Genomic DNA, 72,089 nt, shown 5'->3' on the forward strand with positions numbered 1-72,089 from the left:
ACTGACTTTTTACCCATGTATACATCTATATACTTACAACCCAGGTACTCCCTAGCTTTTAGGGCAATCATTTTGGAAATCTCATTTGCAAGTCTACCGTCTTGCCACATGCAGTCATTTTTCCAGTGTTGTGGTGGTTGGTGGTGGTGTTGGCATTGGGTAGAATACCAAGGCCAGGGGAAGAGTCGTCTCCAGTAAAGAGTCTGGATCACTTGGTGCAATAACTACTCTCCCCAAAGAATGCCCTTCTAGTTTCAGTGCTGAATGTCCTAAGGTTGACTTTTTAGAAAAATAGATTTCCTTTTTAGCAGGACTTCTAATTAATGCTTTTTTCATTCTCCCTTGAGTTTCAGCAAATGTAAAGTATAGCCAACCACTAGAGTATAAAATATAAGACTCTTTTCACTCATTTATTTATTCCCTATCACTTATTTGTTCATTCATTTATAAAAATCTAAAAATATGGATAGAGGCAGCCATTATGACCAGATAGCAGTTTGAAATTCAGAAAAACTTCCAGTTCAGCATGCATTAAAATGCTAGATTAAAAAGGAAAAGAAAAAAAAAAAAGGCAGAGTTTTGGTGCAGAACTAAGTTGCCAGGAAAGTAAAGTTTCTGGGTAGTCAGAAGAGACAAGAAGACTTCATATGAAGTAGGTAGGACTGGAGCCTACACTTGTGCTGGGGAACTTGCCAGACCCAGCGTTAATATATGCGCGACTGGAGACAAAGGCTAGGCCAGGCAGGCTTTGTTCCCAATGACTGAAATAGAAAAGAGTCGCCTCACACATAGACATGGGGAGAACACAGGCTCTTCTCAGCTTGGCTCTGGGTGAAGCAGAGAATGCCAAATCAGCTCCTCTAGGAATTCCTAACTGCAAGCCTGCACTTGAGTGTGTTTGGGGCTGGAATCCACTCTACAAATGTGGCCTGAAAACTCCCAAGTCCAGAGTTTCAAAACAATGAATGCTATTTTTGATATTTTATTTAATTTATTTTTTCCATGTTATTTTATGTTAATTTCAGGTGTACAGCATAATGGTTAGACATTTATATAATTTAAGAAGTGATCCCCTGACTCGTCTAGTACCCATCGGCACTCTATATAGTTATTACCATATCGTTGACTATATTCCCTATGCTTTACTTTGCATCTCCATGACAATTTTGTAACTATCAGTTTGTACTTCTTAATCCCTTCACCTTTTAAAAAACGAATGCTTTTAATGACAGGATAAATAAGACTGAGTTTCTTCAATCCCCCAGTGAAATTCAGGCAGAAACCTGAGTACAAGTTGTGTCGATATTTGTCCTATTTGGCTGAATCTTCCCTTAGGTGAGGCTTAGTTGAATCTCCAAACTATGGAAGCAGCTCCAACAGAACAGGTCACCCCACCTGAGGCACTCAGATGCTTTTGCTCAGGGCTGTGCTTCTGAAGCAATTTAGAATTCATAATGGCAAAGACAGAGACTACACCTGTCAGCTCCCAGCTCTGGTGGGTGCCACCGGCAGTGTTCAGTTGCCTATGGAAGGAATACTGGTAGTGCCAGCCAGCATCCCAAACAGTTTCTGTGGTGTGATTTGGCTGTTTCCAGCTGTCTGCCTTCTCCTGACTTTACCTGGTCCCCAAACCTGGTTCTTTCCAATGAACTCTGTGAAGTTAACCAGAGTCAGTTATAGTTGTTTGCACCTAAGAACCCTGACTAGTTCTACTGGACATTAGCCAGGTGGAAGGGCTGAGACAGGAGGCAGAGAGACTGCAGACAGTGGAGCAGCATTCATACCACTCTGTTTTCCCTGATAAATACCTTCCACCATCATCCTGGGATAACAGACACTCCTCTTGTTTCCCACGAAGAACTGTGCTCTATTTAGATTCATTTCTTCCCTCTCCGCCTGCCTTTAGTAGTGTTTAGAGAAAACAAAACAAAACAAAAAAACACACAAAAGGATGAGATTCTAGAGGCTGCTGTTCTTCATATGCTCATATTTAAAATCCTTTGTGGTATTCCTAAACATTTTTATCTTACAATGGTTATTTTGGGTTTTAAAAAATGATACACACATACATTCTGACACTCTGTGGATAACATAACATACATCTCAAGTGTCCAAATCAGTGTGTACTGAGCTTGAGACACAGAATATTGCCAACATACCAGAAGCTTCCTTCCCTGTAATACCACCTACACCCACCCCTAGACAGAGGCATTTTCTAAGCTATCACTACACATTAGTTTTACCTATTCTTGAACTCCATATAGAGTCATACAATACATAGTTTTTTATGTCTAGCTCATGATTATGTCTGTGAAATTCATCCATGCTGTTGTTTTGTGTTACAAATAGGTCATTCTTTTTTATTATTGAATACTATACCATTGTATGAATATATAATTTATTTATTCATCTGCTTCTGATAACAATGGGTATTTCTGAAAAAGAATAAACCAGACTTTGTTGTTTCAATGATGGTGGGGTAAACATAAACAAGATTTGCTTGTTACATAGATATATATTGAATATGTGTATCAGCTGAACATTTTCTGGGCAGGTTTGTAAAATAATGTAGGCCATCAATTAATTTCCCAAATTCTTAAAATTTTTATTCAAGCTAATGACATAATTATGAACTCGAAGTTTTAATGAACATAAATATAGTTGGCACTTTCATTTTAAATGGTCAGTGTCATGACGGAGGTCTATTTTCGTGGACTATGTTTTACATGTCTATTGAAGAATTTTATGCAACCAATACATGAAATAGCTTATTGTCCATTTTATAAAATTGGGGACATGATTTTACTTTGTACAATAATTATTGTTTATGATATATGATGCATCTATGTTTTAATTACAGGTTATTGATCATATGTTTATTTTACTCTAATTTTTCAATCAGAAACCATGTCCCATTAATGAACTTGTTACTATGAAAATACTTGGACAGGTTAATGATATCCTGGAACTAATTACGATGAGTCCTGAATAGTAAGTAGACGGTGACCAGAAGAGAGAGGGCAGGTCATTCCACGCAGAAAGATCAGAGAAAACAAAGACTGGAATCCCAGTAAAGTCCTATGTCTTTGAGGAAAGGCAAGTGATATTAGGGGATAATTATTGGGTACACGAAAGAGTGGATTGCATATTTTTGGGAAGGGAAATGTTAAGAGCAATAATTAACCAATCTTTATTCAGCAAGCTGAGGAGAGAACTAATGGAGAAATAAGACACAGGAGCCAGATGAAGGAGATCAAAAGATAGCTTTTAACATGGACAAAGTTGATTAAAAAGAGAGTTGAAATCTGCAACAACAATAGAATTCTCCAATTCCTTCACTGCAAACTTCACGTATAAACTTTACAACCCAGGTACAAGCAGAGCTGGAAAACATCAGACCTTCTCTACAAGAAGGGAGAAGCAAATCCTATGCTTACTTTGGTCTCCCAGAAAGAAATCAGAAGTCAGGAGCATAGCTCCCCCATGAGGAAGAATACAGAAAGTAATGTGAGCAAAAAAAAATAATTCCTCATTCTTCAGCCAGATGGCATGGAAAGATAGGTGTCTGGGTCCACAAAAGAGCTGCCCATTCACAGGAATTATTTGCACAAAGCCCTAGTTTCCTCTCCTGGCTTAGCATATAAAGACATATCCCATATATGTGCCTAACCACATGCTAAGTACATGCTTCCAAAGTTCCGTATGTAACTCAAATATCTTTACTACAAAATATTTTCAAAGTCTCAAAGAAATATCTGGAAAGTTTAAAAACTTCCCATGTATTATTTTCCCCTCAGTTTTTCTATTTTCCTGTACTAATCAGTACTGTGCCCTGATTTGGGAACCCAGGATATCCAGGTATAACTTTTTGTGGTGAGCAAAATGTTTCTGAATAATTCTCAGAATTGCTTATTAAAGCTAAGGGCATACTTATTGATTTGATATTTCAAATTCAGAGACCTGTCAGCCCTATTTGGGGCCTGCTGTCTCACACCATAATTGACTTCAAGAAGAGAAAGAGTAAACACTACTCTAAAGAAATTTGCCAGTACTTCGTACTAGGATGACATTCCTGAATTCGGAGCAAACCCAAGACACTCTATTCTGCCATTCTTGTGTGGACAAGTAGAGAAAAGAGATGTGTAACTGCTAATCTATAATTATTATCTTATTTTGTGCTTCTATCCCATGGCTTGGTGAAGTAGGTGAGTACACCAGAGCTGGCCAGATGAGGGTTTGGAAAAATGATATCTGGTTTACCAGCTAGGCTCTCTGGTGCTCAGGGTCTATAAGCCAGAGCAAAGCAATATGGTTTACAAAGTAGTTGTAGGTAGGATGTAGGGAAACCACAAGGGGTAGTGCAGGAACTGGTACCACCTGTCATCCTGGTGGCAAGGACGGTGAACCGAGTAGGGATGGCCGCAGGACCTGAGTATGACCATTGGTGGATGGATGCAGCCCACAGCACTCTCAAAAAGAGGAGGTCGGAAGAATAAATATCCTGCCCTCACTCTCTTCTTTCCAACATTGCTTGCTGAAGACAGAGGACTTTAAGAGAGTCTGCTAATGCAGGACATATCACTTAGACTCCTGGGGCGAGAGAGGGATGGACAAGTGCAGAGAATGGATTTGGAGGATAACCAGCCTAGTCATAAACACAATCCTAAATATGAGGCCTAAATAGATAGAAAGCATAAAATGATAGAATGCTGGCTACCCACATATCTTGGGCATATCAGTCATGAAGGCTGGGAGAAGCAAGAAAACATCTACCTTCTCTGCCAGTTTTTGTCAGAATTGGAACAGGGCCAGGGTAAGTGAGAAGGAATCAGTGTTTCTAGCTCTAAATGCCCGGGAAAAAAACAAGTTAGCAGAAAGTAGGACACCTGCCGTTAACAGCAAAACAAGTTTGTTACCTTCCATTAAAAAAGGGAGTAATTGATTCCAAGAGACAAAACCCACACTGTACCCAACATATCTAGCATCCAAGAACATAGAGAAGTACACCAGAAAGAGGAAAAGCTCAAGACACAAATGGACCATTCAGATGGAATGTGGTTTTTTTGTTTCCCATGAATGTCACAGTAGTAACCTAAAAACATATCTGTCAGTTGAGAGGTGTACCATATACTGTCAGTGCTTTGCTCATATCTCTCAGACCCCTTTTTCAAAATTTTATGCACATCAGCTTTAAGTAAGCTTTCACAACATTTTAACACCTATCCCTGCTTCTCTTTGCCAGAGAGTTTGCCTCATGATGCTGGAGACTGGTTCGCCTGCACAGAAGACAGAGAAGTACCAGAGAATGTGCATTTCTTCAAAGGCAACCCAGAATGAATGATTGATTAGTATGAAAGCATAAATATCCCAATCCCCTTGGCATAATGAAGAAAACTCTAAGGTGTGTGAGATAAACTGGAAGAGAGTTGACAAAAACACGAAAGTAGAATCTCTACTTCTTACAAATTGCTGCCCTGCCAAGGTTAATTTCTGACGGTACGCACAGCACATTCCACTGAGACCCGAGTCACAGTTACGAAAAGACCCATCTTATCAAGAGATAGAGGAGGCAGAGGGATAGTCTATACCCAGGATGAACTAGCAAGGACAGAGAGCAACCCTGGGGAACACGCACCATTCACCTCTGTTTTGAAACGTTCTATGTTCTCTTCAAATGTGCCTAAAATCATAGGTTTGGAAATCAAACATGGCCTTTTAAAAAACAACCTTCAGAAGCTCCTGGACTCTTCATTTTTCCCTCCACTGAATAGTTATTAAGAATATACTGTCCACCAGTGACTCTCCTAAGCGATGTTGAGAAAACCAGAGACACCGCAGACACTGCCCTCGCTGAATTCATATTCTTGTGTGGGGATGAGCCACACGTAAACAGGCAATTGCTTTATGGTGCAGTAAATGCTCTAACAATGAAAAGGAAGAATTCGGTATTCAGGTTATACATTTTTAAAGAATTTTTCATAAATGACAAAGCTTCTTAGCTGCTTCACAAAACCCCTTATTTCCCTCCTCCTTCAATTTCAAGGATGTCCACACTGTGGTAAAATCAATGAGACTTAGTCTTAGTGAATAAGGGTTTCGTATGCAGAGAGAAAAGCAGGAAGAAAAGATATGCAATGACCTTTTGCTATCATCCGACTAAGAGAAGCATGCAAACAGAAGAGAATAATGTGAATTAGTTTTAAATTATCAAGCTGATTACTTTCATGAGCTACACCCTCACTAGTACAGCGAGTCTGACAAAGAGTAGACATTGCATAAAGGTATTTATCTACTATTGGGAGTTCAAGTTGGAATAAGTTCACTGGAAAGGAAAGATCAAATCCAAAACTTTTAATAGCACAATTCCCGTGTAGAGAACCTATTCTGAAGAAATTACCATAAATCTAGCCAAAGATATTTACACCAAGGTGATAGTCACAGCATTAGCTATACTACCAACTCTCTGGAGGATTTGAAACAAAAGTTTTATAAAGTATGATACTGCCCTATGATGTAACAATAGGCTGCAAAACCAATTTAAAGAATAATTGGTAACAAGGAAAACCCTCATATTACTATAATAAGTAAAAATATCTTGGAACATGGAATATAGAGTATAATCCTACTAAAAGAAAATATTTCAAAATGAGAACATCCTTTCCCGATATTTGCTGAGTGGGCTTAGGGGTAAATTTCTTTCTTTATACTTGTCTTACTTTCCAAATTTCCTAAATAGGTTTGTATTACTTTGTATTACTTTAAGGCTCAATATTCATAACTCTTATTTTTTAATTAATAGACTTTTTAGAACAGTTTTAGGCTTACAGAAAATTGAACAGATAATACAGAGAAATGCCCACTTCTTCCTCACGCACACTTTCCGCTATCATTAATGTCTCGCATTAGTGAGGTACATTTATAATATATAAACCAATATTGATACACTGTTATTAACTAAAGTTCATACTTTACACTAGGTTTCACTTTTCTGTTGTACAATTCTATGGGCTTTCATAAAATCATAATGTCATGTATCCACCATTACAGTTTCAAACAGAATACGTTCACTGCCCTAAAAATACCCTGTGCTCCCTTATTTATCCCTCTCCCCCACTCCCATGGCAACCACTTATTTTGTTATTGTTTCTATAGTTTTTCTTTTTCCAGAATGAGTTCCAATTGGAATCATTCAGTATATGGCCTGTTCAGACTGGCTTCTTTCACTGAGCTATATGCATTAAACCTTCCCCCGTGTCTTTTCATGACTTGATAGCTCATTTCTTTTTTTCACTGAATAATATCCATTGTATAGAGGTACCATAGTTTGTTTATCCATTCACCCACTGAAGGACATCTTAGTTGCTTCATTTCTTTACAATTATGGATAAAGCTGTTATAAACATTCACGTTCAGGCTTTTGTGTGGACATAGGTTCCCAAGTCATTTGGGTAAATACCTGAGTGTGATTACTGGATAAAATGTTAAGACCCCCCGAGTGGCTGTACCATTTTGGATTCCCACTAGCAATGAATGAAAGTTCCTTTTGGACCCCATTCTCAACAGTATTCGGTATTGTAAGGCTTTTTTTTTTTTTTTTTTTAGCTATTCTAATAGGTGTGTAGTGGTATCTCATTTTAACTTGCTATTCTTTAATGACATGATGTTGAGCAATTCTTCAAATGCTTTTTTGCATACACACACACACACACACACACACACACACCGGGGGTGCCAATAAATGTACACAAGTGGACACTTTGGTCAAAGTTGCTCAAGCAGCAGTTCGCCGTTATCAGAAGTGTCTGGATGCTGATGGTATCCACTTTGAGCACCTTTTGTAATTGCAGAAGTCAAATGTGACTTATATTCATCTTTTGTTTTCGGTATCTATTGAGTATTACAATTTTTAATATAGACGTTTTAATCCTTCCTTAAAATGTCTATACATTTTTTTTTTTTTGGAACCCTTTGTATATATATGTTCTTGGGTGAGGTGTCTGTTCAACATGTTGCCTATTTAAATTTGGGTCGTTTGTTTTCTTATCGTTGACTTTCAAGAGTTCTTTGTGTATTGTGGATACAATCCTTTATCACATATCTGGTTTGCAAATACTTTTTCTCAGGGTGTGGCTTGTCCATTTTTTTAAAATATCTTTTGAAAAGTGCAAGCTTTTATTTTTAATGAAGTCCAATGTGTCAATTTTTTCTTTCATAGATTGTGCTTTCCGTGTTGTATCTAAAAACGCATTGCCAAACCTAAGGTCACTTAGATTTTCTCTACATTATATTCTACAAATTTAGTTTTGCATTTCATATTTAGGTCTATGATTTATTTTGAGTTAAGCTTTTGTGAATGATAAAATGTCAGATCTATTTTTTTTATTTTGCATATCAATGTTATTCTAGTACCATTTGTTGAAAAGAATCTTTGAATCACCTTTGCTTTTTTGTCAAAACATCAGTTGACTATATTTGTGTGACTCTATTTCTGGGGTCTCTAATCTGTTGCATTGATCTATTTGTCTATACTTTCATCAGTGCCACACTATCTTGGGTAACGTAGCTTTATAATAAGTCCTGAAGTTGGGAAGGGGCAATCTTCTGACTTTTTTCGTCTTCAGTATTGTATTAGCTATTCTGAGTCTTTTCCCTTTCTACATAAACTTTAAAATCAGTTTTCTGATATCGACAAAGTAAGTTGTGGGGTTTTGGTTGTGATTGTATTGAATCTATAGATCCAGTTGGGAAGAACTGATAGCTTAGTGATGTAGACTCTTCCTATCTTCTTTGATTTCTTTCATCTGAGTTTTGTAGTTTTTCTTATATAGATCTTGTGCATATTTTATTAGATTTATTCCTAAGCAATTCCTTTGTTTTGTTGTTAATGTAAATGGTACTGTGTTTTTAATTTCAAATCCCAATTGCTCATTGCTGGTATATATATGAAAGAACTTGACATTTGTATATTATTAACCTGGTTATAATTGGTTAGTAGTTCTGGGAGTTTTTAATGTCAACACTTTGGGATTTTCCACAGAGGCAATTGTGTTAGCTCAAATAAAGAGGGTTTTGTTTCCTTATTCCCAATCTTTATACCTTTTATTTTTCTTGTCGTATTGCATTAGCTAGAACTTCCAGCACAATGTTAAATAGACCAGGTATGAAGAGACATTTTTTGTTTATTTCAATGTTAGGAGGAAAGTATTCATTTATCTATTTATTTTTCCATTAAGTACTATATCAGCTGTAGGGTTTTTTTTTGTAGAAGTTCTTTATCAAGTTGAGGAAGTTTCCCTTTACTCCTAGTCTGCTGGGAATTTTTTACCATGAATAGGTGTGGAATTTCCCTTCACATTGTTTAGATATTTTCTAAAGTAGTTTCCCTTGAGGGTAAGCACAACAGAAAATGCTGAGTGTGTTTCAAAATGATTACTTTCCCGCTCCCTTTACCCCAAACTGGAGGAGATTTTTATTCCGTCTTCACCAGGAGAACCAAGTGATGCTCCTGGAGGTAAAATTCACAAAAAAATGTTGGGGTTCACCTAAGACTACATCCCTAAGAGTTTTTACATTTCAAGCTAATCCATACTCAGCCTCCAACAATTCATCGGTTACCATTTAAGTGTTACCTTCAATGTGTTTATGCTAGTTCCAGCAGCTTTTGCTCCAAGTAAGTTGTGATTCCGTATTCTTACTAATCTCTCCAGTGTTCAGGGAGCCAGTTTGTCCTGTGGTTTCAATTCTCTGTTGGATCTCAGAAGAGTTGTTGATTTACAGTTTGTACAGATTCTTTATTGTTGTCAGAATGAGTGTGATGACTTCCAAGCTCTTTACCTCTTATAGCTGAAAACAACCCTTATTTTTAAAAATAGATCAATAAGAAAATGTATAAATATTTGTTGAACAGAAAATGCTTGCTATTCTGACACTTAAAGCATTTAATGGTGCTGCTCCCAACAAAGCAACAAGCAAACAAATGTGTAGTCAGTCAAACCATGGGGTGGGGACAGAAAATCAGAAGAAACCAAAATGTCATCAGAACTGAAGGGATCCTGGGATGCTTTTGTTGCTTCCTCTTTCCTCTTCTTTTATATGTACATCTTTTCCCAGTCATAATTTCTCTTCTTCTTGCCCAGCAATGCCTTCTGCTCTCCCCTTTAAACCATTTCTGTTTGAAGATACATCTTTAAATGCTCTTTTATAGCATTTTAACACAAAAAGGGGTTTCTAGATATAAAATATACAGAAGATATATAAATAAATATAAATTGATACAGAAATAAGCTTGTACATGCCTATACTATTTCTGGGAATAGATACATCTAGGGGAAGAATGTAGACACGAGAGAACTGCAGTGAAAGAGAGGCTTATTTTTGACTGTACTCGTATACTTTTTTGTATTGTTTAATTTTTTACCATGCATATACATTCTTTAGGAAAAAAAGACATTACTTTTTGAATAATGTAATCACCCACTCTTAATGTCATCATTGCTATCTCAAAAAAAAAAAAAAAAAGAAAAAAGTATAGCAAGCTTCATATTCAGTAATAAAAGCCTAAGTGATTTAACCCAAAGGTTAGAAACAAGACAGGGATTTCAATTATTCTCATCTCTACTTATTGTTGTATTGGAGGTCTTAGTGCAATGAGGAAAACAAAAGATCGTTAAGAAAGAATCATATCTGTCTTTATTTGCAGATTATATGACTGTGTATATAGAAGTAAAAAAAAAGATTTTCTCTTTTGTTGATTAAACTAATAATTGAACTAATAAAAATTGGCAAAGTTGTTGGATACAAAATCAGTCACGTGATGTAAAGTGCAGCAGAGGGAATAGAGTCAATGGTATTGTAACAGCTATCTACAATGTCAAACGGGAAGTAGAGTTGGAGGGGATTGTCACTTTGTGAGGGGTGTAAATGTCTAATCATTAAATTGTTTTGTACACCTGAAACCAATATAAAAATATATGTGGTATATATACACAATGGAATACTATTTTGCCATAAGAAATGATGAAATAGTGCCATTTGAGACAACATGGATGGATCTTGAGATTATTACACTAAGCGAAATAAGTCAGACAGAAAAACTCAAGCACCACATGATTTCACTGAGATGTGAGATATAATACTGAAAGCAACAAAGGAACAAGACAAACAAATAAAGAAACAAAAACTCATAGACACAGACAATGGCTTAATGGTTACCAGAGGGTAAGGAGGAAGAGTGGTGGTAGAAGAGGGTAAACGGGGTCAAATATATAGTGATGGAAGGAGAATTGACTCTGGGTGGTGAACACACAATGTGATATATAGATGATGTATTATAGAATTGTACACTTGAAACCTATGTAATGTTACTAGCCATTGTCACCACAATAAATATAATTTAAAAAATTAAATGAAATTGAAAATGCAGTATATAAAAATTAATTGTATTTTTATATGCTAGTAATAAAAATTGAAAATTAAATTTAAAAAACATTTAAAATGACATAAAAAGTATTAGATTCCTAGGACAGGCACTTAACAAAGGGTGACATTTAAATAGCTAATGAATATATTAAGAAGTGCTCAACATCATTATTTATTTGAGAAATGTAATAAAAGACTAAAGTGATAATATACTATATACCTGAAAGAGTAGTTAAAAACAAAAAGGACTGAAAATAACAAGTGCTTGGAAAGTGATCTAGTAACAGGAAAGAGGGGCGAGAGACCTTGCTGAGTGAAGTTTTAGACAATCACAAGTTACACAGTGTAGGTTATTGACCGAGACTGATATAAAGACTAATAGAATTTTATGTGGCAATTTGTATTCTACACTTTTTGCCACAGGTTTTTATCTATTCAGGATGGCAGATTTTCTATTCAAACAATAAACCTCTATTTGGGGAAATTCAAGAGTTAGATAGCAGATGAGTTATATATGTTTTGGTCAGAATGAAGGTCTGGGGTCACCTTGGAGAAGTTACGACATCAAAACACACCGGAAGAATCCGTTTCCCTCCAGGCAAATACATCTAAAACCATTGCACACAGGCCGTTGCACATGCAGCACTGAGGACTCGCTCACCTGCAGCTAAGACTCAGCCAAGACAGTGTCTCATCTGTCTCTTTACCGAGAATTGTTCACGGCCTAGATGACACTAATGAATCCCAGTCTTTGTTCTCAATCCCACTGACACATTTGAAGAAACAGGGAAAAAACATCCATTATTAAGAAAGTAAATTAAGCACCACAAGTATGCTCTCCTTAGGACCCAAGGGCAAAGAAGACTGGGGATTTATTAAATGTTCCCTTTCGTCTAGGAATTTAGAGGGTTGGTTCCTGTAAGAATGATGCCATATCAGGGAACATTCTTCTGAGATCTTTGCTTCTTCAGAGATGGTTTTCATGGGAATTTCATTTCACATGCACCAAGGTTTTATTTCAAGTGAACCAGGCCTTCTCTGAAGTCCTTTTCACAGTTGACTTCCTCCAGTGCAAGCAGAGGAAACATAGAAATAAACATTCTTGATTAAGCTACTTTTGTTGCAGAACTGTCTCTTTCCTAAAACCCGAATCTCTGTGTAATGGATTTCTTATTTTATTTATTGCTAACACTATAATATACGTAAGACATGGATTATAACACATTCATGTGGAAAATGTATGTAGAACACATTATCTTTGTATATAAGGTGCCTTGTACACATGATGAATCCTCAAATATCTGGTAGACCTTGAAGAAGCACTAGATAGGTGCTGAGGGCCCTTCACTCCACCGAAGACAAATAGAATAATCCACAATTCCAGTCAAAATAGTCACAGAGCTTGTCCAGGTAGAAAAGATGGCAGCTGAAATATCTTCATTTGATATGACTTTAGTTAGGCTTTAAGGATGAGTATCAAATTAAAGTTATCTATCAGAAGTCATGTAGTCTGTAATATAATTGATATTCAACTGGCTCTTAATATGTATATTTGACATATTAAAATGTTGGGTAAAGGGATCCAAACGAAGTGGTTCTTGCCCTAATGGAGTTTACGGGTGGTCTAATAGAGGCATCTCCTGCTTTATTATTTTTTTTATATCTATTGAGGTAACAATAGTTAGTAAAGTTACTTAGGATTCAGGTGTACAATTCTGTAATACATCATCTATTTACCACATTGTGTGTTCACCACCCAGAGTCAGTTCCTCCATCATCATATATTTGATCCCTTTTGCCCTCATGCCTTACCCTCTGGTAACCACTAAACTATTGTCTGTATCTATATGTTTTTGTTTATTTATATGTTTGTCTTGTTGTTTTGTTGTTTTCAGTTTTATATTCTACATATCAGTGAAATCATATGGTTCTCAACTTTTTCTGCCTGACTTATTTCTCTCAGCATAATAATCTCAAGATCCATCTATGTTGTTGTAAATGGCACTATTTCATCTTTTCTTATGGCAGGGGAGTATTCCATTGTGTATATATACCACATCTTTATCCAAGCATCTATCGAAGGACACTTTGGTTGCTTCCATGTCTTGGCCACTGTTAATAAAGCTGCAATGAACATCGGAGCACATATATCTTTACAGATCAATGTTTTCAGATTTTTGGTAGATACATGGAGAGGGAATGTTGCATCTTATGGTAATTCCATTCTTAATTTTTTGAGGAACCTCCACACTGCCTTCCATAGCGGCTGCACCAGTCTGCATTCCCACCAACAGTGTATGAGGTTCCTTTTCCTCCACAGCCTCTCCAACACTTGTTACTATTTGTCTTGTTGATGATAGCCATTCTGACTGGGGTGAGGTGATATCTCATTGTGGTTTTTATTTGCATTTCTCTGATGATTAGTGATGTTGAGCATTTTTTCATATGTCTATTGGCCATTTGTATGTCCTCTTTGGAAAAAGAGGACCTGTCTATGCCGGTCCTCAGCCCATTTTTTAATTGGATTTTTGGTTTTTGTTGTTATTGAGTTGTATGAGTTCCTTATATATTTTGGATATTAGCTCCTTATCGGAGGTACTAATAGAGGATTTGCAAACATTGTCTCCCATTCAGTTGGTTGCCTCTTTATTTTGTCGATGGTTTCTTTTGCTGTGCAGACGCTTTTTAGTTTGATATAGTCCCATTCATTTATTTTAGCTTTTCCTTCCCTTGCCTTTGAAGTCAAATTCATAAAATGCACTTTGAACCCAAGGTCCATAAGTTTAGTACCTATGTTTTCTTCTATGCAGTTTATTGTTTCAGGTCTTGTGTTCAGGTCTTTGCTCCATTTTGTGTTAATTTTGGTACATGGTGACAGATAGCAGTCTAGTTTCATTCTTTTGCATGTGGCTTTTCAATTCTCCCAGCACCATTTATTGAAGAGGCTGTCTTTTCTTCATTGTGTGTTTCTGGCTTCTTTGTCAAAAATTATTTGTCCAAATTTATGTGGGTTTATTTCTGGGTTCTCAGTTCTATTCCATTTCTCTGTGTGTCTATTTTTCTGCCAATACCCTACTATTTTGATTATTGTTGCCCCATAGTACAAGCTGAAGTCAGAGATGTGACACCTCCAGCGTTGTTCTTTTTTCTTAGGATTGCTTTGGCTATTTGTGGTCTTCTGTGGTTCCATATAAATCTGATGACTTTTTGGTTCTATTTCTTTAAAAAATGCCATTGGAATTTTAATGGGGATTGCATTAAATTTGTATATTGCTTTGGGTAACATGGCCATTTTAACTATGTTGATTCTTCCAATCCATGAACACAGAATGTCTTTCCATTTCTTTGTATCTTCTTAAATTTCTTTTAAAAATGTCTTATAGTTTTCAGTGTATAAGTCTTTTACATCCTTGGTTAAGTTTATTCCTAGATATTTTTTTTTTCGCAATTGCAAAAGGAATTTTTTAAAAATTTATTTTTATGAGATTACATTGTTGGTATATAGGAATGCAATGGACTTTTGTACATTGTTTGTAGCTGGAAACTACTGTATTCATTTATTGTCTCTAATAGCTTTTTGGTGGAGTCTTTAGGGTTTTCTATATATAGCATCATGTCATTTGATAAAAGTGACTATTTAACTTCTTCATTCTAGATTTGAATGTCTTTTATTTTTTTCTCTTGCCTGCTTGCTCTGGGTAGGACTTCCAATACTATGTTGAAAAGAAGAGGTGATAGGGGACAGCCCTGTCATGTTCCTTAATGTAGAGCAAAGGGCTTCAGTTTTTCACCATTAATTATGAGATTAGCTGAGGGCTTGTCATATATGGCCTTTATTATGTTAAGGTATTTTCCTTCTATACCTATTTTATTAAGTGTTTTAATCATAAATGGATGTTGTACCTTGTCAAATGCTTTTTCTGCATCAATTGATACATTCATATGATTTTTGTCCTTTATTTTGTTTATGTGATGTATCACATTGATGGATTTGTGTATGTTGAACCATCCTTGTGCCCCGGGGATGAACCCCACTTGGTCATGATGAATAATCCTTTTAATGCATTGTTCCATTCGATTTGATAGAATTTTGTTCAGGATTTTTGCATCTGTATTCATCAGAGATATTGGTCTGTGGTGTTCTTTTTTTGTGTTGTCTTTACCAGGTTTTGGTAACATTAGTTGGCCTCATAAAATGAGTTAGGGAGTACTGTTTCTTCTTCAAATTTTTGGAAGAGTTTGAGCAAGACTTATATTAGATCCTCTTTGAAGGTTTGGTAGAATTTACTAGTGAAACCATCTGGTCCTGGAGTTTTGCTTTTGGGAAGGTTTTGGATGACTGATTCAATTTCGTTACTGGTGATCGGTCTGTTTAGATTTTCTAGTTCTTCATGGTTCAGCCTAGGAAGGCTATATGTTTCTAAGAATTTGTCCATTTCTTCTAGGTTATTGAATTTGGTTGCATATAGTCCTCCGTAGTATTCTTGAATGATCCTTTGTATTTCTGTGGCATCCATGATAACTTCCCCTTTTTCATTTCTGATTTTGTTTTTTAGTGTCTCTCTCTTTTTATCTTAGTGAGCCTAGCCAAGGGTTTGTCAATTTTGTTAATCTTTTCAAAGAACCAGCTCTTTGTCACATTGATTTTTTTCTATTGTCTTTTTGTTCTCTATTTCATATAGTTCTGCTCTGATTTTTGTTATTTCCTTTCTTCTGCTGACCTTAGGTTTCATTTGTTCTTTTTTTTCTAGTTCTTTAAGTTGTAATGTGAGGTTATTTATTTGGGATTTTTCTTGTTTCTTGAGATAGGCCTGTAATGATATAAATTTCCCTCTTAAAACTGTTTTTGCTGCATCCCAAAAATTTTGGTAGGATGTATTTTCATTGTCGTTTGTTTCTATGTATCTTTTGATCCCTCCTCTAATTTCTTCTTTGACCCGGTCGTTCTTTAAAAGTATGTTGTTTAATCTCCATGTATTTGTGTTTTTGCCTGTTTTCTTTTTGCAGTTGATGCCATTAACTATTATGGCTAATTGTTAATGATCTGACATTATCTGTCTGCAGAGCAACTTAGCAATAACAAGCCAATTCTCAGTCTCTGAAGACATTGTTTTCAAAGATTAGAATCAGTGTACCAGCAACGGTGTTCGCTTCACAGGGACATATTCCTAGTAGACATCAGTGAAATCTTTAGTAATTGAGCAGCCACTATGTGCCAGGCATTATCCACGCCCAACTAATGAACCAGGATAATGATCTCTTTACCCCCCTGACAATAAGTTGAGTCAGTCTGTAGTCCCCATCTTACCATATTTTAGTTTGAACCAAACTTGTCATCCCTTGCATGAGTCCCAGGCCTCTGAGTAGCCGATGCCAAGACTAGATTAGATGTCAGGGAAAATGAGGCATGAGCCACAGGAGGAAGCTAGGAGAGCCATCAGACTGGCGAGGCTGATGGTAAGGCTGACAGAATTCCTGAGCTAAAGTCCATGAGAGGAGTCCTGCATCTGGCAAGAGTAGGCCTGCTTTAAAAGCCCTGTTCTTTCTAGTCCTTCCTGTAATTTGAACTAGAGGTAGCCTGTGGGTAGCACCACTTCAGTTCTAATGTGATAAAAGTTGATTTCAGAGTGCAGCAGGAGGCAGTCACTCGCTCACACTTCCTGAAGTAGTAGATCTGAGAAGTGCCACAAGGTACTTATAAATAAAATACAATGCTTATTTCATCAAAAATTATTTTAAAAGATAATTCACTGCTTAAAGCAAAAATGAGAACAATGCCTTATGAGGTGTATAAGATGCACTGAAATTGACTATATGACAATGATCACAAAGGGTGAAAGGGGAAATGGAAGTATATTCATTTAAGGTTGCTGATATTTACATAGAGTGCTAAAATATTATTTCAAGTAAATTTTGATAAGATAAAGTTACATATTGTCAGCACTATTAGAGAACACTAGTAAAATGGGATACAGTTAATAAACTAACAGAGAAAATAAAAGAGAACACTAAAAAGTACCCAACTAATCTAAAAAAGGCAGGAAAAGAGGGAGAAAATGGTACAAAGACCAGTTGGGATGAGTAGAAAACAAATAGCAAGATTGTAGGTTTACTTCAATAATTACACTGAATATAAATAGGCTTTATATGCTAACTAAGAGACAGAAAAAATTACACTGGATAAAGATAAAATAAAAACCCAATTACATACAGTTTAAATGAATCATACTTTAAATACATAGATTTTTTTTTTAAAGGATAAAGAAAGATATACTGTGCAAGAACTAATCATAAGAAATCTGAAATAGCTATAAATTTCTTGGGACTACATCAAACTAAAAAGATTTTGCACAGAAAAGGAATCCTTCAACAAAACTAAAAGGCAACCTACCAACTGGGAGAAGATATTCACCAACCATACATCCAATAAGGGGTTAATATCCAAAATTTATAAAGAACTCATACAAGTTAACACCAAAAGCAAACAATCCAATTAACGAATAGGTAGAGGACCTGAATAGATAGTTCTCTAAAGAGATGATACAGATGGCCAATAGACATAAAAAGGTGCTCAACCTCACTAATCATTAGAAAAACGCAAATAAAAAACACACACACACAAAATACCTCACACCTGTCAGAATAGCTATCATCAATAAATCAACAAACAACAAGTGTTGGCAAGGATGCGAAGGAAAGGGAACCCTTGTGCGCTGTTGGTGGGATTACAAATTGATACAGTCACTATGGAAATCAGTATGGAGGTTCTTCAAAAAATTAAAAATGAACTACCTATGATCCAGCAATTCCACTTCAGGATATTTAGCCCAAGAAATGCAAAACACTAATTAGAAAAGATATATGCACTCTTATGTTCATTGCAGCATTATTTACAATAGCCAAGATATGAAAGCAACCTGAGTGCCCATCAATAGATGATTGGATAAAGAAGATGTGGTACATTTATACAAGGGAATATTACTCGGCCATAAAAAAGTGTGAAATCTTATCATTTGCAACAACATGGACCTAGAGGGTGTTATGCTAAATGAAATGTCAAATAGAGAATACCATATGATTTTATTTTATATGTGGAATCTAAAGGACAAAATAAACAAACTAACAAAACAAAAACAGACTCAGGTACAGAGAACAAACTGATGGTTGCCAGACGGGAGGAGTCGGGGAGACTCGGTGAAAAAGGTGAAGGGATTAAGAAGTACAAATTGGCACGTACAAAATTGTCATGGGGATGTAAAGTAAAGCATAGGGAATATAGTCAACAATATTGCAATAACTATGTATGGCGCCAGGTGGGTACTAGGCTTATCAGGGTGGTCAGTTTGTACGTTATATAAATGTCTAACAACTATCCTGTACAGCTGAAACTAATATAAAATAATACTCAATGTAAAAAGAAAAAGGAAAAATTGAAACAAAGAAAAACAATAACAAATGATTAACAATTAGAGGATTGGTAAATTAAATTATTTTGTGCTCATACAAATATAATGCTGTGCAGTTATTAAAAATCATGTTGTGGGCGCTGTGGCAGTGGCACCCAGCCCTCCCCAGCCTAGGTGGTGGCTTGGCAGGAGGGTCAAGCCTGGGGACCAGGCTGCGAGCTGAGTCTTACCTGGAGGCTCCCACCAGAACATACAGTCATAGATAAAAATGAGCTGGTGCAGAAGGCCAAACTCTCCAAGCAGGATGTGCGATATGATGACGTGGCGGCATGCTTGAACTCTGTAACTGAGCAAGGAGCTGAATTGTCCAATGAGGAGAGGAATCTTCTTTTATTGTTTGTAAAAATGGTGTAGAAGCCCCTAGGTCAGCTTGAAGGGTCCTCTCAAGTATTGAACAAAAGATGGAAGGTACTGAGAAAAAACAGCAGATGGCTCAAGTCACAGAGAGAAAATTGAGACCCAGCTAAGACATATCTGCAATGATGTACTGTCTCTCTTGGAAAAGTTCTTGATCCTCAGTGCTTCACAAGCAGAGAGCAAAGTCTCCTATTTGAAAATGAAAGGAGACTACCACAGTTGCCTGGCTGAGGTTACTCCTGGTGATGACGAGAAAGGGATTGTGGATCAGTCACAGCAAGCTTATCAAGAAGCTTTTGAAAACAGCAAAAAAAAAAAAAAAAATGTAACCAACGCATCCTATCAGATTGGGTCTCGTCCTTAACTTGTGATGGCAGGAAAATTAAAGCCTGCATTCTCTTGGAATCAATTCTGAAGCAAAGAGCATGATTTTGAATCAAGGTCATGCCCAATTACTCTTCTCCAGCTGAAGAAATGAAACATCAGCTATTCATGACACTGGCCAAAAGCTGATATTTGAAAGAAGGTTTCTTTTACATGTGTATATATCAAGATCTCACTGAAAACCCAAAGAGACTTCACGTGCTCTCCTAGGAGGGGTTCCTTTAATAAACAAGAAAATGTAGTATTCACAAATAGAGCACATTTTGACTTCTGCACAGAATTTCCCATCCCCTAAGGACTGCTTATCCTAGGATCAGAAGCAGGAGCCTCTCTTTCCAGAGCTGTGGATACAGTGCAGGGTTGATCTGGATCGGGTTTCTGCTCTGGCTGTCTGTAAGGATGACAAATTTCAGCAGCACAATCTGTGCACCTGGCAATTGCTTAGGATCTAACACACTCAACAGGGCTAAGCCCTCATCACATTACCAGTTCCAGTAAAATTACCTAGAAATCTTGAAAGCTACCAAAGACTGTGTTATCAAAGAACATGGAAGCTGCTCCAAAGGGGCTTAAAACCTATGCATGAAGGAGAGAGAGAAGTCGATGCTGTATTACCATTGGCTCTTTGGAAGCAGTAATGTGCAAGCAAGGAAGAATCACACATAACTATGGCGACATTTTTCTGAAGATCCTTGACTTTTGGAGGCCAAGAATCAGAGTACATCTTCTCTATTATTTTTGGCAAAGGCAGAAGTTCAGCATATGAATGATTCATACTTTCATTCAATAATTATTTCACAATTTCTGCATTTGAAAAGGAACATAAGAATTAAATTACAGCCAGTTGCTGTGAAAAGTTTCCATTAAAACATGGTGCTACTTGAATGATGATGCAATATTTTTCTGGAATTCACTTAAATAATGCTATATATTTTCTCAAAAATAACATGGAATACAGTGGGATTTTAAATGTTCCATTCCCTGTTTCTGTGTCTTAGATGTTCTTGTTTGCCTTTTTATTGTGGTATGTAAGATCACTTAACATGAGATTTAGTCTCTTAACAGGTTTGTAAGTGTATAATACAGCATCGTTGCCTAGAGGGTCTGTGTTGTACAGATCTCTAGAACTTAATCATCTTGCATAACTGAAACTTCACACACATTGAAAAATTGGAGTGGGCAAAATATCTTCAAATTTGGATCAGACAGAGTGACTCCTTTCACCTGGTAGCCTCTTGCCTAGATTTAAGGACAGTAATCAAGTCACATAATAAACAGGAGCTGAACCTAGAGTTCAAGGATGCCCTGAATATCAGACATGAAGTCCTCATTGGCATGGAAAAATCAGATATTGAAATACAAATGAACAGGGGTGTTGCTTTTTGACACTGGGGTATAAAGCGAGACATGAGCAAGAATTGCATATATAACGTACAAAAATTAGCCATGAGACTGTGAATTTAGAGAAGAAACACTGGTCACTCTTCTTAATTTTGAGCAGAAAAGCAGGAATAGAGAAGCAGTATTATAGGGAATTTTTAAGGGTAAAGCAGGCTTGCATATGTTTAGAGGTAGAAGAGTTGGTAGAGATGGGGAGATTAAAGATCTAAGATGAGGATAGTTTGAGGGAATAAATCCCAAGGAAGAAGAAAAGAAGTTGACAGAATTCAACATCTATTCATGCTTTTAAAATACTTATTTGAATCAGGGAATGATGCATGCTTCTTTAAGATGATAAAAAAAAATATATATATATAAAACTCAGGCCAAAATCCAGCAACTTAATGTGAAAACTCTACAGGCATTCCTAATTAGAACTAGGAGTAAAATCAGGATGTATACAGTCTCTAGTATTATGTAACATCATATTAAATTTATCAGAAAATGCAATTACAGATGGAAAAATAATAAGAGACACAAGAATCATGAGGAAAAAGGTAAAATTATCTTTAATTAAAGAATAACTTATTACATATTTGGAATACGTGAAAAAATCCATGGAGAAAACTTCTACAAATAATAACAATTACATTATGAAGTATAAAATTAGCATAGAATCCAAAAGAGTTCAGATTTACAAATAATAATCAGAAGATACAATGAAAGATAGAACCCTCATTGCAGTAGCAAAAATAAAACTCTGAAGCACAAATCTAATAAAAAATGTGCAAAGCGTAGATGAGGAAAATTCTGAAATACTACTAGAAGATACTGGAGTGGACCTGAAAAACTGGGAAGACATACTGTACTTTATGATTGGAAGTCTTAAGATAAAAAAATGCCAGTTCTCCCTAAGTTTCCTTATAAATTTAAGATGCAGTCAATAAATATGTTTTCAAGTTTATTTTTTCCTGGGGCGGCTAGACAAATTATAAAGGTTATATTTAAACATGCATAGCAATGAAAATCCTGAAAAAGAAAGAATATTATGTGGGAAGTTATCTTCAGGGTATGAAAACATTATATAACTTCTCTGATTTAATCAGTGTGGTATTGGCTTATGAATAGACCGACAGACCAATAGAACTAAATGGAAAACACAAAATAGCCTAAGTACCTATTAAACTTAGTATGTAATGAAGGTGGCAACTCAAATCAGTAGGGACAAGATGGACTTTTTTCTATAAATGGTGATATAACAATTGGATAGCTATATTGAAAAAGATAAAGTTGGATCCATTCCTCACACCACACACTGGTAAAATTTCTAAAAAGATCGGGTATCTAAATCTAAAAAAATAAAATCATAAAATCATTATGAAAAAAATGAACGAATTTCTTTGTAACCTAAGAGAAGAGAAAATAGTTCTAAACTATTAAAATTAAATTACACTACCAGATTAAATATCAGAAAAAAAAGATTAATAAATTTAATTAAAAGTATTTATTATAAGGTGAGTCAAAAGCCAAATCAAAATTGGGGGAAAATATGTAACTCATACTTCACACAAAAAACCTAATATACCTAATATACAGTCCTCCTAAAAATTGAGATCAAAATCCAACAGAAAATTGGGGAAGAGGTGTGGAGACAGTCCATATAAGTAGCTGTAATGCCAACAATCATTAAATACATGAAAACATCCTCCATGTTTCCCAAAATTAAACAAATGTAAATTACAACAATGTTTAAAAACTGTTTTGCACCTATGAGGTTGGAAATTTAAAAATTTTGAGAACATATCATGTTGGAGAGACTATAGGAAAATACAGGTACTCCCATTTATTGCTGAGGGGAAAATAAATGTCAATTCTCCCCCAAAGATTCACAGATTCAATAAAATCCAAATCCAATTCTCGGCCAGTTCTTTTGTGGGAATTTACATGCTGACAATAAAATTCACATGGAAATTCAAAAGACTTAAAATACCCAAAACAACTTTGAAAGAGGTAGATGAAGCTAGAGGACTTATACTAAATGATTTAAAAAATTACTATAAAGCTACGGTAATCAAAATTGTATGGTATTACCATCAAGATAGATAAATAGATGAAAGAAACAGAATATAGAGAACAGAAACAAACACACACAAATAGAATCAATTGATTTTTAACAAATGTAAAAGAACAATCACTGGACATTTATTGCAACCCTCCCCCCAAAAAAAATTATTTGATCCATACCTCACACTACATACAAAAATTAACTCAACATGTCTTATAAACCCAGATGCAAGAAAAACTCACAAAATTTCCAGAATAAAATACAGGAGAATTTTATTGTGATACTTTTTAAGCAAATACTTCTTTGATATAACAACAAAGCTATAATTCAAAAAAATATATATTGATAAATGTATTTCACTAAAATTAAGGTCTTCTGTTAACAGAATGAAAAAATAAGCCAGGGAATGTTTGAAAATCTTGCATTTGGTAAAGGACTTGAATTCAAATCAATAAAGAACCTTGAGAACTCAATGGTAAGAAATAAACAACCTACTTTTAAAAATAGGCAAATACTTTGGATAAACATTTTACCAAAGAAGATATATGGATGACAAATGACTATATGAAAGGATACTCATCATCATTAGTCATTAGGGGAATGCAAATTAACAGCATAATTAGATAAAACTACACACCTATTAGAATGTCTTCAACTGAAAAGTGAAGGGGGATACTAAAGGTCCCCCCCACAAGATGGCAGAGCAGATAAATGTTGTGCTTGCCTCTTCCTGTGACCACATCAAAATTACAAATAAATCATTAAACAATCAACCTGGAGAACCATCTGAAGTCTAGCTGAACACAATTCCTATAACTAAAGATATAAAGAAGAAGCCACATCGAGACCAGTAGGAGGGGCGTAGATACAGAAGGGCTGCTCCCACACCTGTGTGTGGCAGTTGAGAATCGGGAGGGATATCTTGGCTGCAGAGGTCTCCCTCCTTGAAGAGTGAAAGACCGTATCTCCACACTGGGCTCCCTGTGCCAGGAAGAGGAGCCCCCATAACATCTGGCTGTGAAAAACAATGGGGATTCTAACCATCCAGGTGAGATGGAAGGCTGAGGGAAATCCAGACATCCTCTTGAAGGGCCTGCACACAGACTTACTCGCTTGCAGTCATTCATCCTGGGTTCTGGCACAGGGAGAATGATTTGAGAGCCATCAGAGACATACAGGGAGAGCCTGAGTTATGTGTCTTCAGGGCAAGGACAGGAGGGACACTCACCATTTTTCCTGTGTAGAGTCTTTTTCCCATGCAGCGTGCAGGCAGGAACCATATTTCCTGTGTTGAGCCCTCCCCAACATGGTCAAATCTGAATCTGCATTGGCCTGGTGACTCTTCTCACTCCACCTACTCACTCCACCCTATTGACTTCCTGGGACCCTCTCCACCCAGCTTGCACAACGAACAATAGAGGCACTTTCTCTGACAGCAGCTAGCCTCAGCCTGTGTTGCACTCTTTCTTGGACAACACTGGGGGCTCTGTGGCCCCAAGGTTGGTGACAGCTGGCCTCACAGTGCTCTGAGACTTTTGCTGAGTAGCTCCAGGCTCAGAACTGGCACCAAACCAGAATCTACATTAACCTGGTAAACACTACTTGGACACCCTAGTGACTCCCTGAGACCCCGCCTCACCCAAATAACATACAGCACAAGACTCTATCAGCAGCTAAACCTTATGAGAGCCAGCAGGTGCCAATAGGCTTGGGGGTACCCTGGACTTTCCTGCAAATCTCCGTTAGGTCCAGTACTGGTGGCAGCTGTTCTCAGTTTGCAGTATGGCCTCCCCCATGAGCCTCCAACCCCAGCACAGGGGGCTACTAACCGCAGATTGCTTTGTTGCTCCTACTAGGTAGTCCCTGGCTGGTCACAGGCAGTGGCTGACCTGGGCCTGTATAAAAGTCCCTCTCAAGAAGAGGGGGAGGCCATGGCAGCTGCGCAGCGGCAACAGTGGCTGCGACGGAGCGCGCGCCGGCTTTGAATGAGCGGGGCTGGGACTGAACGGGCGGAGCTTGAGCTCGAAGAAGCGACCGGCTGCGGGCGTGCGCGTGCCTCTTGTGCGCGCGCCTCGTGTGCGCGCAGGCCCGCAGCAGCTCGGAGCCTCAGTCCGGCTGGCGGGGAGGGGGAGGGGCAGGTATTGATTCCCACCATGGCTATCACACAGTTTCGGTTATTTAAAGTTTGTACCTGTTTAGCAACAATATTCTCATTCCTAAAGAAATTAATATGCAGATCTGGCAGAGGACGGAAGTTAAGTGGAGACCAAATAACTTTGCCAACCACAGTTGATTATTCGTCAGTTCCTAAACAGACAGATGTTGAAGAGTGGACTTCCTGGGATGAAGATGCACCAACAAGTGTAAAGATTGAAGGAGGGAATGGGAATGTGGCAGCACAACAAGATGCTTTGGAACAACTGGAACCTGACTATTTTAAGGACATGACACCAACTATAAGGAAAACTCAGAAAATCATTATTAAGAAGAGAGAACCATTAAATTTTGGCATCCCAGATGGTAGCACAGGTTTCTCTAGTAGATTAGCAGCTACACAAGATATGCCTTTTATTCATCAATCGCCTGAATTAGGTGACTTAGATACCTGGCAGGAAAATACCAATGCATGGGAAGAAGAAGAAGATGCGGACTGGCAAGCAGAAGAAGTTTTCAGGCAGCAGAAGATAGCTGACAGAGAAAAGAGAGCAGCAGAACAACAAAGAAAGAAAATGGAAAAGGAAGCTCAGCGACTAATGAAGAAGGAACAAAACAAAATTGGTGTGAAACTTTCATAACAAATGTTCTTCAAATGTCATAGTGCCAGTCAGAGAAATATGAGCTCCACACCCAAGCAACATTTGTATGGATCTCAAGAGTATTTTCACAGAATGCAAACACATTGCTTGATTTTAATGCATTCTTCAGGCCTTTCAGGACACCAGGATTCTGTCAAAGTACCTTGAACTTTTAGGGATTGAGACTCAAAAGAACAAAAAAGACTTAGGAGACAATATTTTCTTCAACATGCTCCAACATAAGATAATTGTTTGCTGTAGAGAGATTATTACAAATGGACTATACGAGTACCTCTTCAAGCTGTTGTTTCTAGCTAAATAAATGGATATAAATAATTTTATGGTGGGAAAGAACTCTGCTGTCTATAATGCTTTCAATGTTCATGATGATAAAATAAATAATTTTGAATATTAAAAAAAAAAAATGAGTCCCTCTCAAGAGGCCCCAGAACCAACATATCTGGAAGTTTGCTTCAGACAACAGTAATTAGACCCAAAAACAGCATGCCCAAAGGGCAGTCTCAACAGGTACCAGAGCCTGCTGAGGCAAATCCCACTCCGCAGGTTAAGCACCTCCACACAGCAGCCCATGAGTTGTGGACATGGCCAAACACCTAAGCCAGCCATCCTGAGGGTTGATCCCACCTAGTAATCTGCCAATAACAATCAAGGCTCAGCTATAACAGGAGGGCACACACAACCAACTCAACACTGGAGAATCCAGCTTAGGTGACCAGAGAGACTATAGTAGAGCATCATAGGGCACCCACTACACAAGACTATCCAGCAAGACTGGGAGACATAGCAGCCCTACCTAATACATAGAAACAAACAGAGAGGCAGACAAAATGAAGAAACAAAGAAATACATCCCAAATGAAAGAACACGAGAAAACTCCAGAAAAAGAACTAAACAAAATGGAGGCGAGCAACTTACCAGATACAGAGTTCAAAACAATGGTTTATAAGGATGTTCAAGGAACTTAGTGAGAACTTCAACAAAGAGATAGCAAGCATAAAAAAGGACACAAAAAACATAAAAGACAACCAGTCAGAAATGAAGTATACAATAATTTAAATGAGGAATGCACTACAAGGAATCCTCAGCAGGCTAGATGAAGTGGAGGATCAAATCAGTGATTTGTAAGACAAGGTAACAGAAAATGCCCAATTGAAACAGCGAAAACAAAAAAGAATTAAAAAATAAGGATAGTTTAAGAGACCTCTGGGATAACATCAAGCATAACAACATTCACATCATAGGGTACCAGAAGAAGGGATTGAAAACCTATTAAAAAAAAAAAAAAACTTTCCTAGTCTGGTGAAGAAAAAAAACAACAAAAACAAAAAACAAGCTCAAGAAGTATAGCGTCTCAAACAAGTTGTACCCAAGGAGACCCACACCAAAACACATAGTAATTAAAATGGCAAAGGTTAAAGACAAAGAGAGGATCCTATAAGCAGCAGGAGAAAGGTAACTAGTTACTTAGAAGAGAGCCCCCATAAGACTATCACCTGATTTCTCAACAGAAACTTTGCAGGCCAGAAGGGATTGGCACAAAATATTCAAAGTCATCAAAAACAAGGACCTACAACCAAGACTACTCTACCCAGCAAGGCTATTATGTAAAATTGAAGGTGAGATAAAAAGAAGTTTCCCAGACAAGAAAAAACTAAAGGAGTTAAAAATTACCAAACCAGTATTACAAAAAATGTTTTTTTTAAAAAAAACTTCTTTAAGAAAAAGAAGGGATAAAAAAGAACATAAACATGAATAGTAAAATGACAAACATTATGTATCTATCAATAATCACTTTAAATGTAAATGGATTAAGTGTTCCAATCAAAAGACATAGGATAGCTGAATGGATAAGAAAACAAAACCCATACATATGTTGTCTTCAAGAGACCCACTTCAGATTGAAAGACACACATAGGCTGAAAGTAAAGGGATGTAAAAAGACTTTTCATGTGAATGGAAACACACAAATAAGCTGGGGTAGCAATACTTATATGAGACAAAGTAGACTTTAAAATGAAGGCTATAATAAGAGACAAAAAAGGGACATTACATAGTGACAAAGGCATCAATCCAACAAGAGGATATAACCCTTGTAAACATGTATGCACCCAACATAGGAGCACCTAAATATATAAAGCAAATTTGATTCACATAAAGAAAGAGATCAATAGTAATACAATCATTGACACTAATGGACAGATCTTCTAGCCAGAAAATCAACAAGGAAACCAGCGGCTTTAAATGACACACTAGACCACATGTGTTCAATTGATATTCTTAGAGTATTTCACCCCAAAGCAGCAGAGTATACATTCTTTTCAATTTCACATGGACCATTTTCCAACCAAGACCACATATTAGGCCACAAAGCAAGTCTCAATAAATTTAAGAAGACTGAAGTCATATCAAGCATCTTCTCTGACCACATGGTATGAAACTGGAAATCAAATACAAGAGAAAAACTTAAAAAACCCACAAACACATGGTAGCTAAACAACATGCTATTAAATATGAATGGGTCAACAATGAAATGAAGGTAGAATCAAAAGATACCTTGAGTCAAATGAAAATAAGAACACAATAACCCAAAGTCTATGGGACACAGTGAAAGCAGTCCCAAGAGGGAAATTCATAGCAATACAGGTGTGCCTCAAGAAACAAGAAAAATCTCAAGTAAACAATCTAACCTTACATTTAAATGCACTAGAAAAAGAACAGCAAAGTGAGTAGAAGGAAGGAAATAATAAAGATCAGAGCAGGAATAAATGAAATAAAGGTAAAAAAAAAAAGAAAGAAAGAAAAGAAACATTAATGAAACCAAGTTCTTTGAAAAGATAAACAAAATTAATAAAACTTTAACCAGACTCATCAAGAAAAAGATTGAGATGACCCAAATAAATTAAGTCAGAAATGAAAGAGGAGAAGTGATAATGGACACCACAGAAATACAAAGGATTGTAAAAATATATTACGAACAATTATATGCCAACAAATTGGACAATTGGGAAGAAAAGGATAAATTCCTAGAAATGTGCAATCTTCCAAGAATGAGTCAAGAAGAAACAGAATATCCGAACTGACAGTAAAACCAATCAGTAATTAAATAATAATAATAATAATAATAATAATAATAATAATAATAACTCCTGGCAAACAAAAGTCCTGGACAGAATGGCTGCACAGGTGAATTTTACCAAATATTCAAAGAAGAATTAACACCTATCCTCAAACTATTCCAAAAAATTCAAGAGGAGGGAAAACTCCCAAGCTCGTTTTATAGGGCCACCATTACCCTGATTCCAAAACCAAACATATTACAAAAAAAAAAAAAAAAAAAAAAAAAATTATAGGCCGATATTCCTGATGAATATAGATGCAAAAATTCTCAGCAAAATATTAGTAAATCAAATTCAGCAATACATTTAAAATATCATACACCATGATCAAGTGGGATTTATTTCCAGGATGCAGGTGTTGGTTTAATATCTGCAAATCAATGAAAATTATACACCACGTAAACAAAATGAAAGATAAAAATTATATGATTATATCAATAGATGCAGAAAAACTGTTTGACAAAACTGAGCATTTATTTATAATAAAAACCCTCAGCGAAGTGGAAGTAGAGGGGACATATCTCAACATAATAAAGGCCATATATGACAAATACACAGCTAACATCATACTCAATGCGGAAAAGCTAAAAGCATTCTCCTTAAGATCAGGAGCAAGAAAAAGATTCCCACTTTCACCACATTTATTCAATATAGTGTTGGAAGTCCTATCCACAGCAATCAAATAAGAAAAAGAAAAGCCATCCAAATTGGAATGGAAGAATTAAAACTATCATTATTTACAGATGATATGATAGTATATAGAGAGAACCCTAAAGATTCCACCAAAAACCTATTAGGACTGATAAATGAATTCAGAAATGTAGCAGGATACAAAATTAATATTCAAAAATCAGTTATATTTTTATACACCTATAACGAACTGTCAGAAAGAGAAATTAAGAAAACAATCCCATTTACAATTGCATCCAAAAAATGCCTAGGAATAAATTTAACCAAGGAGGTAAAAGACCTGTACTCAGAAAACTATAAGACACTGAAGAAAGAAATCGAAGAAGATACAAATAAATGGAAGCATATACCGTGATAATAGATAGGAAGAATTAACATTGTTAAAATGTCCATACTACCCAAAGCAATCTATAGATTTAATGCAATTCCTGTCAAAATATCAACAGCATTTTTCACAGAACTAGAACAAATAATCCTAAAATTTATATGGAACCACAAAAGACCCTGAATAGCCAGAGCACTCTTGAGAAAGAAGAACAAAGCTGGAGGTATCACACTCCCTGATGTCAAACTATAGTACAAAGCTATAGTAATCAAAACAACATAGTACTGGCATAAAAACAGTCACGCAGATCAATGGAACAGAATGGAAAGCCCAGAAATAAAATCATGCGTATATAGTCTTTTAATCTATGACAAAGGAAGCAAGAACATACAGTGAGGTAAAGACAGTCTATTCAATAAATGGTGTTGAGAAAACTGAACAGATACAAGCAAAAAAAAATGAAACTGGACCACCTTCTTACACCATATACAAGAATATACTGAATACGGATTAAAGACTTGAAACGTGACCCCCAAAACCATAAAACTCCTAGAAGAAAACATAGGCAGTAAACTCTCTGACGTTGATCTTAGTAACATATTTTTTTTTCTGATAGATCTTCTGGGGCAAGAGAAACAAAAGAAATAATAAATGGGACTACATCGAACTAAAAAGTTTTTACACAGCAAAGGCAACCACAAACAAAACAAAAAATCAGCCTACTGAATGGGAGAAGATATTCATCAATGATACATCTGATAAGGAGTTTATATCCAAAATTCATAAAGAACTCATACAATTCAACACACACACACACAAACAATTAAAAAATAGAGGACTTGAATAGACATTTCTCCAAAGAGGATACACAGATGGCCAATAGACATAGTATGAAAAGATGCTCGATATCAAAAATCATCAGAGAAATGCAAATTAAAATAACAATGAGATATCATCTCACACCTGATAGAATGGCCATCATCAACAAATTAACAAACAAGTGAAGTGTTGGTGAGGATGCGGAGGAAAGGGAACCCTTGTGCACTGTTGGTGGGATTGCAAATTGGTGCAGCTACTATGGAAAATGGTTTGGAGGTTCTTCAAAAAATTAAAAACAGAGCTACCATATGAAACAGCAATTTCACTCGTAGGTACTTACCTGAAGAAATCCAAAACACTAATTTGAAAAGATATATGCACCCCTATGCTCATTGCAGCATTATTTACAATAGCCAAGATATGGAAGCAATCCAAGTGCTTGTCAATCTTATCATTTGTGACAACATGGATGGACATAGAGGGTAGCATACTAAGGGAAATAAGTCAGACTGAAAAAGACAAATGCCATATGATATCACTTATATGTGGAATGTAAAGCACAAAATAAAAGAACAAACAAAACAGAAACAGACTCATAGATACAGAGAACAAACTGATGGCTGCCAAGGGAAGGGGGTTTAGGGAGCTGAGTAAAAAAGGTGACGGGATTAAGAAATACAAATTGTTAGTTACAAAATAGTCACGGGGATGTAAAGTACTTCATAGAAAATATAGTCAATAATGTTGTTTAACAACTATGTATAGTTCCAGGTGGGTACTCACCTAATTGGGAGAATTACTGAAAAATTATGTAAATGTCCAACCACTATGTTGTACACCTGAAACTAATATAAAATCATATTGAATGTCAACTGCAACTGAAAAAATAATTAGAAATAAAAATACTTGAAAAAAAATATTAGAGATAAAAAAAAAAATAAAGTGGACCACACCAAGTGTTGGTGAGGTTAAGAGGAACTGAATATCTCAAACACCATGGATGGAAGTGTAAAATGGTACAAACACTTTGGAAAACAGTTTGCCAGTTTCTTAAAGTTACACACACACCTGTCATATGACTTCACCATTCCACTCCTATGTATTATACAGGAGAAATGAAAGGATATGTCCGTACAAAGACTTGTACATGAATGTTCATTAAAGTTTTGTTTGTAATAGCCCAAACTGGAAACAACCCAATGTCTACCAACAGGTAAATCGATAAACAATGATAGTATATTCATACAATGGAATATTACTCAGCAATAAAAAGCACTTGATTCCTAATAGATGGAAAAACATGGAAGACACTGAAAATACTTATACTGAATGATAGAAACCAGGAAAAAATGAGTACATACTGTGTGATTCTATTTAAATAAAAATCTTGAGAATGAAAACCAAAGAGTAACAGAAAGCAGATCAGTGGTTGCCTAGAAAGGTAGAAGGGCTGGTGGTGAGAGGAAGCAGCAGGGACAAGATTGTGGTGATGGTTTCATGAGTGTACATACGTCGAACTTTATCAAAATTAATACTTTGAATATTCTTAGTTAACTGTATGCCACTTATTATCTTCTTAAAACTCTTTAAAACATAAAATAGATAAATAAACAAATACATGTTCATTGAATTAAAAATTCTTGTAATCCCTGAACCTCCAGGCCTTAAGTGTTCTGCCTCACAAAGCGTCACCATAGAGGAAGAGGCAATGTAAGCATGGGTGGGTATTAAGAGCTCAGCAGACCCCAAATGCTGACAGAGTCAACTTTGCCGTGGGTTTGGTAATTTTTCTTTCTTATTATACCCACTCACATTGCTCTTCTTCTTGCTTCGGAAAGAATAGTAAAAGGTCTCTTAAATAGGACATAACACTAACTATAGAAGGCAAAGTTGATAAATCAAACTTCATGAAAATTAAGAACATTGGCTATCAAAAGATACCATTAAGAATAAGCAAGGCATAGTCTTGGAGAAGACAGATATAGAGAGACTGGAGATGGAGATGGAGAGGTATGTGCATATGTATATATTATCAATAGATACATATATAATACTCCTATGTGTATGTATAATATACATATGTATATAATATGTTCTATATATTTTAGATACATATACATACACATGTACACATATATGGACTCACATGTATTTATTAATTCCTTCGAATCAATAGGAAGACAACTAACATCCCTATTTTTTAAATGGGCAAAAGATTTGAATAATTACTTCACAAGAGAAGATATCCAAACAGGCAATAAATATATAAAAATGTGTTCAACATCATTACTCATCAGGAAAATAAAACAAAAAGGCTTTCTACTACAGAAACCAGAATAATTTTTGTTGTTGTTGGTATGGGATAAAACAGGGATAAAGTAAAAATACCAAGTGTTAACAAGGATGTAGAGCAACAAGAACTCTTAGACATTGTTACTAACAATGCAAATTGAATCAAACATTTTTGAAAACAGTTGGGCAATATTTGTGAAAGCAAAACATAAGGCTACGCTATTATCCAGCAGATCCACATCTAAGCAATCCAAAAGAAATGTGTGCTTAGTTCAATGAAAATACATGTTCAAAAACATTTCTAAAAGCTTTATTAAAATAGGCAAAACCTTGAAACTATCTAACTGTTCGTTAACCGGTTAAATAATTACATATTCATATAATATTACACAGCTATATAAAATAACAAACTATGCATATACATATACAGCCATATAGATGAATATCACAGGCTTTGTGCTGAGCCAAAGAAGCCAGAAACAACAGAGTACATATTTATATGAAGTTCAAATAAAGACAAAACTATGTTAATAAAAGTCAGAATAGTGGATATCTCTTGGGGAAGGGGGTTGAGGGCACGTAGTATTTACTGGAAAGAGACAAGAGGAAACCTAAAGGTGGGGAAATGTTTTACATCTTCATCTAGATGTGGTTACATATACCTGTGCAAAAGTTTAATGAGATATATATACACTTAAGATTTGTGCCCTTCGCTATATGAAAGTTAGACTATAAAATTTTCAAAAGATTTCTGTTTTCTTTCATTACCCCCATTGTACTGCATATCCAACCCACCAACCTCACTCCTAAATTCAAGTTTCCCTGAATTCAGGAATCTATTAAATCTTATCTCAATCCTCCCCTTGTACACTTATTCTTTTCTCTTTGGCTACACTGAACAGAATCAAAGGGCAAAACTAAACACGTATTCAAACTTCCTCTATTTCCCCATCAAATAGAATTTTCCTAAGGAAAAGTCCTTAAGTCAAAATATTTCCCAAGCACTTCACTTATCATTGTTTCTCAAAGAAAGTTTTACCAATAATGGTGAGTTTAGACAAAAAAAAAAAAAAATGTTCTTTTGATTTTTGATATAAAGCTCTGTTTCCCATTATATAATATGGTGGATTTCTTAACTTATCCTGAGATCACCATCTCTTTCCCGTCAGCCTCATCATTAGAATATGAAAACTATCAGCAATGCCTAAAAATTCCATAGCAATTGCCTCCTAATAAACAATGGCTGGGTGCTGCCCTGACAATTAAACACGTACCAACAGCCATCTAGTGCTCTGATGACATCCTCCAGACCAGTGTCATCCCATAGAAATAGAATGCAAGCCACATATATAATTCTAAACTCTCTAATAGACACATTTAAAAAATAAACAGATAAATTCATTTTAATCATATATTTGATCTAACATAATATATCCAAAATGTCATCATTTCAATATATAATCAAGTAAAAAAAGTATCAGTGAGCTATATTGCATTATTTTTCTTATTCTTTAAAGATTCAGTGTGTGTATTGCAGTATCTTGACACACAGCGTGGCTCAATTTGGAAGACCACATTTCAAGTGCTCAATACCATAGTGACCTCCATATTGGATAGCTCTCATTTATCTTGGACCACAACCAAGCCAACCCTGGAAAGGAGTTTCCAAATTCTGTCTCAGCTAGCCTTGAAATAACCTAGGATACCTCCACCCAGCAGTTTTATACCCTATAAAATTACATTTCTCTACCCTGGAATCCTCATTTGCTACCCCATGTCCCTAGTGCCCCACACACCAAGTCAGGGGTCACCATACTTTTGCTTCTATGTGAAACCTAACATACTTCCCACTTGCACATTACAAAATTTATCAAACACTGATCTTGTCATTTGCCAAGACCAACTTAACAAAACTTTTCACCTCCTACTCTCTTGCAAAATGTGATATATTAAAATTATCCTGTGATGAGTAGCATGAAATTACTGTGAATATATTTGTAATTTAGATGTGCTAGGTCAACTAACGTGCGAAATAAAATCTGCTGAGAAAAAAGTGAGACAAGAAAATATGATATAAATAAAAACAAACTGGACTGGTATTCAAACTGGGATTTCAATCCCAGATCTGCTAACAGGTAGTTTTATATTCTTGGACAATATATAAATATTTCTGAGTCCCCAAAGTGTGATGTACTATATAAGGCACTAGAATAAATGATTCCTAAGCTCCATTCAATATTGGATACCCTATAATTGTAGAACCTATTTCCATAAAATAAAGAAGGAACAGTTAGGGGATGAGGGTGAGAGAGACTAAATCTATTTGGGAGAAAGAGTTAAAATTTCCTCTATGATAGGACAGAAAAGCATGAAGCTTGGATTCTTCATTGAAACTAATAATAATAATAATAACAAAAATAATAATAGTAACAACAACACTCTAATTAAAAAATCCTCATCCCTTTTCTCAATTTCCAATATTTTTTCAAGAGAAGATTTTTCTGTTTAAGGTTTTCTTCAGGGCAAATTTGACGTCCTTATTCCTCAGGCTATAGATTAATGGGTTGAACATGGGCACAAGAGTGGTATAGAACAAAGAGGATACTTTCCCCTGGTCAAGAGGTAAAATAGAAGGTGGTTTGAGGTACATAAAAGCTCCTGACCCAAAGAAAAAAGAAACTGCAATTATATGGGAACTGCAGGTACTGAAGGCTTTGGATCTGCCTTCAGTGGAGCTAATGTGGAAAATGCTGGAAATAATGAAACCATAAGAGACAAAAATGGCAACAATAGGCACCCCAATGCCAATGGTCACAACAATAAAGAGCACCAGAAAATTGATGTAAGAGCTGTTGCAGGAGAGCTCAAGGAGGGGAAGGACGTCACACATATAATGATTGACAAGGTTGTTGGCACAAAAGGTCAGAAACAGCATATTTCCAATATGGGCTGTAGCCCCGAAAACCCCCATCCCATAGACACCCAACAAAAGGAGTAAACACACCTGAGGAGACATGGTGACCGTGTACAACAGTGGCTTACAGATGGCAACATAGCGGTCATATGCCATGGCTGACAGGATGAAGGATTCAGAAAAGACAAAGAAACAAAAGAAAAAGAGCTGAGTCATACACCCTTCATAGGAGATGATGTTCTTCTTTGAGACAAAACCCATTAGCATTTTAGGGGTAAGAGTAGTGGAATAACTAAAATCTATGAAGGACAAGTTGAAGAGGAAAAAGTACATGGGAATATGAAGGTGAGAGTTCAGTCCAATCAGGGTTATTAAGCCCAGGTTCCCCACCACGGTGACCAGGTAGAAACCTAGAAACAGGAAGAGGAGGGGGATCTGCAGTCCTGGCTGGTCTGTTAAGCCTGCGAGGATAAACTCTGTCACAGAGGAGGCGTTATCGGAAGCCATTCTCCTGTGGGAGGGTCTGTGAGGGAAAAAGAAGAGAATTGTTCAGAGAAAGAGAGTGGAAAAATATCCCCATTCTTGAGAATGGCATTTGAGCAGAGGGGTTTTTGAATTTAAAGAACATGGCATTTCCTTGTACATGCATCTCTGCTTTTATGGTCCCCAAGTGCCTTGAACTATCCTAGTAACTGTGGGTGAAATTTGTCTCCAGAGCAAAGTCTGATCCAACAGAGGAGAGAATCCAGGAAGCTCAGCTGGGGATGACTCTGCAACCTGACTGTGGCCTTCTTCTGTTACTTCCTTCCCTCCATAGCCTTCCATCAAGTTTGTAAGGCCTAGGGCTCTTCTCTGGAATGTTCTTGAAAGGCGGAAGCCATTTGACCCTGCCTAGACCTTCCTTCCACCTTCTGTCAATGCTAGTCAGAGCAGGAAATGAGGTCGTTTTGCCCAGCATGTTTAGCTGGAAGGGCTGTGGAATTATTATGGGAAAAGAATGCTGGAGTAATAAACATTTTGTTGTTTTCAGTAAAAAAGAAGTAAAACTCTGCTTTTATTTTATATATATTATTGGTTTACATTTTTTATTTGTGGGAATATATATATTTACCACATTTAAATGTACAGCTCAAGTGTGTTAAGTATATTCACAGTGTTTGCAACCAATCTCCAGAAACTTTTTTCCTCTTATTTATTTATTTTTTTATTAGTTCAGGTGCACAAAACAATGTAATAGTTAGACATTTATCATCTATATCCCGCACACAGTGATAACCCCCCTCCTCCCATCTATAACCCTCTGACTTTGCAGAGATATTTTTCTAAAGAGGACATACAGATGGCAAATAGACTAATGAAAAAATGCTCAACCTCACTAATCATTAGAGCAATGCAAATAAAAACCACCATGAGATACCACCTCACCCCAGTCAAAATGGCTGTCATCAATAAATCAACAAACAACAAGTGCTGGCGAGGATGTGGAGAAAAGGGAGCCCTTGTGTATTGTTGGTGGGATTGCAGATTGGTGCGGCCACTATGGAAAACAGTATGGCGGTATCTCAAAAATCTGAAAATGGAACTAGCTTATGACCCAGCAATTCTACTCCTAGGTGTCTGGAGAAATCCAAAACTCTAATTGGAGTCATAAACATTTTGATGGTCGCCAGATGAGAGAGGGTTGGGGGGATGGGTAAAAAATGGGTGGGATTAAGAAGGTGAAACTGCCAGTTATAAAAACAGTCACAAAGATGTAAAGTACACTATAGGGAATATAGTTAATAATATTATAAAAAGAGTGTACGGTGTCAGATGGGTACTAGACTGATCAGGGTGATCACTTTATGTTATATAAATGTCAAATTACTTTGTTGTACACCTGAAACTAATATAATATTGTATGTCAACTGTAATTGAAAAATAAAAGAAATGTTTTAAAAATACAGGAGCGATAATATAGGTGAACTCAGGCAGTCTGGCTCCCGGTGTTTGAGCTCTTAACCACTCTGCTACAGGCCAGACCAGGCCAGGCAGGCACTCACCCTCCTGCTTGGAGTCACAGTCATGTATTCTACTGGCTCCCATGCATCTCGCTCACAGAGACTCAGATGGCCTTGGTGAAAAGAAGGTGACCACTCAGAGCTCAGACCCCTGTGCTTGTGCTTCCCTCCTTTAAAAATCCAAACTTCTAGGTTGTCTTGGTGATCCCGCTAAGCTGAAAAAAATGATGTCTGACTGTCGCTTTGTCTGAGCCTCCTGTCCAGCTTTCAGGGATGAGACAGCACCTTTATAACGCCCATAGATACCCGGAGACTGAAGTGTTTTCTTCTGGATTAGAGAACTTAGTCACCTAGTCACCGAGGTTCCCTTTGGATCACTGCTCCAGAGACCGTCCTCCCTAAGGAAGAAGAACTGTTTGTTTATACCCTTGATAATGCCTGATGGGGTTTTAATGACCTATCTTCTCATTCAGCTTACATCTTTTTAAGCACAATTAAGAGCAAAAAATGCAGGAAAAATAATTCTTGCTACGTTGTGTTGAGCACTTACTGTGTACCAAACACTGACCCGGCACCCTCATCTGAAGGATCCAAAGCAATGTACAAATAATTTTATCATGGTTATTCCTCACAACAACCTTGTAGGTTAGACCTATTAATGTCCACTTTAAAACTGAGGAGCACACACAGCTTGTAGGTTCCTGAACCTTGAATCAAACGCTGGTCTGTCCAAGTCCATCCTTCATAGTCTTAATCACTGGACTACACTACCTCCCTGTAAGTGAACGTGAAATCTCTGAAGCAGCCCTTTCACTTACTAGCATCTCATGAGAGTATAGATAAAAACAAGTACTTACATCGCTTCAATGGAATGCAGAAAGTGTTAGAGCCAAGAAAGATAAAATTAAGGGTATTTGGACTTCAGAAGAGTAGATTCATTATTTCAGTCCCATTCAATATATACCAAGAATTATTTGCATCTTCTCCAGAATTGAAAGAAACTTCCTCTGATTTTTCTCTATTACTTCATCATGCAGTTTAAGCTTGGTTATTAAAAACAAATACTTGTCAGATGACTAATAACAACTTTTGTCATACCTAAAGGCAGAGAAGAGACTGTACAGTCAATATCAGCTAATGGGGAGTTGCGAGACTTTGAATTCTTTCAACAAATACCTATGGAACATCTGCCCTGGCCCTGAAACTCTTCTAAGTCCTGGTGAAGCAGGATAAGTAGCCTAGGAAATTGACAACCCCCTGCAGGATACAAGGTGAGGCACCTCACTGGTTACACAAGTAACAAGTGACTGTATCCAGCACCTGCAGCTGGAGAAAAACAAGAACCAGTTTCATCCATCAAGGCTAATCTGCTTGACTGGGCCCTGACCTCTAGCTAATGATAATGTCATCATAATCTCATTTACATTGTGGTTATTACAACTTCCCATGAATGCCATTACAGTTCCAGAGGAGCCAAATAAGGAGCAAAGAGCAGGAAACTGAGGATCCCACCTACTGGAAGGAAACTGATGAGCCAGGTCAATGGGATGTCATCAATTTCAGCTTTGGGGAGGTATACATACTCCTCATCAGGACTTCCTCCATGCAACTCAAATCTCTCAGTTCCCCGCACTTCCCTCTTAAGTGTATACTTTTGTTTTAATAGATTCCCTGTGCTTTCCTGCCTGTCTCGCTCCTGAATTCTTTCTTGCACAGAGACTAGAACCTGGTCACTCCTGCATCGGGTGGAGTCCTCTCTTGCACATCTCCCTGAGCCTTTGGTGACACTGGTGATACTTCCGTGAAAAAACAATAACAAAATAAAAAGAGATTCCTGCCCTCATGGAGCTTTCATTCAAGTGGGAGAAAATACATTAAAGAAAGAGGTAAACATGTAACATGAAAAGTCCATGAAGAAAAGGTAAGCAAGGGAGAAGCACAGAAAAGGCAAATGTTAAAGATTTAAATTTCTTTTTTTTAATAGAGCAATCTGACATTTGATGAATGACTTGAAAGACACCTGAAAAGTCTTTGCTTAATACGATTAGTTTGTTCTAGTGAAACACAGAGCGTTCAAGGCTTAACACAGCACCTTTCCAAGGCATCACGTTTTTGTCCTGCACTTTAAACACAATACTTCAACCCAAATTCAGGGCTGTGAGGGAGAAAATTCTGATCTAGTAACAGGAAAGAGGGGCGAGAGACCTTGCTGAGTGAGGTTTTAGACAATCACAAGTTACACAGTGTAGGTTATTGACCGAGACTGATATAAAGACTAATAGAATTTTATGTGGCAATTTGTATTCTACACTTTTTGCCACAGGTTTTTATCTATTCAGGATGGCAGATTTTCTATTCAAACAATAAACCTCTATTTGGGGAAATTCAAGAGTTAGATAGCAGATGAGTTATATATGTTTTGGTCAGAATGAAGGTCTGGGGTCAGCTTGGAGAAGTTATGACATCAAAACACACCGGAAGAATCCGTTTCCCTCCAGGCAAATACATCTAAAACCATCGCACACAGGCCATTGCACATGCAGCACTGAGGACTCGCTCACCTGCAGCTAAGACTCAGCCAAGACAGTGTCTCATCTGTCTCTTTACCGAGAATTGTTCACGGCCTAGATGACACTAATGAATCCCAGTCTTTGTTCTCAATCCCACTGACACATTTGAAGAAACAGGGAAAAAACATCTATTATTAAGAAAGTAAATTAAGCACCGCAAGTATGCTCTCCTTAGGACCCAAGGGCAAAGAAGACTGGGGATTTATTAAATGTTCCCTTTCGTCTAGGAATTTAGAGGGTTGGTTCCTGTAAGAATGATGCCATATCAGGGAACATTCTTCTGAGATCTTTGCCTCTTCAGAGATGGTTTTCATGGGAATTTCATTTCACATGCACCAAGGTTTTATTTCAAGTGAACCAGGCCTTCTCTGAAGTCCTTTTCACAGTTGACTTCCTCCAGGGCAAGCAGAGGAACATAGAAATAAATATTCTTGATTAAGTTACTTTTGTTGCAGAACTGTCTCTTTCCTAAAATCCGAATCTCTGTGTAATGGATTTCTTATTTTATTTATTGCTAACACTACAATATACGTAAGACATGGATTATAACACATTCATGTGGAAAATGTATGTAGAACACATTATCTTTGTATATAGTGTGCCTTGTACACATGCATGAACCCTCAAATATCTGGTAGACCTTGAAGAAGCACGAGATAGGTGCTGAGGGCCCTTCACTCCACTGAAGACAAATAGAATAATCCACAATTCCAACCAAAATAGTCACAGAGCTTGTCCAGGTAGAAAAGATGGCAGCTGAAATATCTTCATTTGCTATGACTTCAGTTAGGCTCTAAGGATGAGTATCAAATTAAAGTTATCTATCAGAAGTCATGTAGTCTGTAATATAATTGATTTTCAACTGGCTCTTAATATGTATATTTGACATATTAAAATGTTGGGTAAAGGGATCCAAACGAAGTGGTTCTTGCCCTAATGGAGTTTACGGGTGGTCTAATAGAGGCATCTCCTGCTCTACTTTTTTTTTTTTTAAATCTATTGAGATAACAATTGTTAGTAAAGTTACATAGGATTCAGGTGTACAATTCTGTAATACATCATCTATTTACCACATTGTGTGTTCACCACCCAGAGTCAGTTCCTCCATCATCATATATTTGATCCCTTTTGCCCTCATGCCTTACCCTCTGGTAACCACTAAACTATTGTCTGTATCTATATGTTTTTGTTTATTTATATGTTTGTCTTGTTGCTTTGTTGTTTTCAGTTTTATATTCTACATATCAGTGAAATCATATGGTTCTCGACTTTTTCTGCCTGACTTATTTCTCTCAGCATAATAATCTCAAGATCCATCTATGTTGTTGTAAATGGCACTATTTCATCTTTTCTTATGGCAGGGGAGTATTCCATTGTGTATATATACCACGTCTTTATCCAAGCATCTATCGAAGGACACTTTGGTTGCTTCCATGTCTTGGCCACCGTAAATAAAGCTGCAATGAACATCGGAGCACATATATCTTTACAGATCAATGTTTTCAGATTTTTGGTAGATACATGGAGAGGGAATGTTGCGTCTTATGGTAATTCCATTCTTAATTTTTTGAGGAACCTCCACACTGCCTTCCATAGCAGCTGCACCAGTCTGCATTCCCAACAACAGTGTATGAGGGTTCCTTTTTCTCCACAGCCTCTCCAACACTTGTTACTATTTGTGTTGTTGATGATAGCCATTCTGACTGGGGTGAGGTGATATCTCATTGTGGTTTTTATTTGCATTTCTCTGATGATTACTGATGTTGAGCATTTTTTCATATGTCTACTGGCCATTTGTATGTCCTCTTTGGAAAAATGTCTATTCAGATCCTCAGCCCATTTTTTAATTGGATTTTTGGTGTTTGTTGTTATTGAGTCGTATGAGTTCCTTATATATTTTGGATATTAGCTCCTTATCAGAGGCGCTAATAGAGGATTTGCAAAAATCGTCTTCCATTCGGTTGGTTGCCTCTTTATTTTGTCGATGGTTTCTTTTGCTGTGCAGACGCTTTTTAGTTTGATATGGTCCCATTCATTTATTTTAGCTTTTCCTTCCCTTGCCTTTGACATCAAATTCATAAAATGCACTTTGAACCCAAGGTCCATAAGTTTAGTACCTATGTTTTCTTCTATGCAGTTTATTGTTTCAGGTCTTGTGTTCAGGTCTTTGCTCCATTTTGTATTAATTTTGGTACACGGTGACAGATAACAGTCTAGTTTCATTCTTTTGCCTGTGGCTTTTCAATTCTCCCAGCATCGTTTATTGAAGAGGCTGTCTCTTCTTCATTGTGTGTTTCTGGCTTCTTTGTCAAAAATTATTTGTCCAAATTTATGTGGGTTTATTTCTGGGTTCTCAATTCTATTCCATTTCTCTGTGTGTCTATTTTTCTGCCAATACCCTACTATTTTGATTATTGTTGCCCCATAGTACAAGCTGAAGTCAGAGATGTGATACCTCCAGTGTTGTTCTTTTTTCTTAGGATTGCTTTGGCTATTTGTGGTCTTCTGTGGTTCCATATAAATCTGATGACTTTTTGGTTCTATTTCTTTAAAAAATGCCATTGGGATTTTAATGGGGATTGCATTAAATTTGTATATTGCTTTGGGTAACATGGCCATTTTAACTATGTTGATTCTTCCAATCCATGAACACGGAATGTCTTTCCATTTCTTTGTATCTTCTTAAATTTCTTTTAAAAATGTCTTATAGTTTTCAGTGTATAGGTCTTTCACATCCTTGGTTAAGTTTATTCCTACATATTTTATTTTCTTTTTATGTCGCAATTGCAAAAGGAATTTTTTAAAAATTTATTTTTATGAGATTACATTGTTAGTATATAGGAATGCAATGGACTTTTGTACATTGTTTGTAGCTGGAAACTTTACTGTATTCGTTTATTGTCTCTAATAACTTTTTGGTGGAGTCTTTAGGGTTTTCTATATAAAGCATCATGTCATTTGATAAAAGTGACTATTTAACTTCTTCATTCTTGATTTGAATGTCTTTTTTTTTTTCCTCTTGCCTGCTTGCTCTGGGTAGGACTTCCAATACTATGTTGAAAAGCAGAGGTGATAGGGGACAGCCCTGTCATGTTCCTGAATGTAGAGAGAAGGGCTTCAGTTTTTCATGGTTAATTATGATACTAGCTGAGGGTTTGTCATATGTGACCTTTATTATGTTAAGGTATTTTCCTTCTATACCCATTTTATTAAGTGTTTTAATCTAAATGGATGTTGTATCTTGTCAAATGCTTTTTCTGCATCTGTTGATATAATCATATGATTTTTGTCCCTTATTTTGTTTATGTGATGTATCACATTGATTGATTAGCTTATGTTGAACTATCTGTGTGCCCCTGGGATGAACCCCACTTGGTCGTGATGCATAATCTTTTTAATGCATTGTTGCATTCGATTTGCCTGAATATTATTTAGGATTTCTGCATCTGTATTCATCGGAGATGTTGGTCTGTAATTTTCTCTTTTTGTGTTATCCTTACCAGGTTTTGGTATCGGGGTAATAATGGTGGCCTCATAAAATGAGTTAGGGAGTATTGTCTCTTCTTCAATTTTTTGGAAGGGTTTGAGTCGGACAGGTATTAGATCCTCTTTGAATGTTTGGTAGAATTCACTAGTGAAGCCATCTGGTCCTGGAGTTTTGCTTTTTGGAAGGTTTTGGATGACTGATTCAATTTCCTTACTGTTGATTGCTCTATTTAGATTTTCCAATTCTTCGTGATTCAGCCTAGGAGATGATATGTTTCTAAGAACTTGTCCATTTCTTCTAGGTTATTGAATTTCATGACATATAGTCCTTCATAATATTCTTGGATGATCCTTTGTATTTCTGTGGCATCCGTGGTTACTACCCTCTTTCATTTCTAATTTTGTTTAATTGTGTCTTTTCCCTTTTTTTCTTAGTAAGTCCAGCCAAGGGTTTGTCAATTTTATTAATCTTTTCAAAGAAGCAGCTGTTTGTTGCATTAATTTTTTGTATTGTCTTTTTGTTCTCTATTTCATTTAGTTCTGCTCTGATTTTTATTATTTCCTTTCTTTTGCTGACTCTTGGTTTCATTTGTTCTTCTTTTTCTAGTTCTTTAAGGTATAATGTGAGGTTGTTTATCCAGAATTTTTCTTCTCTCTTGAGATAGGCCTGTAATATATAAATTTCCCTCTTAAAACTGTTTTTGCTGCCTCCCAAAAATTTTGGTAGGATGTATTTTCATCCTCATTTGTTTCTATGTATCTTTTGATCTCTCCTCTTATTTCTTCTTTAACCCAGTTATTCTTTGAAAGCACAATGTTGAATCTCCACGTGTTTGTGGTTTTCCCGGCTTTCTTTTTGCAGTTGATATCCAATTTCAAAGCCTTGTGATCAGAAAATATTCTTCGTATGATTTCAATCTTCTTAAATTTGCTGAGATTAGTTTTATGTCCCAATATATGGTCTATCCTTGAGAATGTTCCATGTACATTAGAAAAGAACGTGCAGTTTGATTTTCTAGGATGACGTGCTCTATAAATGTCCATTTGATCTGATGTGTCATTTAGGACCAATATTTTATTTTCTGTGAAGAATATTTATCCATAGCTGTCAGTGATGTATTTAAATCCCCTAGTATAATTGTTCTCTGGTCAATCTCTCCCTTTACTTCTGTTAGTAGTTGTGTTGTATATTTCAGTGCTCCCTGATCGGGGGCATACATATTGATGACTATTGTGTCTTCTTGTTGTATAGTCCCCTTATCATTATGAAATGTCCATCTTTGTCACTTGTTATCTTTTTTATCTTGAAGTCTGTTTTATCTGATATCAGTATGGCTACACCTGGTCTCCTCTGGATACCATTTCCTAGGAGTGTCCATTTCTACCTTTCTACTTTGAGTCTATATTTGTCTTTTTAGCTGAGATGTGTCTCTTGAAGGCAGCATATGGTTGGGTTTAGTTTTTTGATCCAATCTATTACTCTGTGCCTTTTTATTAGCGAGTTCAGTCCATTTACATTTAGGGTGATTATTGATACGTGAGGATTTCCTATCATTCTATCTTTCGTTTTCTGGTAAGGCTGTGTCACCATTGTTTCTTTGCCTTTATGTTGCTGTCTATTATTTCAGTGCAATGGTATTCTGTGATTTTCCCCTCAGTTTACTTTTTTATGTTACATATTTCAGTTCTGGGTTTATTTTTTTGAGTGGTTACCATTAAGTTTATGTAAAAGAAAGTTTCATATTTAGAGTATTCCATTTTGTTCAGCAGGCTTCCTTTCTCCATGCCCTTTAATCAGTTAAGATCTTTACTCTATCCCCTTTTATGTTTTTGTTGTCACAAATTATCCCTTTTTATGCTGTGAATTGATTTCTACACTGTAGTAACAAGTTGTCTTTTTCCTCTTTTTTTTTTTTTTGTTTGTTTTGTTCTTCACCCTGTATGTTATGTTTAAATGTGTAGTGTCCTATTTGGTGTAGGGGTTGCCATTTCCTGCATCTGTCTGTGTATTTGTAATACTACTCATGGCTTTGTATTTTTTTTGCTTTCTTTTTCAGGCTGAAGATCCTTCTTCAGTATTTCTTGTGGTGCTGGTCATGAGTTAGAAAATTCCCTCAGCTTCTGTATGTCTGGAAAGTTCTTTATTCCTCCTTCATAGCCAAAGGATATCTTTGCTGGATATATTATTCTTGGATCATAATTTCTCTCTTTTAATTATTGATGGTGAACATTTTTTCATATGTCTACTGGCCATTTGCATGTCCTTTTTGGTGAAATGTCTATCCAGTCCTCTGCCCATTTTTTAATCAGATTTTTTGTTTTTTGTTGTTGCTGAGTTGTATGAGTTCCTTATATATTTGGGATATTAGCCCCTTATCGGAGGCGTTGTTTGCAAAAATCTCCCATTCGGTTGGTTACCTTTTTATTTTGTCGATGGTTTCTTTAGCTGTGCAGAAGGTTTTTAGTTTGATATGGTCCCATTCATTTATTACAGCTTCTACTTCCCTTGCCTTTGAAATCAAATTCATAAATCCTTTTGAACCAAGGTTTATAAGTTTAATACCTATGTTTTCTTCTACGCAGTTTATTGTTTCAGATCTTGTGTTTAGGTTTTTGCTCCATTTTGAGTTAATTTTGATACTCGGTGACAGATAGCATTCCAGTTTCATTCTTTTGCATGTATCTTTCCAATTCTTCCAGCACCCTGTATTGAAGAGGCTATCTCTTCTCCACTGCAGTTTCTGGCTTCTTTATCTAAAATTATCTGTCCATATTTCTGTGGGTTTATTTCTGGGTTCTCGATTCTATTCCATTGCTCTATGTGTGTGTTTTTCTGCCAATATCATACTGTTTTGTTTATTGTTTAAATATTTGATTCCACTCCTTCCAGGCTTGTAGAGTTTCTGCTGAACAATCTGATGATAATCTGATGGGATTTACTTTGTAGGTTACCGTCTTCTTTTCCCTGGCTGCCTTGAGGATTCTTTCTTTGTCGTTAATTTTTGACAGCTTCAATACCATGTGCCTTGGAGAAGGCCTGTTGAGATTGAGGTAATTAGGTGTTCTGTTTGCTTCTTGGATTTGAGGATCCAGTTTTTCCCCAAGGTTGGGAAGTGTCGTTGATTATTTGTTTGACTATACTCTTTGTTTCCTTCTCCTTTTCTTCTCCTTCTGGTATACCCATTATTCTTATATTGTTTTTTATGATGGAGTCCGAAAGTTCTTGTAGAGTTCTTGCATTTCTTTCAACTCTCAAGTCTCTTTCATCTTCGATCTGTGTCATTTCCAGATTTTTATCTTCAATGTCACTGATTCTTTCCTCCATCATGTCAGCTCTATTACCTTAGCTGATTACTTCATTTCTTTTATTGAGTTCTTAATCTCCAGAAATTCTATTTGGTTCTTTTTTTAAATTTCAATCTCTTTGGTAAAATGTTCCTTTTGTTCTTTGATTGTGTTTCTGAGTTCATTAAACTTCCTGTCTGTGTTTTCTTGCATCTCATTGAGTTTTTTCAGAACTGCAATCTTGAATTCTCTGTCATTTAAGTCACATATTTTCAATTCTTCAAGTTCATTTTCTGGAAACTCTTCATTTTCTTTCTGAACTGCCTTATTACCTTTGCTATTCATGGTAATTATTGAATTATTATTTGTCTTCTTAGGCATCTACAGGAGTGGGTTCTGCCACAGGTTGATAGGAAGAGGTCTTTCTTTTGCTTTCCAGTAGGTGTTGCTGGAATATTTTATTTTCTCTCCCACTGCAGCCTTTTATTCTCTCTCATGCTGTAGTGTTATATTTTCTCTGCACTGTTCTGGCTCCTCACACAAAGGGGGTGGGTGTTCCCTGGAAAGTGGACTTCTCCTCTGTGAGCAGGTCACTTGGATCTCAGGGCACCACCTCAATGGGGGGATGTGGAGAGCTTCTAAAATTCCAAAGAGGCTCACCTCACTTTGCCATTTCTGTGACATAATCCCTGTTCCGTTTCTTTATCACTTTTCCCCTCATGTTTCAAAATTTCTAGCATTCAGTTCTTAACCATCTGGGCCTCTTCTTCCTTAAATATATGGTGAGCTCATTCACGGCTTCAACAACATCATTTATATGGCTACTTCCTACATTTTTACCTGTAGTTCTCAACTTTTTGTTAATTACCTGTCTTGTGTACATAACCTCACTAAAATGTTCAAGTACGCTTTTCTGTTGTCACCATGAACTGAATGAGTACAAAAATCAACATTTCTTTTTCATCCCTAAAACACCTATCTGCCCAACCTTCCCATTTCTGTATTGTAGAGGAAGTAGAGGATAGTATTATTGGGGAATTATAAGTCCTAGCTCATTTGAGTTGGTCCTAGTTTACATCTGTTGCCCCAGAAAAATTTTAGTACCAGCCTCTTTCACTATGAAATATATCCCAGTTAACTAAGGAATTGTATGTGGAATCAAACCAACCTCAACAATTTTTGACTTTGCCATTTACTAGCTGTGTGGCCTTGGAAACTTTGTTTAACCTGTCTTGAACTTCAAAATATTTACCTTGAAATGGAGATAATAATCATAAATAGTTCAGTTTCCATGACATAGACTATGGAAGGCATAGAAGTATTTTGCTGTTGTTATTTTTATTATTATTATTCAAATCTATACGTTCGATGAAAAAGCTATTTTAGACTTCTGTGGTTTACAGGATTAGATGTCTCCCTGGTATACAGAGATTGAAAGCGAGAAGGAAGATCAGTTTCATAAGCTTTGGAAATACTAAAGTGAAAACAATGTCAATAGATAAGATCATGAAAGAACAAGATTTAATATCTCTGTGGCTAGGGAGAGAAGGAAGGAGAGGAAAGAAGCACAAATCAAATCTGATTAAAAATTTGAGCCCAGGGAACCATGAGTAGGATGGCAGAAATGACTAAATAAGGAGTGGGAGGATAAAGGAGCTAGATTTTAGTCTAGATGATGAAATGCGGTTAAAAACCTCCAAAAGGAAAAGATAAGGTAAAAATTGGCAACGGAGTACTAGAGCTTGGGTGAAAAGAGTTCAAGATACAAATTAGGGTACTCTGATTACAGAGGAATGATAAATTGTTCCAAGCAAAAATATTGATTTTATTTATTATTTTTAGAGAATTTCAATGAGTTTATTTGAGCCAAACTGACAATTGCCAGGAAGAAAAATCTCAATGTAAGGAAATGCTCCCTCCAAACAGAAATATTTAAAGACAGAGTAGTAAAAGGTTAAGCAAATAGTTTTTGGTTTTTTTTGCTTTTTTTTTTTTTTAGAACACAATGAATTGCTTTTATTTACGTATGCATCCACATCTCAGCATTTAGCCGTCCTAAACAGAAAAGTGGAAAAATGCAACAATCTACCAGGAAGTGGAGCCTGTCACTTTTGGGGATCTTCCGTGCACACTGAGCTCTTTCTTATCCTTGGTGAGGACATTGAGAAGAAGCATCACCAAAACCACAGTATGCACTGTAGTCAAGGTTCTTTTTGTTCCAGTTGTCAGATCCCAAATTAGACCCAAATGGATTGCAAAGATGACCACACAATGCTCAGCATCTTTTAAATTTTTATTTAGTTCAAAAGTATTTTCTAATTTCCACTATGGTTTCTTTTCTTAACAATTGGGTTATTTAGGAATGTGTAGTTCAATGCCAAATATTTGGAGTTTTTGCAATGATTTGTTCTTTGTTTCTAATTTAATTCCACAATAGTCAGAGAATATACTCTGTATGTTTTAAGTTCTCAGTTTATTTCAACTTGTTTATGTCCCAGCATATGGTCTATCTTGGTGAATTTGCCATATGCACTGAAAACAATCTGTATTCTATTGTTGGGTGAGGTGTTACACAAATGTCACTTTGTACATGTCAGTTGATAATGTTATTCAAGTCTTCTAATGTTCATAATGATTTTCTGTGTACTTGCTTTATCAATTACTGAATGAAGAGTATTGAACCTCCAACTTAAATTGTGGATTTTTTTTAACTGTGAATTTTTCTAAATCTCCTTTCATTTCTGTCAGTATTTGCATTATGTATTTGAAGTTCTGTTATTACGTGCTGTTAAATATGTTCTCTATAACACGCTTAGAATTGTTATGTGTTTTGTATTACTTGATACTTGAATTACTGTTAAATATCTCTCATGACTTTTGTTAATATTTTAAAACCTGACGTTTGCTGTGTCAGAAATTTATAGCTTTTTTTTTTTTTTTGCAGAGCTGGGTTTTCTTTTATTAAATTTTTTAAAAACCTCAAATGATATAAAACACAATACAGAAAATATATGCACAATACAGAAAACTTGAAAAAGCACAGAAAAATAACATCAAGAAGTTTGAATCTCCCCATTCAAAAAGATCCACAACTTCGTATGCATGCACTTGGCATTTTTAATCGGTAATTGATAATTTTCATTCTCCAAAGTTATTTTTCTGCATATACTGTGTTTTTTTTTTAAATTTACTGGGGTGACAATTGTTAGTGAAATTACATAGATTTCAGATGTACAATTCTGTATCACATCAACTATAAAACCCATTGTGTGTTCACCACCCAGAGTCAGTTCTTCTTCCATCACCATATATTTGATCCCCCTGACCCTCATCTCCCACCCCCACCTCCCCTTACCCTCTGGTAACCACTAAACTATTGTCTGTGTCTATTAGTTTTTGTTTCTCATTTGTTTGCCTTGTTCTTTTGTTGTTTTTGGTTTACACACCACATATCAGTGAAATCATATAGTTCTCTGTTTTTTCTGTCTGACTTATTTCGCTTAGCATTATACTCTCAAGATCCATCCATGTTGTCACAAATGTTCCTACATCATCTCATCATCTTTTCTTACTGCCGAATAGTATTCCATTGTATATATATACCACAACTTCTTTATCCATTCATCTATCGAAGATCATTTTGGTTGTTTCCATATCTTGGCCACTGTAAACAAAGCTGCAATGAACATTGGAGCACACATGTCTTTATGGATAAATGTTTTCAGATTTTTTGGGTAGATACCCAGGAGAGGGATTGCTGGGTCATATGGTAATTCTATTCGTAATTTTTTGAGGAACCTCCACGCTGCCTTCCATAACGGCTGCACCAGTCGGCATTCCCTCCAACAGTGTATGAGGGTTCCTTTTTCTCCACAACCTCTCCAACACTTGTTACTATTTGTCTTGTTGATGATAGCCATTCTGACTGGGGTGAGGTGATATCTCATTGTGGTTTTTATTTGCATTTCTCTGATGATTAGTTATGTTGAGCATTTTTTCATGTCTATTTGCCATTTGTATGTCCTCTTTGGAGAAATGTCTCTTCAGGTCGTCTGCCCATTTTTCAATTGGGTTGTTTGTTTTTTTGTTGTTGAGTTTCATGAGTTCTTTGTATATTTTGGATATTAGCCCCTTATCGGAGGCACTGTTTGCAAAAATCTTCTCCCATTCAGTTGGTTGCCTCTTTATTTTGTTGATGGTTTCTTTTGCTGTGCAGAATCTTTTAAGTTTCATATAGTCCCATTCATTTATGTTAGCTTTTACTTCCATTGCCTTTGGAGTCAAATTCATAAAATGCTCTTTGAACCCAAGGTCCATAAGTTTAGTACCTATGTTTTCTTCTATGCAGTTTATTGTGTCAGGTCTTATGCTTAAGTCTTTGATCCATTTTGAATTAATTTTGGTACACGGTGACAGATAGCAGTCCAGTTTTGTTCTTTTGCAAGTGGCTATCCAATTCTCCCAGCACCATTTATTGAAGAGGCTGTCTTTCCTCCATTGAATGTTTTTAGCTTCTTTGTCAAAAATTATCTCTCCATACTTATGTGGTTTTATTTCTGGGTTCTCAATTCTATTCCATTGGTCTACGTGTCTGTTTTTCTGCCAATACCATGCTATTTTGATTATTGTAGCCCTGTAGTACAAGCTAAAGTCAGGGAGTGTGATACCTCCAACATTGTTCTTTTTTCTTAAGGTTGCTTTGGCTATTTGTGGTCTTTTGTGATTCCAAACAAATCTGATGATTCTTTGTTCTATTTCTTTAAAAAATGCCATTGAGATTTTGATGGGGATTGCATTAAATCTGTATGTTGCTTTGGGTAATATGGCCATTTTAACTATGTTGATTCTTCCAATCCATGAGCACAGAATGTCTTTCCATTTCTTTGTGTCTTCAATTTCTTTCAAAAATGTCTTATCGTTTTCAGCATATAGATCCTTCACATCCTTAGTTAAGTTTATTCCTAAGTATTTTATTCTTTTTGCTGCAATTGCAAAAGGAATTGTTTTTTGTATTTCTTTTTCCGAGATTTCATTGTTAGTATATAGGAATGCAATGGACTTTTGTACGTTGATTTTGTAGCCAGCAACTTTACTGTATTCGTTGATTGTTTCTAATAGCTTTTTGGTGGAGTCTTTAGGGTTTCCTATATATAGCATCATATCATCTGCAAAGAGTGATAATTTAACTTCTTCATTCCCAATTTGGATGCCTTTTATTTCTTTCTCTTGCCTGATTGTTCTGGCAAGGACTTCCAACACTATGTTGAAAAGCAAAGGTGATAGGGGACAGCCCTGTTGTGTTCCTGAACGTACAGCAAAGGGCTTCAGTTTTTCACCATTAATTATGAGATTAGCTGAGGGCTTGTCATATATGGCCTTTATTATGTTAAGGTATTTTCCTTCTATACCTATTTTATTAAGTGTTTTAATCATAAATGGATGTTGTAGCTTGTGAAATGCTTTTTTCTGCATCAATTGATATATTCATATGTTTTTTGTCCTTTATTTTGTTTATGTGATGTATCACATTGATGGATTTGCATATGTTGACCATCCTTGTGCTCCGGGGAATAACCCCACTTGATCGTGATGAATAATCCTTTTAATGCATTGTTGCATTCGATTTGCTAGAATTTTGTTCAGGATTTTTGCATCTGTATTCATCAGAGATATTGGTCTGTAGTGTTCTTTTTTTGTGTTGTCTTTACCAGGTTTTGGTAACATTAGTTGGCCTCATAAAATGAGTTAGGGAGTACTATTTCTTCTTCAAATTTTTGGAAGAGTTTGAGCAAGACTGGTATTAGATCCTCTTTGAAGGTTTGGTAGAATTCACTAGTGAAACCATCTGGTCCCGGACTTTTGCTTTTGGGAAGGTTTTGGATGACTGATTCAATTTCGTTACTGGTGATCAGTCTGTTTAGATTTTCTAGTTCTTCATGGTTCAGCCTAGGAAGGCTATATGTTTCTAAGAATTTGTCCATTTCTTCTAGGTTATTGAATTTGGTGGCATATAGTCCTTCATAGTATTCTTGGATGATCCTTTGTATTTCTGTGGCATCCGTGATAACTTCCCCTTTTTCATTTCTGATTTTGTTTTTTAGTGTCTCTCTCTTTTTATCTTAGTGAGTCTAGCCAAGTATTTGTCAATTTTGTTAATCTTTTCAAAGAACCAGCTCTTTGTCACATTGATTTTTTCTATTGTCTTTTTGTTCTCTATTTCATTTAGTTCTGCTCTGATTTTTGTTATTTCCTTTCTTCTGCTGACTTTAGGTTTCATTTATTCTTTTTTTTCTCTAGTTCTTTAAGGTGTAATGTGAGGTTATTTATTTGGGATTTTTCTTGTTTCTTGAGATAGGCCTGGAATGATATAAATTTCCCTCTTAAAACTGTTTTTGCTGCATCCCAAAAATTTTGGTAGGATGTATTTTCATTGTCGTTTGTTTCTATGTATCTTTTGATCCCTCCTCTAATTTCTTCTTTGACCCGGTCGTTCTTTAAAAGTATGTTGTTTAATCTCCATGTATTTGTGGTTTTGCCTGTTTTCTTTTTGCAGTTGATGCCATTAACTATTATGGCTAATTGTTAATGATCTGACATTATCTGTCTGCAGAGCAACTTAGCAATAACAAGCCAATTCTCAGTCTCTGAAGACATTGTTTTCAAAGATTAGAATCAGTGTACCTGCAACGGTGTTCGCTTCACAGGGACATATTCCAAGTAGACATCAGTGAAATCTTTAGTAATTGAGCAGCCACCATGTGCCAGGCATTATCCACGCCCAACTAATGAACCAGGATAATGATCTCTTTACCCCCCTGACAATAAGTTGAGTCAGTCTGTAGTCCCCATCTTACCATATTTTAGTTTGAACCAAACTTGTCATCCCTTGCATGAGTCCCAGGCCTCTGAGTAGCCGATGCCAAGACTAGATTAGATGTCAGGGAAAATGAGGCATGAGCCACAGGAGGAAGCTAGGAGAGCCATCAGACTGGCGAGGCTGATGGTAAGGCTGACAGAATTCCTGAGCTAAAGTCCATGAGAGGAGTCCTGCATCTGGCAAGAGTAGGCCTGCTTTAAAAGCCCTGTTCTTTCTAGTCCTTCCTGTAATTTGAACTAGAGGTAGCCTGTGGGTAGCACCACTTCAGTTCTAATGTGATAAAAGTTGATTTCAGAGTGCAGCAGGAGGCAGTCACTCGCTCACACTTCCTGAGGTAGTAGATCTGAGAAGTGCCACAAGGTACTTATAAATAAAATACAGTGTTTATTTCATCAAAAATTATTTTAAAAGATAATTCACTGCTTAAAGCAAAAATGAGAACAATGCGTTATGAGGTTTATAAGATACACTGAAATTGACTATATGACAATGATCACAAAGGGTGAAAGGGGAAATGGAAGTATATTCATTTAAGGTTGCTGATATTTACATAGAGTGCTAAAATATTATTTCAAGTAAATTTTGATAAGATAAAGTTACATATTGTCAGCACTATTAGAGAACACTAGTAAAATGGGATATAGTTAATAAACTAACAGAGAAAATAAAAGAGAACACTAAAAAGTACCCAACTAATCTAAAAAAGGCAGGAAAAGAGGGAGAAAATGGTACAAAGACCAGTTGGGATGAGTAGAAAACAAATAGCAAGATTGCAGGTTTACTTCAATAATTACACTGAATATAAATAGGCTTTATATGCTAACTAAGAGACAGAAAAATTTACACTGGATAAAGATAAAATAAAAACCCAATTACATACAGTTTAAATGAATCATACTTTAAATACATAGATTTTTTTTAAAGGATAAAGAAAGATATAGTGTGCAAGAACTAATCATAAGAAATCTGAAATAGCTATAAATTTCTTGGGTCTACATCAAACTAAAAAGATTTTGCACAGAAAAGGAATCCTTCAACAAAACTAAAAGGCAACCTACCAACTGGGAGAAGATATTCACCAACCATACATCCAATAAGGGGTTAATATCCAAAATTTATAAAGAACTCATACAAGTTAACACCAAAAGCAAACAATCCAATTAATCCAAGAGTCTGACAACAGACAGCATGTTAAGAATGAAATTACTGAGAGACATTTGACATTGTGAACATCAGATACCCAAGGAAATGAAGCTGAAGCAGGAGAAGGAGGAGGAAATTAACCAGCCTTCCAACTTTTGTCTGCCTCATTCTAAAATTTATACAGTAGGCCATTTGTCATTCATGCTATCCACAAATAATTCTTTTTGCTTACAATTTGACAGGTTTATGTTACTTCTGTTTGAATTTCTATATTTCCCATGTGGTGTTTATGTTTAATAATAGGAGAGTAGAGCTAGTTAACATTTAGGGAGTTATCTGTTTTCCTCTTGAGGTGGCCAATATGGGAATGTGGAATTTTTGTACAAGTTATAAATGTTTGGCATAGCACTTTTGGAACACTGTGGCTTCATAAGGGACAGTGTTAAAACTGCTTCCATGTCTAAGCAAAGAAAACTGCCTACATATTGGTTTGTCCTTGTGGGGAATAAAAAGGATAATTGGTTCCAGTCACAGGTGTAGTTATTGTGGGTACTTTAAGTTTTGGAACACTTGAGTCTGTAGTAGAGATGGATATTTCATGGATAGCACCTGTTGAATCATGTGTGCATCTGTGGAATACTCAGTCTCCATTCGCACCCCTTTGACCACGATTGCAGAAGTGTTACTTTAGTCATGACCCAGTTTACTGTGGATAAGAGCAGAAACGGTTCACATTCCATTATTTGTAACATCATCTGCTGTTTGCTTTCATTATTTTGGCTACACTCATTTTATTTGTATGTAAATGTGTTAGGCAACCTAAGAACAAATGTACAAGTAAAGATGCAGTAAAATGAATCGGTTGATATCAATTACCTCATGTATATCAAGTACAGCAGTAAAACAAAAGACCCATGCATTTAACATTGTTTAGGTTTTTTTGCTTTTGTGATTTTTTTTTTTACATTTACCTAACATGCATGTGCTGTCAAAATAATTAACAGGGAAATAACTTGAGATGATGGCTAGCTTTGTTTGTCTTATAAAACTTTCATGAACAATCTAAGCAGAATTGCTAAGAACATGTGTTATCCTCATGTAAGTGGAATAAAAGATTTATGAATGGGGAGAAAACTCATGCTGTGAAAGAATATATATTTACTTCAGAAATATTGGGGGATCAAATATATGGTGATGGAAGGAGAACTGACTCCGGTTGGTGAACACACAATGGGATATATAGATGATGTAATGCAGAATTGTACACCTGAAATCTATGTAATTTTACTAACAATTGTCACCCCAATAAATTTTTTAAAAAAAGAAAGAAATATTCATGATATAATGCTAAATAAAAACAGACAATAACAGTATATGCAGGACGTCATCAAAATGGCAGCGTGAGGTGAGCCTCAGTAAAGCTCCCCTGGAATTTACAAATAATCGAACAATAACTCCACAAAGGACTCCCTGCACAGCAGACAGGCAAGATGAAGAGACCCACTACTGAATTCGCCTAAAGGTGGGCGAATTGCGTGAAGGGGGAGGAGGGAAGGGAGAAGTGTGGAGAAGGAACTGCGCGGGCGCAGGACGCAGACCTAGCTCAGTACTCCGAGCTCGCTGCATCCCAGAACTACCACAGCTGTGGGAGAGGGAAGAACTTGGACTTCTAGGGCTCCGCTTTGACCCACAGGGCTCAGGGGGCAGCATATAACACTGCTGAACCCAACGCTCTCAGCAGAGACCTCGGAGAAAAGACTGAGGGAAGAAGGCTGAAAACGGTGGTTTAAGCCCTCACTGCCAAGCAGAGAACAGAAGCCTTAGGCACTGAGACTAGCCACCCCCTCCCTGCTCTCCCAGAGCACGCCCCAACCCCACCTGCCCGGTGCTAGAAGCGGAACAGTAGCAGTGTCAGATCAAAAGAACAGAATATTTGCTGTTCTGAGAACTATGGACCACAGACACAGATTCGCAGCCCAACTAGTTCCGGCAAAGGGGAGGGAGCTGTGGAAGCAGGACTGGCTGTGGTGGTGGTCGCCACCATTGCTTTGGGCCACCTCTCAAAACTCACCTGTCCCTGGCCCCACCTATCTGGGCGGATCCCTGCAGGAGTAAACAGAACTGCTGAAACATACGGGCTCTGAATCTGCTGCAGGAAGAGCTTTGGAACTTCAAAAGCTCTCTGCATACCCACACGGACACTGCGCCCTATGACCCAGGTGAACTATTAACAGAGGAGAAGCCCATCTCCCAGGGAATCCCCCCATTGTGTGAGAAGCTGGAATAGAGCAGAGAAAACAGCACTACCGTGTGAGAGAGAAAAAAAGGCTGCAGTCAGAGAGAAAATAAAACATTCTACCAACAAGTACTGGACAACAAAAGAAAGACCTCTTCCTATCAACCTGTTGCAGAAGCCACTCCTGTAGATGTCTAGGAAGAGAAATAATAAATCAGTAATTGCCATGAATAACCAAGGCAACAAGACAGCTCAGAAAGAAAGTGAAAAAATCCAGAAAAGGAACTTAAACATATGAAAATATGTGACTGAAATGACAGAGAAGTCAAGATTGCAGTTCTGAAAAAACTCAATGAGATGCAAGAAAACAAAAAAAGGCAGTCTAATGAACTCAGAAACACAATCAAAGAACAACATGAGCATTTTACGAAGGAGATTGAAATTTTAAAAAAGAACCCAATAGAATTTCTGGAGATTAAGAACTCAATAGAAGAAATTAAGAATGAAATAACCAGCTTAGGTAGTAGAGTTGAACAGATGGAGGAAAGAATCAGTGACATCGAAGATAGAAACCTGGAAATTACATAGATGGAAGAAGAAAGAACTAGAAAAAGAACAAGTGAAACCGAAGGTCAGCAGAAGAAAAGAAATAACAAAAATCAGAGCAGAACTAAATGAAATAGAGAACAAAAAGACATACCATCACTACCAGCCTGCAAAGTTTCTGTTGAGAAATTATCTGACAGCATTATGGGAGCTCCCTTGTAGGTAATTGCTTTTCTCTTGGCTGCTTTTAAGATTCTTTCTGTGTCGTTAACCGTTGGCATTTTAATTATGATGTGTCTAGGTATGAGCCTGTTTGGGTTCATCCTGTTTGGGACTCTTTGCACTCCCTGTGCTTGTACGTCTATTTCATTCACCAGGTTAAAGGAATTTTCCATCATTATTTTTTCAAACAGGTTTTCAATTCCTTGCTCTGTCTCTTCTCCTTCTGGTATGCCTATGATGCAAATGTTGGTTTGTTTGATGTTATCTCAGAGGCTCCTTAAACTATCCTCATTTTTTTGGATTCTTTTTGCTGTTCTGATTGGGTGTTTTCTGCAACCTTATCTTCCAAGTCTCTGATTTGATCTTGTGCTTCATCTAATCTACTATAGAGTCCTTCTCATGTATTCTTCATTTCAGTTATTGTATTCTTCATTTCTGACTAGTTATTTTTTTAAATCTCTATTTCTATGTTTCCTATCTCTTGGTTGAAGTTCTCACTGAGATCGTAGCTCATCCTTATAACCAGTGAATGAAATCTGTATCTGGTAGATTGCTTGTGTTTATTTTATTTAGCTCATTTCTGGAGTTTTGTTCTGTTCTTTCATTTGGGACATGTTTCTCTGTCTCCCCATTTTGGCTGCCTCCATGTGTTTGTTTCTATGTATTAGCTAGGGCTGCTATGTCTCCCAGTCTTAGTAGAATGGTAGGTACCCTGTGGGGCCCAGTGGTGCAGTAGTCTCCTTGGTCATCTGAGCTGGGTGTTCCAGATGTGCCCCTTGTGTGAGTTATGTGTGCCCTCCTGTTATAGTTGAGCCTCAGTTGCTGTTTGTACATCAATGGAAGGGATTGATCATTGGGCTGATTGGTTGTGAGAACTGGCCATGACTACAGTCATGGAGCTGTTGTGCAAGAGCTGACCCTACAGAGCAGAATTCACTTTAGCAGTACTCTGGTGCCTGCCCAGTCTGCCCTTTGGGTGTGTTGCCTGTGGAGGTGGCCTCGTGGTGCTGCTGAGAGGGGCCCTAACACAGGCCAAGTTCAGCCTTTGCCTGTGCCCTGCCCAGGGCCACCTGGTATAAGCCACAAAGCAATCCACAGATGTCCTCTCCCCACACCAGGGTTGGAGGAGCCTAGAAGAGGCTAAGCTATGAACCAAGGCTGGCTGTTGCTTGTGCTGGGTTTGGGGCTGCTCAGCAAGAGGTACAGGGCATGCCAAAGTCAGATGTTGCTTGTTTGGGGTTTGTGAACCTTTGAGAGATTTTAAGAAAGTTTGCAGCATGAGCCAAGACAGGCCATTTGTGTCGTAAAGCCAGAGGAAGTGGCTTGGGTGGACCTACAAGCTGGCTGGGGCGGGGTCTCTATTATTACTTCTAGGCCTGAATTAGTGGCAAGGAGAGGGAGCTGTGTAGTGATGGCTACTTGATCTAAATGTGACTCTTTGTGGGCAGACGCAGCCCACAACAGTTTCACAGACAGGAGGACAGAGGATTGAATACCCTGTCCTCACTCTCTTCTTTCCCACATTGTTTACTGATGAAAGGAGGCAAGAGAGTCTGCTTATGCAGTCCATATCAGTCAGACTCCTGGGGAGAGAGGAGGATTGACAAGTGTAGACAATGGACTTCCAGAAGCAAAATGAAAATATCCAGCACAGGCGGAAATGCAGCCCTCCAGATGAGGCCTAAATCATCAGGAAGAATAGAACGTTGGAATGTCTGCCTCCAAAGTATCTTGGGGACACCAGACAGGTGAGTTGGGAGCAACGAGAAGTTGCCAATATCCTCCAGGAGGTTGAGGGTGATTGAAAAACTGCCAGTTTTTGTCAGCATTGCAACAATACCAGAGTGAGTGGGGAGGAATCAGTGGCTCTAACTCTACATCTCTGGGAAGAAAACAGGCAGAAGAAGCGAGGATACCACTAACAACAAAATCAACCTCTTCCTTTCCACTATATGAGGGAGTAATTTGTTCACAATGAGCAAAACAAAAATTTCACTCAACACATAGAGCATAAAGATAAAGATAAACACACTTCGTTATGGATTTTGTTCATGATCATATATCAAGAGCAAAAAACAATGTCTAGAAAAAGGAACGCTCAGGAGACTGATTCAGATGCAACTTTTCTCTCCTTAACATAATATCAATAACACAGAAACACCTCTGCCAGTTGGGAGGTGAACACAAACTTGTTAGTGCTCCACCCACATTCTCTCAGATCCTGTTCTCATTTTGATGCACATCAGCTTCAGGTATGCTTTCACAAAGTCCCAACAGCTAGCACCTACTTTTATTTGTTAGAAAGCTCTTATCAGGATGCCAGAGCCTGCTTTCCCTGCACAGGAGAGCCCAGAGTGCCAGGTACATCCCTGGAGTACCCCTGAACCCATGACTGACATGTATCAGGGTATAAATACTGCAGCTGCCTGGCCCTGCTCAGGACAACTCTGAAGCGTGTCACACAATGTCTTCAGAGACTCCAGTAAGGCTTGAGCTAAAGTTATTCATCATCAGAGTTTGCTGAATATTAGTCATGCATCACTTAATGAATCACTTAATTCTGAGAAATGCATCATTAGGTGATTTCGTTTTCATGTGAACATCATAGAGTGCAGTCACACAAACCTATATGGTATAGCTTACTGCACACCTAAGCTATATGGAAAAGCCTATTTTTCTGGGCTATAAGAATGTACAGCATGCTATTGCACTGAATACTGTAGGCAGTTGTATCAGAATTGTAAGTATTTGTATATGTAAATATATCTAAACATAGTAAATGTACAGGAAACACACGGCATAAAAGATAAAATGGGTGTGTGCACGTGTGCCCATTGGTGGGTCAGCGGGAGGGCTGTGGAGGGAGGCACCATTGAAGGAAGAGTAGGCATCAGGAGGAGGGAGGGAGAAAGGGAGAGAGAGAAGGATGAAAAGAAGAGAGAAAGGGAGAGCAGAGATCAAAAGAGACCCAGAGAGATAAAGCATGAAATGAGAAATCATAAAAGGGAGACGAGAAGAGGAATGGTACTGGGAAGAAAGAGAGATAAAGAGAAACAGAGGGAAGGGCTGTGAGTGTGTACACACAAGTATGTGTGCATGTGTGTTTAGGGTAGGCTCCTGGGCTCCCCTCCACCCCAGCTTGCTCTTCTCCCTCCCTTGCCAACTCCTGGCCCCAACCAGAGCTAGCAATAAACTCAACATTGTAGTTAAGTCCAGCTTTTTCTTCCAACATCTCAAACAAATTTTTGCTTACAATCCATTATAATCTTACGGAGCCACTGTCATATACATGGTCCATCCTTGAGAGAAACGTCAGTATATGGCAGCGCAGGAAAACACACTTTCTCAGGCTTCCTCAGTCTCACTTCTACATTGTCTACTGGATTTACCTGGGAATGCTTCCTAACCAATCACTTTCACAGGAATCTTCATCTCAGGGTCTGCTGGGGGAACCCAATCCAAGACTGAGGGGAAGGAACCAAGTGAAGAGTATGGGAGGAGACTGCACACAAAGGAAAGGGGGAGGGGAAAAAAACACTTGAGGAAAAATTAAAAACCATCACTCCTTAGAAGGAAAAAGTTTAGAATTCAGAATATATCGTGAAAAAATTCAAAAATAAAACACACTTGCTGCATCAGTATTTCTCTGACTTAAAATATAAGTTTCAGAGTTTTCATCTCAGGAAATGAGGTATTGAGAGGATAGTTCAGCATGGCGGTTACTTTGCTGGAGAAGAAGATACTGGTTCTCAGTGGCTGGTCCCCAGAGCAGCAGGAACAGCATCACCTGGGAACTTCTTAGGAAGGGAAATTCTCACGTCCTACCTACCCCAGACCTACTGGATCAGAAATTCTGTGGATGGGGCCTAGAATCGCAGTGTAGCAAGTCCCCTGAGTGATTCACATACATGCTCACATTTGAGAATCACCGGTGTAGCTCCTGGTCCCAGGACGTGAATTGAGGTACAAGCATTTCCCTGATCCAAAGAACAAGAAACAGCTTTTGCATCTGCCTCAGGAGAGAGAACAGTGTAAAGGATGAGTACATAAGAGATGAAGACGGAAAGTCATTCTTATGACAATATCCAGCAGCTTGTGAACAGTTGCTAATAAAAGAGAGTTTGATGAGAAGAGAGGTGCTGCTCAGGCCATGGTTGATGGTGATGTGGTCACAGAAAGACGGATTGACCATTGCCACTGGGTGGGCCCTCACACCACCAATACCTATCCAAATACAAACAAGCATCAGCAGAGAACAGACCTGAGAGAGACAGACCCCATAGTAACGCCAGGCTACCCACGAGTATTACAATAGTGATCACTAGCGACAAAGAAGCAGAAGAAAAGAGTGTTGCACTTCAAATTAGTGCGGATGTTCCTATCTGATACAGAGTTCGTTATCATTGTAAGTGAAATGACGAAGGAGTAGGAGAGAGCTAAGAAGACAAGCTCATGAGAGTATTGAGTAGACAATTCAGCCCAGTTAAAATAACCAAGCTCTAAGAATAAGGAGAAGAGCGTGGGATGGAGTTCTTGTCCATTTGTGCAACAAACAAAAATAAAGTAGTTGCTATTGAGACATCTCCCACAGCTATTCTCTTTGGGGAAGTCATCTCTGAGGTTGGAGAGAAGAACCTCTTTAAGGGCCAAACAGATGCCATGACTCCAATGAGAATTTCTATTGCTGTAAGAGGAGAACGACTAGGCTTAACATGAGGAAGATGAGCAATGTATGAATGCCTAGCTCTTCCTGTCTTTTTCTTCACTTGTGAATACTCTTCCAAGTCTGAAAAATAACAGATCATCAGCTCAGGGAGGCTAGTGGTCCAGTGTGGGCTAAACTAGAGTATGCACTGGGTCCTCACAACAAAGATGGGGAAGCAGCAGCCCAGAGAGGTTTAATAATTTCCCAAGTTTCGTAGGAACCACATTTTGAATAAGGAATGAATACTGGGGAGAGGCTTGGAGATGTCATGATCTACGCCTCCATTGCTTGTGTCACCTCCACCGCAGAACCAAATTAGGGGAAGAGATAGTCCCAAACCATCAGCTTTCAGACCTCCGTTTTAGGAAGGACAAAAAGAGACACAGGATGCTGCCACGCAGCCACTCTCCCTTGTTCAGCTTAGTGTCAGCAGTGCAGAGTCTTAACAGTCTCTGCTCTCCCACTTCCTGGAAGGAAAATGGCTTGGGTGGTATAGCAATAGGGGTGTCCTAGGCATAATTCATTTTCTTGTGATGGCAGGAAAATTAAAGCCTGCATTCTCTTGGAATCAATTCTGAAGCAAAGAGCATCATTTTGAATCAAGGTCATGCCCAATTACTCTTCTCCAGCTGAAGAAATGAAACATCAGCTATTCATGACACGGCCAAAAGCTTATATTTGAAAGAAGGTTTCTTTTACATGTGTATATATTAAGATCTCACTGAAAACCCAAAGAGACTTCACGTGCTCTCCTAGGAGGGGTTCCTTTAATAAACAAGAAAATGTAGTATTCACAAATAGAGCACATTTTGACTTCTGCACAGAATTTCCCATCCCCTAAGGACTGCTTATCCTAGGAGCAGAAGCAGGAGCCTCTCTTTCCAGAGCTGTAGATACGGTGCAGGGTTGATCTGGATGGGGTTTCTGCTCTGGCTGTCTGTAAGGATGACAAATTTCAGCAGCACAATCTGTGCACCTGGCAATTGCTTAGGATCTAACACACTCAACAGGGCAAAGCCCTCATCACATTACCAGTTCCAGTAAAATTACCTAGAAATCTTGAAAGCTACCAAAGACTGTGTTATCAAAGAACATGGAAGCTGCTCCAAAGGGGCTTAAAACCTATGCATGAAGGAGAGAGAGAAGTCGATGCTGTATTACCATTGGCTCTTTGGAAGCAGTAATGTGCAAGCAAGGAAGAATCACACATAACTATGGCGACATTTTTCTGAAGATCCTTGACTTTTGGAGGCCAAGAATCAGAGTACATCTTCTCTATTATTTTTGGCAAAGGCAGAAGTTCAGCATATGAATGATTCATACTTTCATTCAATAATTATTTCACAATTTCTGCATTTGAAAAGGAACATAAGAATTAAATTACAGCCAGTTGCTGTGAAAAGTTGCCATTAAAACATGGTGTTACTTGAATGATGATGCAATATTTTTCTGGAATTCACTTAAATAATGCTATATATTTTCTCAAAAATAACATGGAATACAGTGGGATTTTAAATGTTCCGTTCCCTATTTCTGTGTCTTAGATGTTCTTGTTTGCCTTTTTATTGTGGTATGTAAGATCACTTAACATGAGATTTAGTCTCTTAACAGGTTTGTAAGTGTATAATACAGCATCGTTGCCTAGAGGGTATGTGTTGTACAGATCTCTAGAACTTAATCATCTTGCATAACTGAAACTTCACACACATTGAAAAATTGGAGTGGGCAAAATACCTTCAAATTTGGATCAGACAGAGTGACTCCTTCCACCTGGTAGCCTCTTGCCTAGATTTTAGGACAGTAATCAAGTCACATAATAAACAGGTGCTGAACCTAGAGTTCAAGAATGCCCTGAATATCAGACATGAAGTCCTCATTGGCATGGAAAAATCAGATATTGAAATACAAATGAACAGGGGTGTTGCTTTTTGACACTGGGGTATAAAGCGAGACATGAGCAAGAATTGCATATATAACGTACAAAAATTAGCCACGAGACTGTGAATGTAGAGAAGAAACACTGGTCACTCTTCTTAATTTTGAGCAGAAAAGCAGGAATAGAGAAGCAGTATTATAGGGAAATTTTAAGGGTAAAGCAGGCTTGCATATGTTTAGAGGTAGAAGAGTTGGTAGAGATGGGGAGATTAAAGATCTAAGATGAGGATAGTTTGAGGGAATAAATCCCAAGGAAGAAGAAAAGAAGTTGACAGAATTCAACATCCATTCATGCTTTTAAAATACTTATTTGAATCAGGGAATGATGCATGCTTCTTTAAGATGATAAAAAATATACATATATATAAAACTCAGGCCAAAATCCAGCAACTTAATGTGAAAACTCTACAGGCATTCCTAATTAGAACTAGGAGTAAAATCAGGATGTATACAGTCTCTAGTATTATGTAACATCATATTAAATTTATCAGAAAATGCAATTACAGATGGAAAAATAATAAGAGACACAAGAATCATGAGAAAAAAAGGTAAAATTATCTTTAATTAAAGAATAACTTATTACATATTTGGAATACGTGAAAAAATCCATGGAGAAAACTTCTACAAATAATAACATTATGAAGTATAAAATTAGCATAGAATCCAAAAGAGTTCAGATTTACAAATAATAATCAGAAGATGCAATGAAAGCTAGAACCCTCATTGCAGTAGCAAAAATAAAACTCTGAAGCACAAATCTAATAAAAAAAGTGCAAAGCGTAGATGAGGAAAATTCTGAAATACTACTAGAAGATACTGGAGTGGACCTGAAAAACTGGGAAGACATACTGTACTTTATGATTGGAAGTCTTAAGATAAAAAAATGCCAGTTCTCTCTAAGTTTCCTTATAAATTTAAGATGCAGTCAATAAATATGTTTTCAAGTTTATTTTTTCCTGGGGCGGCTAGACAAATAATAAAGGTTATATTTAAACATGCATAGCAATGAAAATCCTGAAAAAGAAAGAATATTATGTGGGAAGTTATCTTCAGGGTATGAAAACATTATATAACTTCTCTGATTTAATCAGTGTGGTATTGGCTTATGAATAGACTGACAGACCAATAGAACTAAATGAAAAACACAAAATAGCCTAAGTACCTATTAAACTTAGTATGTAATGAAGGTGGCAACTCAAATCAGTAGGGACAAGATGGACTTTTTTCTATAAATGGTGATATAACAATTGGATAGCTATATTGAAAAAGATAAAGTTGGATCCATTCCTCACACCACACACTGGTAAAATTTCTAAAAAGATCGGGTATCTAAATCTAAAAAAATAAAATCATAAAATCATTATGAAAAAAATGAACGAATTTCTTTGTAACCTAAGAGAAGAGAAAATAGTTCTAAACTATTAAAATTAAATTACACTACCAGATTAAATATCAGAAAAAAAAGATTAATAAATTTAATTAAAAGTATTTATTATAAGGTGAGTCAAAAGCCAAATCAAAATTGGGGGAAAATATGTAACTCATACTTCACACAAAAAACCTAATATACCTAATATACAGTCCTCCTAAAAATTGAGATCAAAATCCAACAGAAAATTGGGGAAGAGGTGTGGAGACAGTCCATATAAGTAGCTGTAATGCCAACAATCATTAAATACATGAAAACATCCTCCATGTTTCCCAAAATTAAACAAATGTAAATTATAACAATGTTTAAAAACTGTTTTGCACCTATGAGGTTGGAAATTTAAAAATTTTGAGAACATATCATGTTGGAGAGACTATAGGAAAATACAGGTACTCCCATTTATTGCTGAGGGGAAAATAAATGTCAGTTCTCCCCAAAAGATTCACAGATTCAATAAAATCCAAATCCAAATCTCGGCCAGTTCTTTTGTGGGAATTTACATGCTGACAATAAAATTCACATGGAAATTCAAAAGACTTAAAATACCCAAAACAACTTTGAAAGAGGTAGATGAAGCTAGAGGACTTATACTAAATGATTTTAAAAATTACTATAAAGCTACGGTAATCAAAATTGTATGGTATTACCATCAAGATAGATAAATAGATTAAAGAAATAGAATATAGATAACAGAAACAAACACACACAAACAGAATCAATTGATTTTTAACAAATGTAAAAGAACAATCACTGGACATTTATTGCAACCCTCCCCCCCAAAAAAATTATTTGATCCATACCTCACACTACATACAAAAATTAACTCAAAATGTCTTATAAACCCAGATGCAAGAAAAACTCACAAAATTTCCAGAATAAAATATAGGAGAATTTTATTGTGATACTTTTTAAGCAAATACTTCTTTGATATAACAACAAAGCTATAATTCAAAAAAATATATATTGATAAATGTATTTCACTAAAATTAAGGTCTTCTGTTAACAGAATGAAAAAATAAGCCAGGGAATGTTTGAAAATCTTGCATTTGGTAAAGGACTTGAATTCAAATCAATAAAGAACCTTGAGAACTCAATGGTAAGAAATAAACAACCTACTTTTAAAAATAGGCAAATACTTTGGATAAACATTTTACCAAAGAAGATATATGGATGACAAATGACTATATGAAAGGATACTCATCATCATTAGTCATTAGGGGAATGCAAATTAACAGCATAATTAGATAAAACTACACACCTATTAGAATGTCTTCAACTGAAAAGTGAAGGGGGATACTAAAGGTCCCCCCCACAAGATGGCAGAGCAGATAAATGTTGTGCTTGCCTCTTCCTGTGACCACATCAAAATTACAACTAAATCATTAAACAATCAACCTGGAGAACCATCTGAAGTCTAGCTGAACACAATTCCTATAACTAAAGATATAAAGATGAAGCCACATTGAGACTGGTAGGAGGGACGTAGATATGGAAGGGCTGCTCCCACACCTGTGTCTGGCAGTTCAGAATCGGGAGGGATATCTTGGCTGCAGAGGTCTCCCTCCTTGAGGAGTGAAAGACCGCATCTTCACACTGGGCTCCCTGTGCCAGGAAGAGGAGCCCCCATAACATCTGGCTGTGAAAAACAATGGGGATTCTGACCATCCAGGTGAGATGGAAGGCTGAGGGAAATCCAGACATCCTCTTAAAGGGCCTGCACACAGACTTACTCGCTTGCAGTCATTCATCCTGGGTTCTGGCACAGGGTGAATGATTTGAGAGTCGTCAGAGACATACAGGGAGAGCCTGAGTTGTGTGTCTTCAGGGCAAGGACAGGAAGGACAGTCACCATTTTTCCTGTGTAGAGTCTTTTTCCCATGCAGTGGGCAGGCAGGCACCATATATCCTGTGTTGAGCCCTCCCCAACATGGTCAAATCTGAATCTGCATTGGCCTGATGACTCTTCTTACTCCACCTACTCACTCCACCCTGTTGACTTCCTGGGACCCTGCTCCACCCAGCTTGCACAACGAACAATAGAGGCACTTTCTCTGACAGCAGCTAGCCTCAGCCTGTGTTGCACTCTTTCTTGGACAACACTGGGGGCTCTGTGGCCCCAAGGTTGGTGACAGCTGGCCTCACAGTGCTCTGAGACTTTTGCTGAGTAGCTCCAGGCTCAGAACTGGCACCAAACCAGACTCTACATTAACCTGGTAAACACTACTTGGACACCCTAGTAACTCCCTGAGACCCCGCCTCACCCAAATAACATACAGCACAAGACTCTATCAGCAGCTAAACCTTATGAGAGCCAGCAGGTGCCAATAGGCCTGGGGGTGCCCTGGACTTTCCTGCAAAGCTCCCTTAGGCCCAGTACTGGTGGCAGCTGTTCTCAGTTTGCAGTGTGGCCTCCCTCATGAGCCTCCAAGCCCAGCACAGGGAGCGACTAACCACAGATTGCTTTGTAGCTCCTACTAGGTAGTCCCCGGCTGGTCACAGGCAGTGGCTGACCTGGGCCTGTATAAGAGCCCCTCTCAAGAGGCCCCAGAACCAACATATCTGGAAGTTTGCTTCAGACAACAGTAATTAGACCCAAAAACAGCATGCCCAAAGGGCAGTCTCAACAGGTACCAGAGCCTGCTGAGGCAAATCCCACTCCGCAGGGTAAGCCCCTCCACACAGCAGCCCATGAGTTGTGGACATGGCCAAACGCCTAAGCCAGCCATCCTGAGGGTTGATCCCACCTAGTGATGTGCCAATAACAATCAAGGCTCAGCTATAACAGAAGGGCACACACAACCAACTCAAATGACCTGGAGAACCCAGCTTAGGTGACCAGAGAGACTGTAGAGAGCATCATATGGCACCCACTACGCGAGACTATCCAGCAAGACTGGGAGACATAGCAGCCCTACCTAATACATAGAAACAAACAGAGAGGAAGACAAAATGAGAAAACAAAGAAATACATCCCAAATGAAAGAACACGAGAAAACTCCAGAAAAAGAACTAAGCAAAATGGAGGCGAGCAACTTACCAGATACAGAGTTCAAAACAATGGTTTATAAGGATGTTCAAGGAACTTAGTGAGAACTTCAACAAAGAGATAGCAAGCATAAAAAAGGACACAAAAACCATAAAAGACAACCAGTCAGAAATGAAGTATACAATAATTTAAATGACGAATGAACTACAAGGAATCCTCAGCAGGCTAGATGAAGTGGAGGATCAAATCAGTGATTTGTAAGACAAGGTAACAGATAATGCCCAATTGAAACAGCGAAAAGAAAAAAAGAATTAAAAAATAAGGATAGTTTAAGAGACCTTTGGGATAACATCAAGCATAACAACAATCACATCATAGGGTACCAGAAGAAGGGATTGAAAACCTATTTTAAAAAAAAAAAAACTTTCCAAGCCTGGTGAAGGAAAACGACAACAACAAAAAACAAGCTCAGGAAGTACAGCGTCCCAAACAAGTTGTACCCAAGGAGACCCACGCCAAAACACCTTGTAATTAAAATGGCAAAGGTTAAAGACAAAGAGAGGATCCTATAAGCAGCAGGAGAAAGGTAACTAGTTACTTACAAGAGAGCCCCCATAAGACTGTCACCTGATTTCTCAACAGAAACTTTGCAGGCCAGAAGGGATTGGCACAAAATATTCAAAGTCATCAAAAACAGGGACCTACAACCAATACTACCCCACCCAGAAAGGCTATTATGTAAAATTGAAGGTGAGATAAAAAGAAGTTTCCCAGACAAGAAAAAGCTAAAGGAGTTCATAATTACCAAACCAGTATTACAAAAAATGTTTGTTTTTTTTTTAAAAAAAATCTTCTTTAAGAAAAAGAAGGGATAAAAAAGAACATAAACATGAATAAAATGGCAAACATTATGTATCTATCAATAATCACTTTAAATGTAAATGGGTTAAGTGCTCCAATCAAAAGACATAGGATAGCTGAATGGATAAGAAAACAAAACCCATACATATGTTGTCTTCAAGAGACCCACTTCAGATTGAAAGACACACATAGGCTGAAAGTAAAGGGATGTAAAAAGACTTTTCATGTGAATGGAAACAAACAAAGAAGCTGGCGTAGCAATACTTGTATGAGACAAAGTAGACTTTAAAATGAAGGCTATAATAAGAGTCAAAAAAGGGACATTACATAGTGACAAAGGCATCAATCCAACAAGAGGATATAACCCTTGTAAACATGTATGCACCCAACATAGGAGCACCTAAATATATAAAGCAAATTTGACTAACATAAAGGGAGAGATCAATAGTAATACAATTACTGACACTAATGGACAGATCTGCTAGCCAGAAAATCAACAAGGAAACCAGCGGCTTTAAATGACACACTAGACCACATGTGTTCAATTGATATTCTTAGAGTATTTCACCCAAAGCAGCAGAGTATACATTCTTTTCAATTTCACATGGACCATTTTCCAACCAAGACCACATATTAGGCCACAAAGCAAGTCTCAATAAATTTAAGAAGACTGAAATCATATCGAGCATCTTTTCTGACCACATGGTATGAAACTGGAAATCAAATACAAGAGAAAAACTTAAAAAACCCACAAACACATGGTAGCTAAACAACATGTTATTAAATATGCATGGGTCAACAATGAAATGAAGATAGAATCAAAAGATACCTTGAGTCAAATGAAAATAAAAACACAATAACCCAAAGTCTATGGGACACAGTGAAAGCAGTCCCAAGAGGGAAATTCATAGCAATACAGGTGTGCCTCAAGAAACAAGAAAAATCTCAAGTAAACAATCTAACCTTACATTTAAATGCATTAGAAAAAGAACAGCAAAGTGTATAGAAGGAAGGAAATAATAAAGATCAGAGCAGGAATAAATGAAATAGAGGTAAAAAAAAAGAAAAGAAACATTAATGAAACCAGGTTCTTTGAAAAGATAAACAAAATTAATAAAACTTTAACCAGACTCATCAAGAAAAAGATAGAGATGACCCAAATAAATTAAGTCAGAAATGAAAGAGGAGAAGTGACAATGGACACCACAGAAATACAAAGGATTGTAAAAATATATTACGAACAATTATATGCCAACAAATTGGACAATTTGGAAGAAAAGGATAAATTCCTAGAAATGTGCAATCTTCCAAGAATGAGTCAAGAAGAAACAGAATATCCGAACTGACAGTAAAACCAATCAGTAATTAAATAATAATAATAATAATAATAATAATAATAATAATAATAATAATAATAACTCTCAGCAAACAAAAGTCCTGGACAGAATGGCTGCACAGGTGAATTTTACCAAATATTCAAAGAAGAATTAACACCTTTCCTCAAACTATTCCAAAAAATTCAAGAGGAGGGAAAACTCCCAATCTCGTTTTATAGGGCCACCATTACCCTGATTCCAAAACCAAACAAAGACATTACAAAAAAAAAAAAAATTATAGGCCAATATCCCTGATGAATATAGATGCAAAAATTCTCAGCAAAATATTAGTAAATCAAATTCAGCAATACATTAAAAATATCATACACCATAATCAAGTGGGATTTACTTCCAGATTACAAGTGTTGGTTTAATATCTGCAAATCAATG

The 72,089-nt window shown here is 37.1% G+C and overlaps 2 protein-coding genes and 1 pseudogene across 2 annotated transcripts; 2 read left to right on the plus strand and 1 right to left on the minus strand.

The window, feature by feature from the left end:
- Window positions 1–16,818: 16,818 nt before the first annotated feature.
- LOC117017850 (14-3-3 protein zeta/delta-like) lies at window positions 16,819–19,612 on the plus strand (annotated as a pseudogene).
- Window positions 19,613–25,173: 5,561 nt separating this feature from the next.
- On the plus strand, window positions 25,174–26,228 carry LOC117017573 (receptor-binding cancer antigen expressed on SiSo cells-like). The gene has a single exon (XM_033097967.1). It carries the CDS (start codon window positions 25,224–25,226, stop codon window positions 25,863–25,865), a length of 642 nt encoding a protein of 213 aa, XP_032953858.1. The 5' UTR covers window positions 25,174–25,223; the 3' UTR covers window positions 25,866–26,228.
- Window positions 26,229–35,613: 9,385 nt separating this feature from the next.
- Window positions 35,614–36,555, minus strand: LOC117017685 (olfactory receptor 8B12). Its single transcript, XM_033098170.1, has one exon. It carries the CDS (start codon window positions 36,547–36,549, stop codon window positions 35,614–35,616), a length of 936 nt encoding a protein of 311 aa, XP_032954061.1. The 5' UTR covers window positions 36,550–36,555.
- Between the last annotated feature and the right edge of the window lie 35,534 nt (window positions 36,556–72,089).

This window comes from Rhinolophus ferrumequinum, chromosome 25, assembly GCF_004115265.2.
Source record: "Rhinolophus ferrumequinum isolate MPI-CBG mRhiFer1 chromosome 25, mRhiFer1_v1.p, whole genome shotgun sequence".
NCBI classification, from domain to species: Eukaryota; Metazoa; Chordata; class Mammalia; order Chiroptera; family Rhinolophidae; genus Rhinolophus; species Rhinolophus ferrumequinum.

Bases quoted from the DNA above. Each gene is read 5' to 3' on its own strand.
- LOC117017573 (XM_033097967.1), top strand. From the start codon at position 25,224: ATGGCTATCACACAGTTTCGGTTATTTAAAGTTTGTACCTGTTTAGCA.
- LOC117017685 (XM_033098170.1), bottom strand. From the start codon at position 36,549: ATGGCTTCCGATAACGCCTCCTCTGTGACAGAGTTTATCCTCGCAGGC.